At 37.8% G+C, this 63,983-nt stretch overlaps 4 protein-coding genes across 4 annotated transcripts; 2 read left to right on the top strand and 2 right to left on the bottom strand.

The window, feature by feature from the left end:
• Positions 12,150–20,839, top strand: LOC109235376 (sphingoid long-chain bases kinase 1). Its single transcript, XM_019401459.1, has 9 exons — positions 12,150–12,472; positions 12,843–13,399; positions 13,491–13,841; positions 15,852–15,945; positions 16,050–16,087; positions 17,226–17,372; positions 17,672–17,771; positions 19,172–20,112; positions 20,403–20,839. The coding sequence occupies exons 2-9, from the start codon at positions 12,977–12,979 to the stop codon at positions 20,550–20,552; spliced, it is 2,244 nt and encodes a 747-aa protein (XP_019257004.1). The 5' UTR covers positions 12,150–12,472; positions 12,843–12,976; the 3' UTR covers positions 20,553–20,839.
• LOC109235377 (E3 ubiquitin-protein ligase KEG) lies at positions 21,994–37,461 on the top strand. Its single transcript, XM_019401460.1, has 16 exons — positions 21,994–23,013; positions 26,267–26,629; positions 26,745–26,975; positions 27,201–27,323; positions 27,651–27,987; positions 28,608–28,765; positions 30,073–30,230; positions 30,379–30,500; positions 31,239–31,373; positions 32,744–32,868; positions 33,000–33,104; positions 33,210–33,443; positions 34,253–34,586; positions 34,841–35,029; positions 35,229–35,534; positions 35,707–37,461. The coding sequence occupies exons 1-16, from the start codon at positions 22,286–22,288 to the stop codon at positions 36,928–36,930; spliced, it is 4,872 nt and encodes a 1,623-aa protein (XP_019257005.1). The 5' UTR covers positions 21,994–22,285; the 3' UTR covers positions 36,931–37,461.
• On the bottom strand, positions 37,749–41,033 carry LOC109235378 (thioredoxin-like protein CITRX1, chloroplastic). The gene is made up of 4 exons (XM_019401461.1): positions 40,716–41,033; positions 40,127–40,249; positions 38,397–38,477; positions 37,749–38,182 (listed from the first exon to the last, which is right to left on the bottom strand). The coding sequence occupies exons 1-4, from the start codon at positions 40,920–40,922 to the stop codon at positions 38,066–38,068; spliced, it is 528 nt and encodes a 175-aa protein (XP_019257006.1). The 5' UTR covers positions 40,923–41,033; the 3' UTR covers positions 37,749–38,065.
• LOC109235379 (ribosome production factor 2 homolog) lies at positions 55,832–60,215 on the bottom strand. The gene is made up of 7 exons (XM_019401462.1): positions 59,792–60,215; positions 58,746–58,838; positions 58,451–58,654; positions 56,859–57,104; positions 56,531–56,773; positions 56,388–56,453; positions 55,832–56,303 (listed from the first exon to the last, which is right to left on the bottom strand). Exons 2-7 carry the CDS (start codon positions 58,830–58,832, stop codon positions 56,184–56,186), a joined length of 966 nt encoding a protein of 321 aa, XP_019257007.1. The 5' UTR covers positions 58,833–58,838; positions 59,792–60,215; the 3' UTR covers positions 55,832–56,183.

Here is a 63,983-nt window from a genome sequence, read left to right on the forward strand (position 1 = left end):
TTTGATTTTTCGTGCATTAGCTATCAGTACTAAATTGTTCGAAGGTTTGAACAGTTCGATACCCCTTAGGTTCTTCGAGGGCTGACGTTGTCGCACCCTTTGGTTGTTTTGCCGAGGGTAGCCTTTTTAACCGGTTTATAAAAGTATTCGAAGACCTATTTTCATCACGGAATTCGGACGTTTCTGAACCTTGTTAGTTTGGCCGTAGCCTTAGGATTTGCCTCTTGGGCTTATTTTCCCAATTACACTTCGAACTTGTTCGAAGTGTTAGTCCCCGAGTGGGATGGCCTTGGCCTAAAAAATCGAGGATTGCCTTTTTAACATCTTATAGTCTCAAAGTTTAATAATTCGCGCATGTCGATTTTTGGACGGCAGTCCCCGAATGATTGCTCGAGCTTTAGTTGCGATCGGCACTTGAGCCAGTTTCCGCAATAGATCATAAGTATGAAATTGTAAAGTAGAAATTTCACTAAGGCATGGAACATCTGGTAAGGAAAAAATACTTCTTTCAATAGATCATTCATGCGTACATGTTTTGCCATTAGGGCTCGAGTAATCTACATGGACACTGTTCATTTGACCATTTGGCCCTTTATAAAATTTACCCCTCGAGACCCTGTTGATACAAAGTATTTTCCTTGAGAGCATAACATCCGAGGGTGATGCCCCCCAGTATTCGAGGTTGATTGTAAAGAACCCTCGGATACTGTTGAATTGCTCTAAGTTAGCACGAACATTGGTTGCCTCGTTAAAAACCTTGTTGGAGAAACCCATTGGGATAAAAACCGATCGAAGGGAAAAGAGTGCAACGCGTGCTTTCAGACCTAAGGACTTCGTGTTTGGAGAGGACCTCGATGCCTTCAATCGAACACCTGCAACATGTTAGCATAAAACACAAATGAAAAAGGAGAAGGTCATACCTTAGCAATAATGTCGTTTGAGGAGTGATATGTTCCAATTATTTGGAAATTGTTCGCCGTTCATCGTGCCAAGTTTGTAAGATCCATTTCCGATGATACCGAGGACCTGATACGGTCTTTCCCAATTTGGGCTGAGTTTTCTTTCATTTGGGTCTCGAGTATTGAGGGTGACTTTTCTCAGAACTAAGTCCCCAATTCGAAAGTGGCGAAGATTGTCTCTTCGGTTGTAGTACCTTTCGATGCGCTGCTTTTGTGCGGCCATTCGGATGAGGGCGACTTCCTATTTTTCATCTAGCAATTCGAGGCTTGTATTCATAGCCACGTGATTTGACTCTTCCATTGTGTATCGAAACCTGATGCTAGGTTCCCCGACCTCGACCGGGATCAGAGCTTCGGCGCCATATACTAAGGAGAACGGTGTTGCCCCCGTACTGGATTTTGACGTTGTTCGATACGTCCAAAGGACTTCGGGCAAAATTTCTCTCCATTTCCCCTTAGCGTCATTCAATCTTTTCTTTAGATTCTGAATGATGGTCTTGTTTGTCGATTCGGCCAGTCCGTTCCCACTAGGATGATACGGCGTCGACAAGATCCCTTTTATTTTGTGATCTTTGAGGAACTTTGTTATTTTGCTATCGACGAATTGTTTTCTGTTATCGCATACGATCTCGGCAGGTACCCCAAATCGGCATATAATGTGATCCCAGATGAAGTCTATAACTTCTTTTTATCTGACTTTCTCGAAAGCTAGTGCTTCAGCCCACTTAGAGAAATAGTCAGTCAAAAATAAAATCAATTTAGCTCTACCTAGGGCCGATGGCAGAGGGCCGACGGTATCCATTACCCATTTCATGAACGGCCATGGGGATAGGACTGAATGAAGTTGCTCTCCGGTCTGGTGGATCATTGGTGCATATCTTTGGCATTTGTCGCATTTTCGGACGAATTCCTTAGTATCTTTTTCCATATTGGCCCAATAGTACCCCGCTCTGATCACTTTGTGAACCAGTGATTCGGCATCGGAATGGTTCCAAAGTACCCTCATTAATTTCTCGTAGGACGTAGTTAGTGTCTCCCGGACCCAAACATATTGCCAACGGTCCATCGAACATCCTTCTATATAATGTTCCATCTTCGGCCAATGTGAATCGTGCAGCCTTTATTCGTAGAGTCCTCGATTCCTTAGGGTCCGATGGAAGCTTCCCAATTTTCAGATACTCGATATATTTGTTCCTCCAATACCAAGTTAGGATTGTGGAGTTTATTTCGGTGTGGCCTTCTTTGATTACTGACTTTGAAAGTTGTACAACATTCCCCGAGCTAATTTCGTCGTCTTCGACTGATGACCCTAAATTTGCAAGGGCATCGGGCTCACTATTCTGCTCTCGAGGTACATGTTGTAGGGTCCATTCTTTAAACCGGTGTAGGGCTACCTGCAGTTTGTCCAAGTACCTCTGCATTCAATCTCCTCGAACCTTGAAGGTCCTGTTGACTTGGTTAACCACAAGTGGGGAGTCACACTTGGCCTCGATGACCTCTGCTCCCAAGCTTTTAGCCAACTCGAGACTTGCTATCATAGCCTCATACTCGGCCTCATTGTTAGTCAACTTAGGGGTTTTGATAAATGGTCTAATTGTATTGCCTGTGGGCGGCTTCATGATGCCTAGCCCGGACCCCTTCGCATTCGAAGCGCCATCTGTGAAAAGGGTCCACACCTCCGAAGATGTACCCGGTTTTTAACAAAAGTTCTTTTTCGACCTCGGGTACGAGGGCTGGCGTGAAGTCGGCCACGAAGTCTGCTAAGATTTGAGACTTGATGGCCGTGCGAGGTTAATACTCGATATCATACCCACTAATTTCGACGGCCCATTTAGCCAATTGGCCTGAGAGTTCGAGCTTGTGCAGAACATTACGAAGAGGATAAGTGGTCACCACACAAATTGGGTGGTATTGAAAATATGGCTTTAATTTCCTAGAGGCGCTTATCAGAGCAAGTGTTAATTTTTCTAAGCGTGGGTACCGGGTCTTGGCTTCATCTAAAGTTCGACTAACATAGTAAACAGGGAATTGCATACCTTGCTCTTATCGAACTAGGACACCTCTTACCGCGACTTCCGAGACTGCTAACTATAAGTAGAGTTGCTCGTTCGCTTTTGGAGTATGAAGCAATGTGGGCTCGAAAGATACCACTTTAATTCTTCCAGTGCCTATTGGCATTCGGGGGTCCAAGCGAAATTGTTCTTCTTTTTGAGCAGTGAGAAGAACCAGTGACTTCGGTCTGAAGCCCTCGAGATAAACCGGCCTAAGGCTGCTATCCACCCTGTTAATCTTTGTACAGCCTTAACGATGTCCACGACCGTGATGTCTTCGATTGCCTTAATTTTATCTGGTTGATCTTAATCCCCCGATTTGATACCATAAAGCCGAGGAACTTGTCCGAACCAACCCTCGAATGCACATTTCTCAGGATTAAGCTTCATGTTGTATTTTCTCAATATGTTGAAAGTTTCCTGCAAATGTGTTAAATGATCCTCTGCACGCAGGGACATAACTAGCATATCGTCAATATATGCCTCCATCGATTTATCTATTTGTTCTTCAAACATTCGATTCACTAGGCATTGGTAAGTAGCACCAGCATTTTTAGCCCAAACGGCATTACATTATGACAATAGGTGTCATACTTAGTGATGAATGAAGTTTTTTCCTGATCCTCCGGGTTCATTTGAATTTGGTTGTACCCAGAGTAAGCGTCGATAAAACTAAGGATCTCGTGGTCGGCCGCGGCATCGATGATGCGGTCGATATTCGGCAAAGGAAAAGAGTCTTTGGGACATGCTTTGTTCAAATCTTTATAATCTACACACATTCTAAGCTTGTTCCTCTTTTTAGGGGCTACAACTACGTTTGCTAACCATTCGGGATATTTTTCTTCCCGAATGGATCCTATTTTGAGAAGTTTGGTTACCTCGTCCTTGATGAATGCATATTTTACCTCGGACTTGGGCCTTCCCTTTTGTTTTACCGGTCTGAACTTCGGGTCCAGGCTCAATCGATGTGTTGTGATCTCCGGTGGGATTCTTGTCATATCCAGGTGGGACCAAGCAAAACAATCCATGTTATTTAAAAGGAATTGAACGAGTTTTTCCCTAAGCTCGGGAGTTAACCTCGTGCCCAGGTATACCTTTCGATCGGGAAGATGCTCGATCAGTATGAGTTGTTCCAGCTCCTCGACCATTGATTTCGTTGCATCAGAATCATCAGGGGTTATGAAGGTTCGAGGTATCATATAATATTCATCCTCGAAGATCTCCTGCCCCTCCGATGGGGCCAAGGCCGGTGCCCGTGGTTGCTATTTGACTTCTTGTTTTCCCTTTGACTCTGATCCCTTTGTAGATGAAAGCACCGATACTGGTACTACTTCGTCGATTGCAAACATCTCTTTGGCGGCGGGTTATTCGCCGTACACCGTTTTGATTCCTTCCGATGTTGGGAATTTCAAGACTTGATGAAGCGTTGAAGGTACTGCCCTCATATATGAATCTATGGTCTTCCGAGCAGCACTTTATATCTCATGTCACCTTTGATTACATGGAACTTTGTTTTCTGGATAGTCCCGGCCACATTTACTAGCAAAATGATTTCCCCTTTGGTGGTTTCACTTGCCATGTTGAAGCCGTGAGTACTCGAGCTGCAGGCACGATTTGATCTTGGAGGCCGAGTTGCTCTACAACCCTCGATCGAATAATGTTTTCCGATCTACCTGGATCAATCAACACACGTTTAACTTGAATTTTATTCATAAGGAATATTACCAGCGCGTCATTGTGAGGCTGTTCGATCCCTTCTGTATCCTCATCGTTGAAAGACAAGGTATCTTCTGGTAAGGAGTCTCGGGTACGTTTCTCCCTCGTGATTGTCACCTTGGTGCGTTTAAACATCCGGCCTTGAGGAGTATCGACCCCACCAACGATCATGTGAATCACGTGTTGTGGTTCATCCTGTTCGTTTTTACTGTTTGTATCCCTATCTCTAAAGTGATTTTTAGCTCGGTCACTCAAGAACTCTCGAAGATGACCCTCGTTGAACAAATGAGCTACCTCATCTTTTAACTGTCTGCAGTCTTCGGTTCTGTGACCATAGGTTCCATGTTATTTGCACATTCGATTAGTGTCCTTTGAGCTGGGTCAGTTTGTAGGGGTCTGGGCCACCTGGTATCCTTGATTTATCCAATAGTTGATACAATGCCCGATGCAACGATGCTGAAGTTGTATTCTGATAACCGTGGCGATTCTTTAGGCTCGACATGCTTATCGAAGCCACTCTTACTCATGAGTGCTAACTGTGATTTTAACACGTTTTATGCCCATACTTGCCTATGCTTTATGTATAAATTGTCATAAAATAGACCCAGAATGCTTACAAAGTGCGCTTGATTGCAGGTTTGAGCGACAAGATGACAAAAGTTAAAAATCGGCTCGAAACGGAGTGAAACCTGCTCAAGTGTCAAAAATCATTGAAGTGGAGACAAGAAGACCTAGCGCGGACCGCACTGATTTGCTGCGCGGCCGCGCTAGGAGATTCAGAGAGTATACATTTCAAGGGTTTCCATGCGCGGTCCGCGCTCCTTTCTACGCGGTCAGCGCTTGTGTCCGTGCGGTTGCGCTTCATTGTTGCGCGGTCCGCGCCCATTAGCCTGCGCGGCCGCTCTACCTCTTTACGCGGCCCGCGGCCCCTGCTTCAGAAGTGAGTGATCGAAGACCAAGACCCCTACGCGGGCGCGCTGCATTTCTGCGCGGTTCGCGCAGCCCCGTATGGGCATTTTTGTCCAGTTTTTCTAGCCTAGTATAAATAGAATATTTTATTATTTCTAGGTTAAGAATTAGATATCAGATAGCAGCAACACTCGTGAGACTCAAGTTTTAGCCTATTTTGGGCATTTTCATCTTGTTTTATCGTGGATTCTTGTAGATTAACATTCTAGTTAATTAATATGTTGATTTTATCTACTACTTCTTCAATTTCTGTTGCTATTATGTCTAGCTAAACCCATTAGCTAGGGTTGTGGCTCAACCCTAGTGTGGGTAATTAATGGGTGTGATTGTTTAATGCTTGAATGATGTTGGGTGTTTGCTATTTGGGTTAATTTTATGATTTAACTAGGATTTGGTGGTTGCAAACACTAAGTCTAGCTTAGTGGGTCTTGACCCTTCTTGAGAAAGAGTGTCTATGACTCCAAAATTAACCCAACAAGGAATTGGGATGGATCCATGAGAATGGTAGTCCCAATTAACGGGTTAAACCTCGAGAGAGTAATTACCCAACTTGAACCCTAAGTTGCTTGGGCTTGTCGGCCTACCCAATTGGTCTCGAGAGAGTCAATTGGGCAAAATCACTCTTTCTACCGAGAGGTGTGAGAGTGAGAGCAATCGTGCAACGGTTATAGCATAAGCCCCATAATCATCATTCTTGTATTAGGAATCTCTACCCGTTAGTTGACCATCTAGGTAAATGCCACGACCCTAGTGTCTTTCTCTATCTTGCATACAACCTAGAATTAATATCTTAGCATAATTTAGTTATAATTAGTAGTTGTTAAATTGTAGTTGATAATCATAAAAACCCAAAAATGATAGAAGATCAATTAGAAGCAAACACGTATTTCTAGACTAAGCAAATATCCAACTCCCTTTCTAGCTCCCTGTGGAAATTGACCCCGATACCACTATTGGGTAAAAGTATTATCGCCCACTCTTCCTAAGGTTGAGTCCGCTGCGATTCAATGAGCCCTCGAGAGTTTTATCCTGGATCATTCCTTCGATCATTTCGAACGGGATTACGTCCCCGTCCATTATTTCTACGAACTGTGATGTATGGTTGGTACCGATCTCTATTTGACCGGGACTCTCTATAGATGTCCCTTTGAACTCTGCCGTCGGATCTATTTGGGTAGACGAAACCGGAAGGTGCTCCTAACTGATCATCCTCGACCCTGATCTTTTACTGGTATCGATTATGTACATCGGCCCAGGTCACAGCTGGATATTCAATCAAATTCTGCTTTAGTTGTCGTGATGCTATCGAACTTCGCTTGTTCAAACCTTGAGTGAAGGCTTGGACAGCCCAATCATCGGTGACCGGGGGTAAGTTCATGTGTTCCATCTGGAACCGAGATACGAATTTCTTTAGCATTTCATTGTCCTTTTGTCGCACGTTGAAGAGGTCTGACTTCCTAGTTGCGACCTTTATTGCTCCGACGTGTGCCTTTACGAACGAATCAACAAGCATGGTGAAGGAATCAATGGAATTGGGCGGCAACTTGTGGTACCATATCATTGCCCCCTTCGATAAAGTTTCTCCAAACTTCTTCAACATAACATATTCAATTTCATCATCTTCTAAGTCATTTCCTTTTATTGCATATGTATAAGAAGTGACATGCTCATTAGGATCAGTGGTTCCATTGTATTTGAGAAATTTTGGCATGCATAACTTCTTTGGAATGGGCTTCGGAGCCGCACTTGAAGGGAAAGGATTCTGCACAAACTTCTTCGAATCCAAACCTTTTAAAATCGGGGGTGCCCCCGGTATTTGGCCAACCCGCGAATTGTACGTTTCTACCTTCTTGTCATTAGCCTCGATTTTTTTTCTCTCGGTTCGATCCGTTTAGTGAGCTCCTAGAGCATCTTCATGATGGCGGGGTCAGTTCCCGATCCATTATCGTTCGATTTCTTTGGTACAAGTTCGACCCTATGAATAGCTTCCTGTGATGTATCAAGCTCAATTCTGCTTGGTGCTCGATTTTGATTTTGGAGCTGCGCTATCGCAGCTTGTTGAGTCTTCAACATTTCAAATATCATTCGAAGGTTAATCCCGCCTTCTTCACCACTCCGTGCGTTTTGATCGGCTGCCCGGGCGTCTCTGCGGATATTATTTTCAGGGTCGGCACCTAAATTTCCATGAATGGCAACACGAGAACTGACATCGACTGGATCTATGGCCGGTGGTCCATCGGGATTGGCTGGAGGTGCTCCGTTTCCCGGGGTGACTATGTTCTCTCTCTCGCCGTGAAGTCCAAGGCTGGTTTTTGTGTGCGTGGGCGCTGCTTGAGAGTTTGACACGTTGATTCCTGAAATCAAAGACACTTACGAGAACAAGCGTAAAGTAGTGGCGTTATGAGGATTAATACTAGGCAATTACTATTATCCTTAGCCCCACGGTGGGCACCAAACTGTTTACCCTAAAAATCGAATAACAATTAAACTTATAATATAGTTTTAAGGACACGTGATTTTATATAATACCAATTGATAAACATAGAAATTAGTAGTAAAGATTAACAATGAGATAAAGCAAACCAGTCTTGAAACGTGATTCAACCCTCGAGCTTAAGTACCCTCGAACTGATCGATGCCCAAAATAATAAAAAAGCAAACTGATGAACAAGAATATAAGCTAGAAAGTAATGTTGCTTTGATATGCGAGAATCTAAGATGCTTACAAGATGATTAGGACTCTCTTTATATAGTAGAGGAATCCTATTTATGATACAATTCTAATTACAGAAGTAAATCCCATGATTAATTAAATAACTGCCCTTGATTTGATCTCTTCCGAGATTTACGCTATGATCTTCGCCGAGTCACGGATATTTCGTCTTTCCGTTATTGTGCTTTGCTTGATGTATGTCTCTTTTGATCTCAATTGCTACTGGCCCCGATCTTCGATAAGCGCCTCGGTCCTCGAACCTCAGTCTGGTCTGTTGCGAGGCCGACCTTCGACGCAATTCTCTAGCCTCGATCAAATGGCCCGATTTTAACCGTATACGTATAGTAATCAGTAAAAATCTACTCGAGCCATTTTCTAACTAGTCTATCGGCTAGATTCTTGGAAAATTGGTCAATATACCTCTCTATTATATAAAATAACTAAGTTCCCGTTTGGACATAGAGTTTGTTTTTTTTTTTCAAAAAAAGTTAAAAACATTGTTTCTTCATGGAATTTGATCATTTTTTTTAAATAGTCAAGTTCCAAAAACCGTTTTGGGCTAGTTTTTTGGTGAAATTTTTTCTTGCACTCACAAAATTTCAATATTTTTTCAAGTAATACGCGCGTCCAAATACAATTTTAACTTCCAAAAATTTCAACACAACTTTAAAACTCTTTTTTTCAAGTTTCAACTAAATCTATGTCCAAACGCTAGCTTAATTTTATTCGTGGGTATATTTTATGGTCATTCATATCCTTATTGTTGGTAAGTCGTCCCATATTCGTTATCGGACTAGCTGTAACATAACTCCAAGATAAAATGCCATTCGAAAGAGCTAATTAAAACCATATCCAAAGCACGTGGGTAATATTTGGATCTTTATTTTCCTGAAGTATTTTGATATTTGGACTCCACTAAAACTACGTTGGAGCTTTAATTTTGTCAAGATCAAATACAACTAAATACGAGATAAATTGTTAATAGTAAAAGTACAAAAATTGTCCAACTGTATAACATATGATAAATTAAAATATTTTGTATGGTAGAATTGCCTTAGGTGGTTAAATTTGAATCTTTTATGCTAAACATCGTTATGGTTATTGTCCGTGAAGCTTAAAGGGTTAACTATATATGGTTCTTTTATATCAAAGATTATATGGTTCATTTTTGTATGATTGTGATAAAATGTGGATCTTTAATCCTAAAACCGACAACTTCTTTTTGCCAAACTTCTTTATGCAAAATATTAAACGATGTGTGTATCCTTATAAAAGGTTTTTATTTTCATAAAGGCTATCAAAGTTGCTTATCATAAGTACTTGAAAGTACAAGAGGGGGTAAATTGACAATTTTTAATTTCAATATTCTAGGTAGTTGACCAGTTTACTAATTAGTCGACTAGAGATAAGAACAGAATAATAATAATGCAGAAATAAAGTGCAGGAAATAAAGACACCGGGATTTTTATACTGGTTCAGATTCAATGTGAATCCTACTTCAGTCCCCTTGGGTTGCAAGGGTGATCTCTTTCAGTTTTTGAAGTTTCTCGAGTACAAGATGATTGATGTAGCTTTACACCAACAACTTAGTCTCTATGTCTTTCCCTTTTTGATACAATGCCTCACCAGTGTTTATCTCTTTTTCTACTCCGCTAATTATACAACAGATCTAAAAAAACATAATGCTTGTTTGGAGTAGAACAAAAAGAGTGATAATGGTTTGTTCAAAGTATATCTTCTTCAAGTCTGGAATAGATGTATATATATACTTCGTGAGGCCTTCTTGACTCTTGATTGACGCGAATCTGAGAGATTGCAAACCCAAAAAGGAATTGATCCTTGAACGGAATCGCAAATTGATTCTTTCAAAGAATAATGTCAGGTTTCCGTTGATCTTCCTTAACTTGTATCTTTGACAGGCTTTCCTTCCGCTAGGCAGATCTTTTCGTTACTTGAGTGATTGATGATGGATTCCCTGATTTCTTTCTTTAACGATCTCCAGTGTCTCTAGAGCTTTGCATTCTTATTTTCCTTTGATTTTGGGATCTTTTATGCTAGCTTCCGTCAATCATCTATCAAATCATTGATTGATTCTTCTTCCGGATTTCCGCCGCTTCTTCCTTTTTCATAGCTAATCATTGATACGTTTCCTTTCTTTTGCTTCCGTTTGATAGATTGTTTCCTTAGTTCATGCTTAAATGATAGCGAATCTTGATTTCTTTATTTTATCCCTTGTGATCATGCACCAAACCTGATATATTATATTCATCATTGAAACTCATATTTAACAAGTATAACATGCTTGAATGTCCATACTTTATGCATCATATGAAATGGCGATCATTGCCCATAATGTATCTTAGGTGATGACTTCTTCATTTTCAACACCAAACTTAGTCGTATATATTGAAATTGAGTACCTTCTAATGCAATATGGTACAATAGATATATGATTTATGTTGAGTTTAGACTTTCTATAATCGTGCGTAATGCATTAAGCACTTTCATAGTGTCGAAACTCCAACGTGCATCACCATTGTTGCTTTCCATTGGTGTTTTCCTTCAACCAACCATATATCGATTTTATTAGATATAAAGCAATACTCCTTTCAAGTTTTAGACATGTTTTTATACATTGGGGGTACTGCACATTCTTCTAATTTTGTCCTTACTTTCACGCAACCTTTGAATTTTGCGTTTTATAAGTTATAAGCTTCGAGATTGAATTGAGACATATTGTACAAATGTTGAATATTGTAGAGATATCTAACTCATTATATGAAATATATTGTCAAGTTAACTTCTACAATTACATCATTTTTAGTAAAGGGTAACATTGAAATGTTTTCAATGTCTAATAATAATTTCACAAGCAAAAGGTAATTGAAACATATATATATATATATATACAAAAATAAGAACATACATACAATGATACAAATATCTAGTCACATAAACATACATATACATTAGTAAGTAGTTCATCAAATTTATATTACCCATTTTATAAATTTGAAATATCCAAATGTTTGGCACCATTATTACCCATTACATGTTTCAGAAACTTAGGACTAAAAGTCTACCTAATTACTCAAGTGAAAATTGTAATGTTGGTTTCCAGTGAAGAAAATTTTAATGCGGTTTTTTGTTATTTTAATTAACTTTCACAATATTTTTGCTACTACTTTAATCAAGTATACACCAAATCAACATTTGAATTCCGTGCTAAATTAGTGGTGCAACTTAAATTAAATAGAGGGAGTATTAATTTACCACGATTTAACCATAATTTGAAGTTCCTTTTGTAACACATTTAGTTTTAATGTAATATGCGCCTATGCATGTGAATATATTACTTTATGTTTTTCAAAATGAATGTGCATCTTCTCTTTTTTGTTGTCAAATAATGTCAATTTTTTGAACAAGGGATATTTTAAAATCATTCTTCTTATGTTACTTTCTCAAAAAAAAAAATTCATTTTATTCTCGTCTAAAACAAATAATATTAAAAGTAAAGGCATGACGTCACATAATAGACCAACTAACTACTCGTCCACATACCTAATACCAAGCACAAAACCAAATTAAGATTATTCAATCGAAATAAAAACATTAAGTTATTTAGATAAAACAAGAACAATTGACAAATTATTTTGTTCCATGTCCTAAAGCTAAAGCTAAAAGGCTAAAAGCTAAAGTAGATCCATTTAAATTAGTAACAAATTATATCATCCCACAGTAGAGGAAATACTTTAACATTAGGAAAAAAGAGAAGGAATTTTTTTTATTTGCTCCTGTTTGGTAGATGAGAGAAAGTGGACGGAAAAAGCGATTTCTCCTTTCTCTGTATTTTCCTTTTCCCTTCTCTCCAAACTCTCCCCATATGTGAAGTATCGGGTCATTTCTCCTCGGCTCTCCGTGAACCGCCGGTTCAAAACGCATTTTCTCCGATGAGATTTTCGCTGCTAACATCAATTGAGGATTACCGATTTTCACCACAGCATTCGAGAACCGTAGATTTTGACTAAAGTTCTCAATTTTCGAATAAAAACCCTAGCAATCAGGTTTGTATTCTTTTTCCTTTTATTTTTTGTTCGTGCCCATATTTTGCTTCGTGGAACGCCTAAAGCTAATCTCAGGTTCGTCAATTTTAACCAGTTTGGTAATTTTGATCTGGAGAGTGATGTGCTGTTTGCATTTTCATATGATTTAGTGAATGCTTTCATAATATGTAATCGCTGATGAAAGTTTTGCTGTTGAGAGATTACAGTTAGTTTTTGGCTTGAGAATTTTAGTCGATTGGGTGGTTGTTTTCTAGATGAATTTTGGTTATTCTGATCCGGAGAGTGTGATTCGTTGTTTTGCTCTGAATTATATAATGATTTAATGATTTATTTAAAATGTATTCACCAATTTGAAATTATCATGATGCAGGTTTGGTCGTTTGGTTGGATGTGAATTTTTTAGGCTCTGAATTAGCTATTTTCTGGATCTTGATACACTTAAGCATTAGAGGAATCCGTTATTGTTCAACTGTATTCTCGCTCTTTTGCTCGGTGAGGAGAAATATGCAGAAGAGTGGGAATCTTGCTAAAAATAATTCTTTGAGACTTACAACTCAGCAGTCTCTTCGACGTCTCGGGTTGTGTTCCCAGATTACAACAGCTGGGCAGCATTCATCTCCGGTTGTTTTCCCTGAAAAACGAAGCAAAGGAAGAAGTTCGATACGTGGAGAACTTAGTCTGAGTAATAATGACCCTAAGAAAGAGAAAAATGAGGAGCACAGGATTGACATCGGGGATGAGCAGTCTGACCTGCTTGGATATGAAGTGTTTTGTGGAAAGCTGGTTTTGGACAAGGGGAAGGCAAATAAAAATTCTGAGTTAGAAGCCTCAAAGGAGGTTACTAGCCAGGATGCTGTTGAAGCCAAACTTACTAGCAAGGCTATGGTTTGGGGTTCTGGTATGCTGCGTCTGGAAGATGTTATTTCGGTAAGGTTCTTTAAGGGATTATGGTTTTTGTCAGAATTTGTATCACTTCCGTTTGAGTTTTACTAAGCAGTAGGTTCTGCACGTACCACAGGTATCATACTGTCCTGGACTCCGACATTTCACCATCCATTCATATCCCCTTAGAAGAGGTTTTTTAAAAACTCGAAGAAGCCAGAAGGATTTTCGCTTCTTAGCTTCTTCATCAGAGGAAGCACTTCAATGGGTAAATGCATTTGCAGATCAACAGTGTTATGTGAATATATTGCCTCATCCTCTGGCTTCATCAAAGAAGCAGGCTTCTGATTTGGTTACTAATGAATTTCCTCTCGAGTCATATGTACGATGTAAAAGTCCTCCTAGAATGCTTGTCATTTTGAACCCAAGGTCTGGCCGTGGTCGTTCAAGTAAAGTATTCCATGGCAAGGTTGAACCTATATTCAAGGTATGTCTAGAACTGTAATCTGTTATTATCTAGCCGACAATTTTATTTCCACCTCTAACTGCATAATTTTTTTTAAAAGTTAATCTAAATGCATGAAAATGTTATAGTGGTCGCAATCATGTAGTGATGATACCGCTGGATGTAAATGAAATAAATCGTTGCTCTAATAGCATTCTCTCTTAGCCAACAGTCCTTGCTGTTAGAAAGGGGATGTGTTTGTTCATTGTGTTATGCAGACTATCTGATTTGCCCCTATAATCCGTATTTTCCTTTATGGTCATTATTCAATGCTTTCTAGTGTTTATCCAATTAGTTGTTCCATTGCTTGTCCACGTGTCTCTTATATTTTCCCCATCCCCAACTGTCACGACTTGCAAAATACAACTACAAGGTTGTTTGGGGTTGGCAAAACTTGCAAAATGATTGAGAAAAACTAACACAAATTTTACTTAACCAGAAAAAAAAAATTGATAACTGCTTTTCACAATAACCAGCAAATGTTGTCATCACAATAACTATTTTTCTTGATAATTGTCATCAGATATTTCCTTACAAATTATAAATCTTCTCAATTATGAAGTCCAGAAAGGCTCAATTTACATTATCATATGCCTTATCCTAGTTCAGTTTGATTTTTTATCATGGAATCATTTATTTTTCTTGCAATTGATGCTGTAGAATGTCAAAAGTGAAGCACTGTTACAAAAATCTTGTAGATGCTTTTACTGGATTTATAGGTCTGAAGTCTCTACTGTTCAATCTCTCATATTTTTTTTTTGGAATAAGCTCTATAAGGAGTTCTTAGCGTTTTATACCCCTGTTGTATGCATCATTTTTCGTTTTGCACCCTCTCTTTTATTTTTAACAGTTTGCCCCTTGACCTCTTTATTTCTCGGCAAATCACAGAAGAGTTCAATCTGTAAAGGCTAAAATAGGGTTGAGAGATGGTAACAAGACATTTAATTTTTCCGCGAAGCGTTACACAAAAATCATCAAAAGCTTAGCTAATTAACATAATGTAAGCCATTTCATTGGCTTGAACATTGTTCATTTCAGAAACATTCTATTCAGGAAGAACTTTTTGGTATCGTGGTGCTCAAGCTCCATTCTGAAGTTTGCTACTCTTCCATAAAAAAAAAGAAAAAATACGTCATTTGATTGCTAAAAAAGATAAAACAAGAAAAATATTGATCTTGAGCAAATGAAGTGGAAACTTTTAAAAGCATCATTTGATTGCTAAAAAAGTGACTGTGAGGCAGTGTCATCTACTTGCAAGTATAACTAAGCTTACAAGTCATGTTTAATGCGATGTACGCATCAAGGGTTTAGCTCTCCGCTCTATCCAACAACGACAACAACAACAACCGAGTATAATCCCACTAGTGGAGTCTGGGGAGGGTAGAGTGTACACAGACCTTATCCCTACCTTCAAGAAGGCAGAGAGGTTGTTTGCGGTAGACCCTCGGCAAGCTCTCCACTCTATCAGAATGCCTAAAATAACCAACACCTTATGACGTAACAATAAACAATGCTCTCTAAGCCTCCATGAGCTACTGCTTCCAAGAGTGATGTAGAAGTAATATATATACTATGAATGAGCACCTAGAATTTATTTAACCTTGAAGGTTGCGAGAATCTCTATCTGCTCAGATGAACGATCTTCCTGAAAGAAATTAGCTTCCGTTCTCCAATAGATAAATAATTTAAGCCATTAGTTATCAGTAACCCCTTTTCTTCTAAATTTAGAAGAAAAGCCATCAGTTATCTTTCATCTTTGGTAACTCTCGTGTCTTTGACAGAAATACAGAATAACTTTAACATGTCTCCCTTGCCAGCTTAGGTATTAGAGTCGAGCAAAAAGAATTTCATTCCATGCATCATTCTCTCTTTTTTTTTGGGGTGTGTGAATAAGGTAGGTAAATGCATGATCCCTTCCTCTTTCTCCTTGCGACTGGATATCTTGTTCGTTCTTGTTCTCAAGTTTTAGCTCTGTTTCTAATGAATTAACAGCTTGCTGGGTTTAAGTTGGAAGTAGTCAAAACCACATCTGCAGGTCATGCCAAGAAACTTGCAAGCACGGTTGACTTCAGTACATGTCCTGATGGTATTTCTTTCAGTGCTTTAGTTTTTCTGCTATTCAGTTTTAGCTGTCTAAGACCATGTTCATCATTGTTTTTTCTTATATTCTCTGTTTTGGAAAATGTTCAGGCATTATATGTGTAGGAGGCGATGGAATAGTGAATGAGGTTAGTTATGGTCTGTCTTTCTCCAACTTCACAAGTGACAAGTGTGTATGTCTGCAGTGCATATATAGCTCAATTACTCTCCTTTCTTGCATCAATAAGCCAGTTTCTATGCTCAATAAAGGTTTTTTGAGTAGCATTAAATTGAGAGAGCTATCGTGACATAATTTAGGTGTGCACAGAGTTACCTGATTTGCTATTTTTTCTTTAATAGCATATTGTTTCTTCTTTAGGATAGAGACAGCCTTTATGTTGTTATGGATTGCTTATATTGAGTCGATTAAGACCTTAGATGGCTGGCTTCTTTGAGATTTAGTGCAATTACTGGCCTTGTGCAAAGTTCCTGTACCCTTTAAACAAACTGTAAGATCTGTCAATTATGAGTCATTAAGTTGGATGCTTTTCTATTTGAGATAGTGCTTCGTTTAATAGTTGGATGCAGTTTCATCTAAGGGGTTGGCAATCTTGATAAAGGCTACACAAAAAAGTTAAAGAATAAGAAAGCCTGATAAGACCCCTTGATTCTAGAAAATATAATCACTCTTTGAGGCCCCTTCATTAGATTTTCACTTCTTTGTGTTTTCTTCAAGCAAGTAATAGTATACAAAAAGGGGGAAGATCCTCTATACATGAAGTATAGAGTGAATAAAGCCTATAAAGGGATTTCTCTCAATGGGATCTGGCCAATCATCTTTAACATGCTGGAGCATCATTTGGCACAACAAGTACAAGATTTGATTAGTCTCCTAGATTCTTTTCTGTTTTTATATCTTCCACCAGCTTTCTGCGCCTTGCAATCTCATTTTCAGAATGCTCTTCTCTTTTGGTTACACTCAGCTTCGTCTTTTTTTTTTTTTTTTTTTTGGGGAGCTTCTTAGTCACCCTATATCTTATTGATTTTGTGTTCAGAATAGAGTTTTCACATTTGTTGAATTATGGCCTTAAGCTAAACTGCATGCTGATAAATTTTACTATAGTTTCTTGACATCTTTGAACTGCTAAGTTGGTCATTCTGAACCAAAAAGTGAACTTTACCAATATTTGCTGGTTGACATTTAAAAGATGTGCTCAGAATTAGTTAATCTAGCTTACTCGTCCAGAAAATTAAGTTAAACTTTCTTACATAACTTTTCTGGTTCAGGTTTTAAACGGGCTACTCAGTAGGGATAACCAGAAAGAAGCAATTTCAATTCCAATTGGAATCATTCCGGCTGGTTCTGATAATTCTCTGGTCTGGACTGTGCTTGGAGTTAGAGATCCCGTGTCCGCTGCCATAGCAATTGTCAAGGTATTTTTGATCTCTCTTGATGCGTCTTCATGCTGATTAAAGGTTACAGAAGATGTGTGCTAGCTCCAGTACAAAGAAAAAGACTATGCTAGGATTAGGGAGCTAACAAAGTCAAAAAATTGATCAGTACTATTTACAGAAGTTAAGTTACTCCAACTGAACAAATTAAGCAATCATCTAGCCTTCAGGGAATGATTTGGTTTTGATTCCATCAAAACATCCGAAGTATTATTTGAAATATATCACTACTGCTGCTAGGTTATCTACTCCTTTTATGTAGTGTCGACTTCTTGTTTCAGGGAGGGCTTACAGCTACAGATGTTTTTGCTGTCGAGTGGGTTCAAAGTGGTAGAATTCACTTTGGGACGACTGTCACCTACTTTGGCTTTGTAAGCGATGGTACTAAATCTTTTAATTCCTAGCAGTTATTAATGTTTATGCTTTACAATAATTTGGTAAGATAATCATGTGCTATGATAACTTTGTGATTATTACCTTTAAAAATGCAGATACTTGAGTAGGGTAAGATAAGGAGTCGGACACGAAAGAGGAAATTTGGAAAACTAGGGTATGCATTACCCTAGAACATGATTATTGATATTTGATCTTTCATATGGCCTAAAATGTCTAAATCAAGAACTATTAATAAATATTTATGAACAAATCATAACGTGCCTATATCACTGAAAATGTCCCAGATGACCGAGTTTGCTAGGATTACTTAACAAAAGAAGAGTCTATCAAACTTAACATTCAGTTACGTGAAAGCATCTCAAATTATGTGTTTGCTTAAGACTCAAGGCAACTCCTTTTTTTCCTTTTCCTTTTTCGAGTTTTGTCTACTGTGCTTTCTATCTCCTTATACTTCTGTGTTTTAATTGAATAATTTGTTGCTATTACATTTAAAATGCATACTATCTGCCTTTTCTAATATATTTTGGCTCCAAAATTATGAATTGGGAAAAATGGATAATTATCTTGCCTCCTTTTTGTCTTCCAACTGCGGGATCCTGTTCCTTCTTGAATAGATGGTGCCTAAATACAAGGAAAAATTTGGGATGCAACTAACTGGATTGATATTGTAACTTGTAAGAGCATTTGTGCCTGACGATTACACCAAAAAACATGCATAGATTTGGTGTATGTGCTTCATAACTTGTCACTTGAAAAGCTGACATGTATCATCTGGGTTATGGTTTTATGGAGAAGTTTTTGCTGCAGATTATTATAGGTATTGCCCTCGTTTCCTCTCAGATACAATGGGAACTATCTTGTTGGTCTCTGCATTAGTAAATATTGTGAGCTACCTTTGGGAGGGTATCCTCTTTGAACTATTAGCTTTGCCGTAACAGAAAAAGATAAATAAAAAGGTTATTAAGACTTAAGTAATTTTGAGAATGTAAAAGTTGATTTGTTGATTGAAAAGGTTGGCATGTTGGCTCTCTGGCTTCGGTCTAGTGGTGAGAGCGCAACTGTGATGTGTGGGTGAGGCCGAGGCTCATGTCACGGGTTCGAGCAGTGCTACAAACAAAAGCTCGGTATTTAAGTGGATACAGGTAGAGGGGCTGATTACCAAGTCCCGAACTGTGTGCCATTGACTGTCGAAGATTTCTCGATTATCAAAAAAAAAAAAAAAAGGAACAGGTTGCCGCGTCTCTTTGAATTCTCTACTTTCCATTGTTGTAGCAGTAGCAGTTGTGTTTTGCATGGATATTTAGTATTTATTAGTATAATATGGTATCTCTGTCTGAATTGCATAGATTTTCAGATAGTAAGTGTACTTCAATTATCTATTGTAGTGCTGGAACTATCTGAGAAATACCAGAAGCGGTTTGGTCCATTGCGCTACTTTGTTGCTGGTTTCCTCAAATTCATGTGCTTACCAAAGTACAGTTTTGAAGTGGAATATCTTCCAGCGCAGAAAGAAGCAACTGGAGAAGGAAAAGGTTTGGTTGAGAGGGAAGTCATTGATATGTCTGAATTGTACACAGACATCATGAGGAGATCAAGCAAGGAAGGGCTTCCCAGAGCCTCTAGCTTATCAAGTATTGATTCAATAATGACCCCAAGTAGAATGTCCGCAGCAGACTTGGATACTACATGTAGTAGCACTGAGCCATCAGAATATGTGCGCGCCATTGATGCAAAATCTAAGCGTTTATCTGCCGGACGGAGTGGCAATACAACTTCTGAACCAGAAGTTATCCATCCTCAGCTTCCACTTTCAGCAACCCCGAATTGGCCCAGGACTAGGTCTAAATCAAGAACAGATAAAGGATGGAGTGGGTTGACTGCTACAAATGACCCTACTAGATCTTCTTGGGCAAATACAACTACAAATGATAAAGAGGATATCTCATCAACGATGTCAGACCCTGGCCCAATTTGGGAGACGGAACCAAGATGGGACACAGAACCTCATTGGAATATGGAAAATCCTATTGAATTGCCTGGACCAGCAGATGACACTGAAGATGCTGTGCGGAAGGATATCGTCCAGAAGTCTGCAGAAGAATGGGTGACTACCAAAGGTCAATTTCTTGGTGTCCTGGTATGCAACCATTCGTGCAAAACTGTTCAAAGCTTAAGTTCACAGGTTGTGGCCCCAAAAGCAGAGCCTGATGATAACACGTTAGATCTGTTGTTGGTCCATGGAAGTGGAAGACTGAAGCTTATAAGGTTCTTCTTGCGTCTGCAAATGGGCCGACATCTTTCCCTCCCATACGTTGAATATGTCAAGGTAAAGCAGCAAATGGATTTTGGATGCAAAATACTTTTTTTTTTCCTACTAAAGCAGAGAGTTTTTGAGTGCATTAATACAGGTTTCGCTGTCTACATTGAGGCCATTACTGTATGGATATTTTCAAAACATCAATCTACTTAGTAAAGATAAACTGCCCCAAGAAACTTACAGTTTCAGTTTAGAGCTCACCCATCTTTTTCAGAAAATCTGGTTTAGATAGTTTTAATGAGGTTTTGTTGGTTGGTGCTCGCTGAATTCAAAATAAGCTTCATTCCTATGCAATGCAGGTTAAAGCAGTAAAGATTAAGCCCGGAAAGCACTCACACAGTAGCTGTGGTATTGATGGGGAACTTTTCCCAGTAAACGAGCAAGTGATTTCGTCCTTGCTTCCAGAACAGTGCAGGCTTATTGGTCGTGCCCCAGGTAATTGCAAGTGATTGATGCAGTCCCTGTATATCTTCAATAGGTCTCTCTACCTTCCGGCTACAGCATTAAGCTCTTTATTTGTCATTGAGGTCCTTGTAAATTTTGTCAATGTTGCTTACATTTTTTCAAATTATATGTCAGCTTATATATTAATGTGTACCCTTGTCGTAACTTGTATTAATGCCTTTGAGAGTTGGCTTTGTATGGATATTGGCCTTATTCCTTGTACTGGTTTTGACAAAGCGTGTAAATTATTGGTTTGCGTTTATTGTGGAAGGAAATTTCACTCTTTTGGTTACCTAACACTTTACCCTCTCTGTCCCCTCTTTGCTCCATTAAACCAAGTCCCCCCTTCTAGCCCTAGCACTAGCTGGAAAAAGGAAAGGGGGAAAAAAAGAAAAAAGAAAGTCCTGAGGGAGGGGTGTGCTTCTTTGTTCTCTTGGCGTTGTTTAATTATTTGTTGAATTTTTCTTTTTTCTTTTGGTCACTTAATGAGATTTCTGGTTGAATTGGCAAGTTTACGACAGTATTTGTAAGATTTGTGCATTGAAACATTATAAGGTTGAAAGTCGTCAGTTCCGTAATGCAGCGACTATTTTTCCTTATGCAACTCAACTAGCCAGACTTTGTATTATTTTATATGAATTTTTATGCAGGGATTTCTTACAACATGAAATGCCAAATGATTTTAGATGGTAAAAGAAATGATTTAAACCCAAATATATACTGACTAAACTATTTATTCTTTTGTATTTTGAATTACATCGTAAGATCGAAATATTTTTATAATTATAAATTTAAAAGCTCCTAGCAAGATGAGAAATTCTTAGGCATTATTTAGAAACAAAGATAAGAAAAAACAAAACTCCTCTGTAGAACGTCCATTAAGGTTAATCAAACCTTGATATTTTAGTTATAAAATTAAGATGAAATACTCACTCCAAGAGATTTACATTCAGAATTTATGTACGTACTAGTGTGTGTGTGTGTGTCAGGATTTCCAAATTGGTTGAGGAAAACATGTTTTATAAATATACACTGGTAATGTGAATAATTTTATATCGTTAATTTGATTCAATCAGTTATACAAATAATTAATTTAATTCAATCAGTTATAACAAATAATTATTTTATTATCATATTAAGCTACTATGTAAAATATTTGTTTTTCTTTACTTCAAAGTCGGTGCATAATAAAACTTAAAAAAAGAAGAAGAGAATTCATCAGGTTTACATCCTCCCCGATCTAAATGGTGCATTAATGGGTTTGTACTAAATAACTTGAACTCAAACGAGCAATCTCGAAATCAAACTCAAACTCTATCAATATTTGTACCGTTCTTTAGCAAGATGAAAATTTACTACACGTGCATTAAAGGAGTTGTACTTGTAGCATACTGTTCCAGATGTGTATGTAGATGAAAATTTCCCCGGCACCCAAAAAAAAAAAAAAAATAATAGAAAGAAAAACCCGTCAGTAAAGCTTCCGTCTTCCTCCTTAACTCAACTATTAACCCCACCCACCCCCCATTTTCTCCCTCCTTCTCTCTCTAAACCCTTACTAACTCTCTCTCTCTACACTCTTCTTCCTCGTTGGATCTGCAAGTAAAATAGCTTTACCTACTTCAATTCCCATTCACCAATCAAGCCCGTATTCAGTAATCCCAATTTCTGCCCAGTTGTTGAGGCAGAAAAAGAGGTTAATATTTATTGATTGTTTGATTGTAGTATTAATATTATTATTATGAGAGTACCTTGTTGTTCAGTTTGTCAGAATAGGTATGACGAGGAGGAGCGTTGCCCTTTGCTGCTCCAATGCGGTCATGGATTTTGCAGGGAGTGTCTTTCTAGAATGTTCTCTGCTTCGCCGGATACTAGCTTATCGTGCCCCAGGTGTCGCCACGTGTCCCTTGTGGGCAACTCCGTTACTGCCCTAAAGAAGAACTACGCGATCCTCGCTTTAATCCGCGACTCCAGTTCCAGGTACTCAAGCGATGATGAGGAGGATGAAGAAGAGGGGGGTTTCAATGAGAATGGTGATGATAATGAGGAGAACGATTCGAGAAGGAGGCATGGGGCCCGTGCTGCGTCGAGCTCGGGTTGTGGGGGTGGGAGGATAGAGGTGGGTGCTCATCAGGAAGTTAGGTTGATTAGGAGGATAGGTGGTGAGTCCAAGAGGCATGGAGTAGAGATGTGGGCAGCAACGGTTTCCGGTAGCAGTGGTGGGGGCCGGTGTAGGCATAAAGTGGCGGTGAAGAAGGTGGGAGTTGGAGAGGAAATGGATGTGGTGTGGGTTCAAGAGAAGTTGGAGAAGTTGAGGCGGGAGTCTATGTGGTGTAGAAATGTGTGTGCTTTTCATGGTGTCTCCAAAGTAGAAAGAAGCTTGTGCTTGATTATGGATAGGTGTAAAGGATCTGTACAGACCGAGATGCAGCGCAATGAAGGCCGTCTCACTCTTGAGCAAATTCTGAGGTATAATGTTTGATTTTTCAATAAAGGGTTACTCCTGTTTCCATTTGATTCATTACCTTGTTGATTATGTTGTTTCGAATTTTGGAGGTTTAGTAGAGAATTGAAAAAGAAACAGGAACTTATGAGTAATTAGAACTCTAAAATTATGTGAGAGCATTTGCATCCTTAATCTATCACATGTGCTTGACAATGCTCATCAAGAACGGAAATGTTGTCCGTCTCTTGCATTTGATGTTTCATATGCCCAAACTTTGATGAGATGCATGAAATTGTGGAGATACTAACAAGAAGGGGAAAAAGATAGCATCACTTCCTGATTTGTAAGAAAAACTCATCTCAGATAATGACAATTTGAGAAATCAGGAACTAGCTTTCAGTAAACACTATTGCAAAAAAAAAAAAGCCTCCGGTAGCACAGCCGAGACAGCCTCAAATAAAGTAGAGGGGGAGAACTGGAAGAGAGAAGGAAAAAGAGCAAAGGCCTTCCACTCGTGCAGTTGGACTTACTAGTGACTTTAAATTAAACCTTGAGGCCGAGCCCTGCCTCTCACCTTTCGGTTCATTGCAAGGAAAGACTAAAAAGAAAAAAGGAAGCTTTCGGCGGACACAAGCCTTCAATCGAGAATCCACTCATGGGACAAGAAACCAAAAATCATTTAAACAACAACAATTACTACACCTAAATCCCACACAAGTTAGGTCAGTATATGAATCCTCAATTCCTCACTGATCTTGATTCTCCATTAAACTCATCTCGAGCCAATATTAAACAAACTAAAAATAAAAGAAAAAGCACTAGAATTTCTCTATATTTTTATTGGCATATAACTCTCTGGCAAGGCTAAAAGACAACTAGGAAGTATAGGACCTAAAATAAATGTACTAACATGACTAGAACATATTTCGGTTAATTGATTTTTTGTATTTGATGATGGTGGTGTCCGCACCTCACCCAATTCCACCGGGTACCTGCAACCTCCCACCAACACAGGTACGAGGTAACCCTGTCCACCAAGGCTTAGACAGATGGGAAGAAATAACCTACCTAGTATTTTTACATTGCCTATATTGATCTTTTTCCTCCATTTATCCTATCTTGGAAGCAAAAGATATATAGGCGACAACAATTAGTTGAAAATATAATAAACACTATTATATTTATTGTTTTCTTAATTTAGAGTAACAAAGATACGAAGTTCGTTATATGAGATCATTCTGCCTATACTTGTCAAAAAAAAAAAAAAAACACAAATCGTTTTGCCTATTGGCAGAATAAATCAAATGAGCTAAAGCTACCACGCTAGAAAGCTGTACTAACATAGACAAAGTGGAAATGGTGGGCTGAACTGATGTATCCACTATCAAGATGTAAAAGCAATGAACTATCTGTAAACAGAATGGAAGAGAGAGGGCTAGGTGTCTAGTTTTTTAATTTGAAATCAAGAAGTAAAAGAGAACTGACTTGTAGTGCGTGCCAAACTTTAGACAACTAAACCTTTTTCCACTTAGATAATTCAATAGTTCAAGACCACATTATTTGCTAGAAACCTCTTGGAATTTTTTTTGGAAAAAGAAATTTGTCATGCTTAGATTAGCATTACTATACTAATAACAACAACAACAACAATGCTTCGGGCCCAAATGCGTTGGGTCGACTATATGAATCCTCAATGACTATGTTTCTCCCATTAAAATTCATCTCGGGCCAACATTATGTAAAATAAAAATAAAAATAGATAGGTAATGGTGGTGCTCGGTTCAATATGCGCTCACTCTACTAATCTCTGGGCACGTGCTATTGCTACCTCCCATTAGCACATCTATAACATAGGTACCGGGTAACAATGCCCGCGAAAGTTTAGGCAGGTGGGAAGAAAACACTAAATTATCTAGTGTTTCCTTGTCTTTGGTGCGATTAGGACCCTCCCTGGACTACCATGGCTTTTCCCACTTTAATGACCATTAGGCCATGCAAAGATGCTTATATTTGTTTTGATACATAATAAGTTCATTGATATGATGGGGAAGAAAACCCCGATATTCAAGTTTGTACACAAAAAGGTGGTGAACCAACACCAAGACATTGTTCTCCATAAATCACACCCAGTCATCAATGCTAGTTGGGACCTCGTGGGTGCACCATAAGATCACTAAAACCAAAAATTTGTCCTAGTAAGAACAACAGTATTCTCCATCTTCTCAAAAGCTCCCATGTTTCTCTTTCCATAGTATCCACATTAGTTAGCTCCAAAGGAGCTACATCCCATGCTCGACGTCTTTTTTCCCCTTCGTCTGAATGCCCAGCTGGACATAACATCTTTCATCTCAGCTGGCATCACCCACTGAATACCAAAGTGATTCACTGCTGTCCACTATAACTGGCTCGCTGCCTGACAGTTTGTTAGTTGGTGATTCACTTCCCCTGAGATGCTGACATGTCAACAGTTTAATCTGGTTTTTTTGCACTAATGACGGGTTTGTTGTACTTGATACTGTTGGTAATACAGCATTCATATCACCAGTCCTCTTCTTTTTATGCTTTCAAGATGGCATCTTAAAGTGCAAGAAATCTTGATAGTTCACTTGTGTATTAGTTGATACTTCATAATGTAGCTTGATCCTTCGCGCTGCATGGTGCAGTTCTTCTGTCTCATCAAACAATATCAGCATAAGCCTGTTTGTTAGCCGCGGAAGCATAAAGGTTAGAGAAGGGTTCTATATAGAAGGTGCAAGACCCACCCGCCAAGTTTTTTGAAGCTTTTGTATGAAATGCGATTGACAAACTCAACTATAATTGACAATTCTTTTCTTGCACTTCTATTGCGTGGGAGCTCTGGAAGCTTTTCTACATAAGCTAAGCCAGTCACCAGTGTTCTCCAATTAAATTATGATCATTTACATCCTCGATAAATGAAAGGGTAAAACAATAAGGAAATGAATTTGGTTAGCTATCATAGAATTTTAGTGCTTAAATCAACTTTTCAAACTGTAAAATTTATTGAAATTCTAGCTTACAGATGCCCTAGAGAGTCAGCAAGAGTTCAATTCCCAAACAGTGCTTCCCTTCTCCATCCCCTTTCCCCTCTTCCCTGGGCTCCTCATTGCTTGTAAAGTTGTACTAAAAAAAGAGTCCAGTTTACAGATATACATGCAATTGATCTTGCCACTTTTCTATGTGTAGTCTGTTTGAGATAGTGGCTTTAGCAATTCACGTATCTCCTATAGTTGATATATTATCCCATCTTAAATGCAGATATGGAGCAGACATTGCACGTGGGGTGGCTGAGCTTCATGCAGCTGGTATTGTCTGCATGAATATTAAACCGTCCAATCTTCTTTTAGATGAAAATGGTCATGCTGTGGTCTCTGATTATGGACTTCCAGCAATTCTAAAGAAGCCTGCCTGTAGGAAAGCTCGATTGGAGTGTGAGTCCTCAATAACCCATTCATGCATGGATTGTACAATGCTTAGCCCAAACTACACTGCTCCAGAAGCATGGGAGCCTGTAAAGAAATCACTTAATCTTTTCTGGGATGGCGCCATTGGTATATCTCCGGAATCAGATGCCTGGAGCTTTGGTTGTACATTGGTGGAAATGTGCACCGGTTCTATTCCGTAAGTGACTGAACTTAACGTTCTTCAATGCGTCACTTCTACCACGTTTTAGCGTATAAGTTATTCTTCTCCTTGTGATGATTTATTTAGAGAACCCTCTGTTATTCTTATGCAGATGGGCTGGCTTAAATGCAGAGGAAATTTATCGGGCTGTTATAAAGGCAAGGAGACAACCTCCTCAATATGCAAGTGTAGTGGGTGTCGGAATACCGCCAGAGTTGTGGAAGATGATTGGTGAGTGTCTGCAGTTCAAGGCTTCCAAGAGACCAACTTTTAGTTCAATGTTAGCCACATTTCTTCGCCACTTGCAAGAGATCCCTCGCAGCCCTCCTGCCAGCCCTGATAAGTAAGAACATTTAGCTAAGCTGATATTTTGTAACAGGATTGTCACATGAACATGGTTAGCTGTTGGAAGGTAGCATTTAACACTTGATGATCTTGCTTCTTAATAGCGGCTGCAGCAGTGCTCTTTGTATTATTCTGATTGTTAGGGATTAATGTTTTACAGTTGCTTTTGAGTTTAATCACTGGCCGTTCAGATAAATGTTGATTATTATCTGTAAAAATGCAGTAACTTGCAGTATTTGGGAACGAATGGTGTAGTACCTTCTGCTACGTATCAGTTGGAGGTTTCTCTTGATGATCCCAGTCTTCTACACAGACTCGTTTCGGAAGGCAATGTAAATGGAGTTCGGTAAGTCTTAATGTGTTTCTTAAGTAGTAGGTATCGTATTTTGCAAAATCAATAAAGAGACTACAGAAATTTGAAAGGAACATTTTCATAACTCAAATAAAAAAATAAGGAAGAAGAGGAAAAAGAAAGAAAGAAAAAAGATTCTGGTCATCAAGTTTTTTCTATTTGGAAGGGAATTTACAGAAGTTACTTGTGCTTAATGCACATATCCCTTCAAGAAATTTTAGGAACCCTATTCCCTGTATCTGTCCTTTTGCAACTTCTGGCAGTTCTCCTAAAAAATTATGTTTTCTATATACTTCATCTATTTTACTCTTCTGGATGCAGAGACTTGCTAGCGAAGACTGTTTCAGGACAAAGTATTAACTCTTTACGTTCTCTACTGGAGGCACAAAATGCTGATGGGCAAACTGCTTTACACCTTGCTTGTAGACGAGGAAGTGTTGAACTTGTTGAGGCCATTCTGGAATACCCGCAGGCAAATGTGGATGTCCTAGACAAAGATGGTGATCCACCCCTTGTGTTTGCTCTCGCTGCTGGATCACCTGAATGTGTTCGTGCTCTTATCCGGAGGCACGCCAATGTGAGATCTAGACTGAGAGAGGGGCTTGGTCCGTCTGTTGCTCATGTCTGTGCATACCATGGCCAACCAGATTGCATGCGTGTAGGTCTCTTGTCCTTCTATGTGTATGTTGAGAAAGATATTAGGCTGAAACTGAAATGTGGAGGAACAAATGGAAAGTCAAGCTACTAAAGAGATGAGATTAAAATAGAGAGATAAGGTGAAAATGCAATTTTAGGTTAAAAAAGTAAACTAAAAGGCTCCTAGAATGCAGGTTCGATTTCTTACTCGTGCTCTTGTCTTCCCCTACTCTGCCCCACCTCCTCTAATTCTTCTGCTATAAAAAGTAGAACAAAACAAAATCCAAGAGGTTCTGTAGTCCAATTTGAGATTCATAGTTGTTCACTGCTAATTTTTGATGAAGTAATAAGTTTTCATTAAAGGCATCAAGAAGATGCAGACAAAAATTTACAAGAGGGAAAAAGTGACTGCTCAGATACAAAGTTTAATCTATAACTAGAGAGCATACACCTTCCAAAAGTTGTTCACAGCTAGATACAGGAGATTGGTTAAGCCAGCTAAATAAATCCACTAAACATTAAGCTTAGGATGTTGTTTTGTTTTATCCTTTTTGGATAGAAATCTTTGTTAGCTCTTGGTATCTTTTGGTTGTTACTTGTTATATTAGTACCTATCTTCCTTTTTATGTTTCATTGCAACAGGAATTATTACTGGCTGGGGCTGATCCAAATGCAGTTGATGATGAAGGTGAATCGGTGCTTCATCGAGCTGTTGCTAAGAAATATACGGACTGTGCCAAGGTCATACTGGAAAATGGGGGTTGTAAATCAATGGCTATCTTGAACTCCAAAAATTTGACGTAAGTTCAAATATGATTCTTATTCATTCCTCGAAATATTTTTTGGAAATAAAATTCTAGTAGGGGAACCCTGTAGTTGGAAGCGTGGAAAAAAATTAAGATAAAAATTAGGGTAGAGAAAAGTGCAAAAGAAATCTAATATTAAATTACAGGAAAACAAGATGAAAAAAGAATCATGGTGGTTCTCAGAGTTGCAAAAGAAAAGAAAAGTACAAGTTTCTTATCTTGTGTAAAGAATGCCCTGTAAATGATAGTGACTCCATACTTACATCATTGAATCCCTGTAAGTTTTTGCTGTAGGGGGGTTCTTATCTTTATTGTTTTTTCTTGGAGTATGTATTTTGTCACTTTTAACTGCACAATTTTTGAGCTGTTCTTTGTAAAATGTTATCATTTAAAACAAGGTACTAGTTTCTGAATTTATGTCTCCCAAGAAGTAGACTATAGCTTACGAAATTCTTTTAGGTTATTTTCCCCTTAAGACTCCTAAGTCAGTAAATTCATTCAAATATGAAGATTTATAGCAAGGGAATTCATGAAGAAAAGAGCTTGCTTTTGAATGAAATTCCTTTACTTCATCAAAAATGATTCATGAAGAAAAGACTCGGTTCACTAGGAAAAGCGTGGGCCTTTCCTTTGCAAGAAAACTTTGTGGTCCACTTGTTTGACTTATGGTGTCTTAGATGGAAACAAAATTGAGCTTGTGGCATCTTTAAGTTAAAGAACGGTGCTTGAAAAAAATGTTAGAGCTGAGTTATCATATTAAAACTTTTTTAAGGAATTTGATGTGACCCCTTCTATGTACTTAGAAGGTGCTTTATAATTGATTTACTGTGTTCTAGTGTCATTATCATGTCTTAATTATATTATTAATATTAGGGGGCCCTGTATATTTTCCTTATAGAATACTTGTCTTTCGAGGTGTTTCACTTTTTTAATTACACTAAATTGTTACTCAAGATTACAGTATTCCAAAGAGAATTGTTGGGATAATAGTAATAAGAAGATTAATTATGTGGCTAACGGGGTCAGTCTAGGATGATCTATGCATGGAACAATGATAATAGGCTATTTGGTAATCTTGAAGCTTTTTCAGGTGCATCCATAGAAGTTTAGCATTGGCAATTGTTCTTTAAATCTGCTGCTTCTACTTTAGTTGTTAATAGTTTGGCTTTTTAATCAGCAATGGAGGAAAACTTGCTGCTTGTGAAGGATGATGCTTGAGCATGTTTGTCCTTATATTTTCTTTGATCTCCACCCCTTTCTCTTTCACATGTGGTATATATTTTGTCTCTTACCTTCTACAGGCCACTGCACTTGTGCATCGTGACATGGAATGTTGCTGTTGTCAAGAAGTGGGTGGAACTTGCATCCATTGAAGAGATAGCTGATGCTATTGATATTCCAAGTCCTGTTGGTACTGCACTGTGCATGGCAGCAGCGTTAAAGAAAGATCGTGAGGCAGGTGAGTATGACTCTTTTTACAGGGATGAGCATAAATATAGTTGTTTTTACAAGATATAGCAGTTGATACTACCTCTTTTTTACTTCCTTTTACTAGCTGTACCTGTTCTTGTTTTTTGGTTACCAGTAATCTTGTGTACTTTTTGTAGAGGGAAGAGAACTAGTACGTTTAATTTTAGCTGCTGGAGCAGATCCAGCTGCACAAGACACACAGCATTTTCGAACTGCTTTGCACACTGCTGCTATGATAAACGATGTTGAGTTGGTCAAGGTAGGCTGATATGTACTTGAGTTTGACCAGTGCTATATTGAAAAAAAATATGAAATCTTAGGTTGTATGTCCGTGTCGTGCTTTGGCTGGACAGTAACATTCTTTTTATCATCAGTTCGGTTGTGTCTTATTTTTCGCTGATCCCGTGTTAGTCTTCAGGACACTACCTCTAATGATATTGGTTAGTTGTCTTGCTTTCCATTGACATAGATAAGGAGGGATATCAAAGTATTTTTGATCGAATAGATGGAGTCATTACTATAAGGAATGGAACTTGATAGTTAATACTTCATCAAAAAAGGATTGAAACTAATTTTAGACATGATTTCATATCACTCAACTTAAGCTTGCTTTCTACTTGTCAAAAAAAACTTAAAGCTTGCTTCCAGCGGAGCAGCTTTTTGTCCTACCAGTTAGCTGGGTGATAGTTCATACAGGATGAAGATTCTTAATCTTGTTTTGATAGATCAATGATGTATGAAATAATCTTTACCCTTCCATAAAAAAGTGACTTATAAAGTATAGGTGCAAAAGTAATTTGATTTTCCTATTCTGTTATGCCTCACTTATTTGAAACTATGCATGTCTTAATGTCCTTGTCAGTGGGTGCACGCCTATGCTGCCAAGTGACTAGTTTCGTAGTTCTGCACAGTAGTCAAGCGGAGGTTCTTTTTGATTGTAATACTTTTTAAACCATCGTTATTTTTGTTGTCTCATGAACTTCCAACTTCTCTTTAGATCATCCTCGACGCTGGAGTTGATGTAAACATCAAGAATGTGAATAATACAATACCTCTTCATGTGGCATTGAATAGAGGTGCAAAATCATGTGTGGGATTGCTCTTGTCTGCTGGGGCAAATTGTAATTTCCAGGTCCGTAATAATCACTTTTTGGATCTATTACTTGATACAAATCTGTGAATTCGGTCTTTTGGCAGCTACTTTCTGAAAACTTTCCAATTATCTTTTGTGGTCGTCATATTTTTTTATCACTAGAGCACCTAGTATATATATATATGATATTTTCTTCTGGTCTTAATATAATAGACTAATCTAGCAGATTTCCATAAAGAGTTCAGTTCTGACGGATCTATTGTTAAGAGTGTGATTTTTCCTAAGGGCTGAAAATAATAGATGATTATAGTTTTAGGCATCCTGCTTTCATGGAACAAGACGTGTTGAATGTAATGCAAGATAATAAAAATCACTAAGTATTTAGAAGAGATACTAACTGTAAATCATAATCATATATCATAATATTTTTTGATAAGGATAATCATATATCATAATGGTAGTACTAACTGTTATTTTATTTTTGGAAAGAAACCCAAAAACTCTAAAGTTCAAGTGCAGGGGTTTGTATTTTTTTGCCTTTTGGTGTTAATTTACTGAATGTATGTGATATGGATGCTTTATTAGAAGTCTTCAGCGCTCTGCAAGTATATTAGGACTGACTTTTGCTTTGTACATATCTGCACCTGATGGTGCTGTTATCATACAAAATACATTACCACTTGTTAAGGAAAAAAGTTCAAATGTTAATGTGGATTTTATTTATTCATTTGGAGCTTCTCAATTCATTTAGTTTTTGCGTTATGAAAAGTGTATAGGTAAAGGTGTGTGAATAAGGAAGGGAATTAGCTCTGAAGTGAGAAGTGGCTATGCCGACATACTTCTAGTCTCATATCATTTTGAGAAATATTCCTTTACTTCATTCCCGATGTCTAAATAGAATCCTTAGGTTGCATCAGCATTTAGGATTGCAGGAACTAAGGTCCAGAATTTAGAAATCTAAGAGAAGATTGTCTGTTGCAACTTTGCTGGACTTTGATAAATGATTACTGTAAAGTGTGAGGTTGCGGAGTTCACTAAGAGATCGGATGTGCAAATCCTCAGCAGATATGGCCCGAACTTGAGACTTTTCTGAATTTTGTAGTTTATGATGGTCTTGGAATTTTTTTGCATAGGTTCCTACTCAAACTAGAATGAGCCTGAAGGAAAATATACTTTTGCAAATTATTTTGTGAGGCTCGGAACCCTATGTGGACACCTCAATGAAGTTTAGTGTCAAACATTATGGTCATGGCTCTGTGTTTGATTTGCTCATGACGTATACATTATGGTCATGGCTCTGTGTTTGATTTGCTCATGACGTATTAGTTTGCTTTTTAATGCTTGTTGATATTTGTAACTCTATTTCTTATATCTCTTTGAGCTAATTTTGTATTTCTCGCTGATATCAGGATGATGAAGGTGATAATGCTTTCCATGTAGCAGCATTCTCTGCCAATATGATACGTGAAAATCTTGATTGGATTGTAATTATGCTCAGGTATCCGGATGCTGCTATTGAAGTTAGGAATCACAGGCAAGTTCCAATTAGCCGTATGGCTCCTTTTCTGGGTTATATGCTATCATGGGGACGGCTTGTATTTACTTATCATAAAACACTCTTCTATCTGAGCTTGGCATTAACTTCATCAATGTCTATTGTTGCAGTGGCAAAACTTTATGTGACTATTTGGAGACTCTGCCTCGTGAATGGATTTCAGAAGATTTGATAGAGGCACTTAGGGAAAAGGGGGTCCATTTATCTCCCACAATGTGAGCAGAAGAATTTTTTTGCTAATTTTTGTCGAATAATAACTGTAAAAATGCTTGTTGATTGTGCTTGAGGTTTTGAAGAGCGCATGTTCATATGCTATACAGATATGAAGTAGGAGACTGGGTGAAATATAGGAGAAGCATTGTGACCCCAACTTATGGGTGGCAAGGTGCAAGACATAAGAGTGTTGGTTTTGTGCAAAATGTCCTTGACAAAGAGAATCTCGTTGTGTCCTTTTGCTCTGGTGAAGCTCAAGTATTGGTAGATGAAGTTGTAAAAGTGATTCCATTAGACAGAGGGCAACACGTGAAGCTCAAGCCAGATGTGAAAGAACCAAGGTTTGACTAAACTAAAAACTGTTATTTATAGCAGGGCTATGCTTCGTCTTATGTCCTTTTTGCTCTTACTGCACATAGAAGTACCTTGTTTCTATAAGAAATTGTGAGTCAAACAAGCATTATACGAAGCAATCCATCCGAAACAGGAAGCTTAGGGTGGAGCCTTTTTTCCTTAACAATTTCCATGGCCATTCCTTATCCCAACTACCTTCCTGCTTTAACATCAAGCTATAACAACTCGACTGAGAAAACACCATCATTACTGGCCAACCAGGTCTGTGAGTTCCTACTATTGGCATCTAGGATTTACTGTTTCCAAAACGTTTAATAGCTACCAACTTCCCCAATTTCCCATCATTAAAACATCTTCTGAAATGCAGCTGCCAACCAGAATCAGAAATTATATCAGCAACACAACTTTATTTATAGCTATGCAGTACAAAGTATGAAACTTTATCCTTCAGATTGTCCTCTTTTACTCATTTATCTAACCAAAATCTAAATTCCCCCCCCCCCCAAAACCCCACCCAACCTTAAGCATGATGTTCCTCTGGAACTGCTCCCCATTTAGGAGGATTGAACAGGGAAGTGCGGCTCTTAAAAACAGCATAGATTAATAAACAAAAAATGTATTAATTATAAGATTAGTCAAGTTTCCTGTTCCGTAGTTTTGTCTTGCCAATTTATGCTTAGCTTTTCAGGTGCTTACCTATGAATGTCAATTGTAACCAGGTTTAAGTTGAAAATTTTCAAGCTGAATATTAGCATTTTTGAGAAGCTAATTGTAACTAGCTTTGCTTTTGCTACAGATTTGGTTGGCGCGGCCATGCCCATGACAGCATAGGAACTGTTTTATGTGTCGATGAGGATGGGGTGCTTCGTGTTGGGTTTCCTGGAGCATCTAGAGGGTGGAAAGCCGATCCTGCGGAAATGGAACGTGTGGAGGAATTTAAGGTCGGAGATTGGGTTCGGATTCGTCCTACACTAACAACAGCTAAACATGGATTTGGATCTGCAACACCAGGAAGCATTGGTGTGGTGTACTGTATCAAGCCAGACAGCAGTCTGATGGTGGAACTAAGCTATCTTCCTCATCCATGGCATTGTGAGCCAGAAGAGGTTGAACCTGTTGAGCCATTCAGAGTAAGACAAATATATTGCACTGTGACTTCACTAATCCACGATAGTTCATTACTCCCTCTGTTTCATTTTATATGAAATGTCATGGCATGTTTAAGACCACAAGTTCTAACTGTACTATGCTGAAAGTCCTTTTTTCTTAAACTCCAGTGTCCAGTCAAATACAACCGTACTAAATGACACAGAGGGATTACCTTTTTAAGAATTCCTATTATCCTGTCCATTGGTTAAATTCTACATTCTGTACCTTTTCACAGATTGCTGATAGGGTCTGTGTGAAGCGCACTGTCGCAGAGCCAAGATATGCTTGGGGTGGTGAAACACATCATAGTGTAGGAAAAATAATTGATATAGAGGCTGATGGTCTGTTGATCATAGAGATCCCCAATCGACCAATCCCATGGCAGGCAGATCCTTCTGACATGGAAAAGCTGGAGGATTTCAAGGTATACTTGTAATTGGTTAATATTTTTGTTCTTTAATGAGGACGTTAGCTGACGATGTTGGTAATTAGGAGCTTTCGTTCTGTTTTGGGGGTTGTGGAGATGAGAATGGAAGAAAAAAGGTCAACTGTGAAATATAAACAGCGCGTTTGGTAGCGTACTCAAAGTTTTTTTGTTTGTTTTGTTCTGTGCACATTAACAGGTAGGTGACTGGGTAAGGGTAAAAGCTTCAGTTCCCTCACCAAAATATGGTTGGGAGGACATCACGAGGAACAGCATAGGTATAATACACAGTTTGGAAGAAGATGGTGATGTTGGCATCGCTTTTTGCTTCAGGAGCAAGCCTTTCTCTTGTTCAGTGACAGATGTGGAGAAGGTGCCACCTTTTGAAGTTGGACAAGAAATTCATGTTTTGCCATCAGTTTCTCAGCCTCGACTTGGTTGGTCCAGTGAGACACCAGCAACAGTTGGAAAGATTGTGAGAATTGACATGGATGGTGCTCTAAACGTAAGCATGCTTTGCTGGTCTCATTTTTAATTCGGTGGAAAGAATCTATTGACCTTATAAGTAGGCATATGAAATAGTGAAGGTTGAATTGACTTCCAATTCATTAGTTTTTATTTATAATGAATTGCTTCAAACCTTAACTACTAGTAATGTGACTTTTGATGCTTTCTAGGTTAGGGTTGCTGGGAGAGACAGTTTGTGGAAGGTTTCTCCTGGAGACGCAGAAAAGCTTTCAGGATTTGAAGTTGGTGATTGGGTACGTTCTAAACCAAGCCTGGGAACTAGACCCAGTTATGATTGGTATAGCATTGGGAAAGAAAGTCTAGCGGTTGTGCATAGTGTTCAAGACACTGGTTATTTAGAGCTTGCATGCTGTTTTCGCAAAGGACGCCTGATGACTCATTACACTGACGTTGAAAAGGTTTCTGGATTTCGAATTGGGCAGCATGTTAGGTTTAGGGTTGGGCTGGTAGAACCAAGATGGGGCTGGAGAGGCACTAATCCAGATTCTCGAGGTGTTATAACTGGTGTTAATGCTGATGGAGAAGTGAGGGTTGCATTTTTTGGTTTGCAGTGTCTCTGGAGAGCAGATCCTGCAGATCTTGAGATAGAGCCAACATTTGAAGTTGGAGAGTGGGTTAAGTTGAGAGAGATTGCAAGCGGTTGGAAATCTGTAGTGCCAGGTAGCATTGGAGTTGTGCAAGGAATGAGTTATGAAGGAGATAAGTGGGACGGTAATGTCTTTGTCGCCTTTTGTGGAGAGCAGGACCAATGGGTGGGATATTGCAGCCATCTTGAGAGAGTGAATAAGCTCTTGGTTGGTCAGCGTGTTAGAGTAAGAAACTCTGTGAAGCAGCCAAGGTTTGGGTGGTCAAATCACAGTCATGCAAGTATTGGAACTATATCAGCAATTGATGCAGATGGCAAATTAAGAATCTACACACCCGCAGGCTCAAAATCTTGGATGCTTGATCCTTCAGAAGTAGACCTTGTTGAGGAAGAGGAAATCCAAGTTGGCGACTGGGTCAGGGTTAGGGAGAATGTGTCTAACCCAACCCACCAATGGGGGGATGTCTGTCATTCTAGTATGGGGGTGGTGCACCGCATAGAAGATGGTGATCTTTGGGTTTCATTCTGCTTTATGGATAGGCTATGGCTCTGCAAGGCCTCGGAAATGGAAAGAATTAGAGCATTTAAAATTGGGGACAAGGTGAAGATCAGAGATGGGCTGGTGGCACCTAGGTGGGGATGGGGGATGGAGACTCATGCGAGTAGAGGTGAGGTTGTTGGAGTAGATGCTAATGGGAAGCTAAGAATCAAGTTTCAATGGAGAGAAGGGCGTCCATGGATTGGAGACCCTGCTGATATTATTCTTGATGAGCGCAATGATCAGTGAAGCATTTGTCTTGTTACTGCTCCTCCTATCACTAGATAGTGGCAGGGCAACCTCTTAGCCTCTTTTTTATGTATGGGAGGCAGTCAATGTGCTGGCTGTGCGATGGCGTTAGAGGCTGCCCCAGGGCAGTTGACAGCCATGAAGGCGGATGTACCCAGAGAAGACGTGATGATAGAGAGATGGGTAATATGTTACAAAGAAGCTGGGATGGATTTGGGGTTATTGCTGAAGTTAGACAGATGTGGTCATTGTTGGGGCCCGCATTGGGGATTTTTCTGCATAATGTTTCTTTTTAGCTTGCATTAACAGGAATGTCTGTTTTCTATTCTGTACAAATCACAAGTAAATTTTTGGGTCTCATAGCTTTCAAACATAGTTCACTTACACTAGATTTGAACATTTCTCTCCTCTATCTTGTCATTTAAAAAATGCTGAGGCCGCTGCTCATAATTTTGTAAAAGTTTATTTAGCCGTTTGAATAGAGAAGCATGTGAATTTAATGCCTTTCCTCTTATATTGTTGAACTTAGTATATGATTGGGTCTCAATGAATCCTTCCTTCATGTTCGGAGTTTTATGAAATGTCTGTCCAAACATGTGAAACGAAAGGACAAAACGATAGATTAGGTACCTAAATTATAGAGATAGAAAATATGTTTTTCCCAAAGCTACAATTATTTATGCACGGTATTAAATCCAAATTATTTGTTCATGAATATGGTTGAAATGTTCATGGCATATAATATAAATTCAGAATCTAACTAGAAACTCCTTCAACCGAATGCGAGTTTATAATTCAAAATCAAACACTATCAAGCCTTAAATCAAAATCCAGCTTAATCAAATTCAAAGACCAGCTAGCTGGCCTTTGAGAACATCCGTGAAGAATAAAGAACACTCTGTTTCAATTTAGAGAGCTTGTAAATACTCATTTCTATTTTAACATCAGATAATGCATTTTGTTGCACTACTTGTTCTAATTATTTTAGATGCAAAATTTGTGTTACAAGTATTACAACTGCTAGGCAGATACCAAACCTGAGATTCAAAAAGAAATTGCTGAGACATAATATTGAGCTCCAGTAAAGAGCATGGCATGCACAGTTCCACTAACAAAGAACCTAATGAATTATTCATCACAAATCATTATTGATGATGTCCCGCATCATTTGTATTGGAATGAGTCCTTCAGTTCTAATAGCATCCTTATTTGGATCTGGACTTATGAAATACAACGTTGGTAGTCCTCGAACCTGAGAAAAGGATTATTTCAGTTAGCAGACAGCTTTGCAAATTCTAGACAGATAGTTGTATTTACTTGCAGAATATGTGATGAGAACAAGGAGTTCTGATAAATGATAAGTATACACACGAGTGACGGGGGATAAAACAGATCTTCATAATGGGTAACAGTATTGAAATAGAACAAATTTTGATTCAAAGCAGAACGGTGGTAAGTGGTTGTACCTGCATATCACGTGCAAATTCGTATTCATCATCTGTGTCCACTTTCACAATAAGTGCATTGCTTTCATACTCTACAGCAAGCTGTCAGGTGAAATTGGAATTACACCACAGAATAATTTTGCAAGCTAAAATATCATATTATCAGGCGAGATAGTATCCTTAAAGCAATAAGCTCTGATTAGAACAACTTTGGCATTAGCAAAGATAATCTAGTTCACATAGCAAGATATCACCGACCTCCCTGCAGACTACTTCAAATGGACCTCAACTAAGGATAAAGAAGCATATGTCTCAAATCAGTAATGCCATGATTCTCTCCTTATTAGTAGAAAGATAAACTCTAATAGCAAAGACCTCTGAGCTATATAGAGATGCACGCAAAAATATCTGAATCCGCAAAATCATTCCAGCCAATGAGATATATGCTACACAATTTTTTGGGGGTAAGTGGAAAATATTTCATAATAATGACACCAAGATTGTGCCAAAAGTACTTATATTTGGTTTTGTGTCTCTTTCTCACAACCATCCAACTGACTAGCCCAACTATCCATGCATAAGGTGAGACTATCTTTGCACCAAAAGTATACCTGAATTTAAAAAAGATCTTTTGATACTTTCTGCATCTCCGATTGTTATCAAAGATATCAGCTAAACTTGAATTAGATTGCAGGATCTCCACTCTTGCAATCACATAAATAGAGGGGAGTTTACTCTTGCTTATTCCAACTCAAGAGGATAAACTTAATAAAGCTATAAGTAAGTGCTTTGATTGCGATTTGTGACATGATATTTCTTTTAGGCTTTCAGGCACAGTTACACACTTTAACAAGATGTTAAGGTTAACACCAATCTTCTTTCGAGTTTCGAATACATAAGTAGGTAAAAGTTACTAGACAGCAGACCATAACTTCGTTGTTTATAGCTTCTCAACTTAAAATGTTACAATGTACAAACTTTTAATTCTAAAGAAGTTTGCAACAAGATTAGTTATTCTTTAGCTGATAGTTCTCTTTTACTGCATAGACGCACTCATCCATTTAACACAAACCCTCTGCTTGTAGAGACTTTTACCACTCCACATATTAATACTAGCTAGATAATGGACGATTTGCACCACCATCAATGTGACATAGTTAAATAAGCAACTAGGAAAAGTGAATATCACTAACATATCAATATGCACTTTGTCTACTACTCTACTTATATTCATTTCTCACAGAAACCATGAACTCTTAAGAAAAGGTCAACACAAGTTTTTTCTCCCAAGCAAGTGAAAGCTATAGAATTGTGCAGGCACTTAAAGAATTGTGCAGATTCGACTTGATATATCTTCAAATATACCATAACAATGAGTATAAGGTTTCCCTAGAGTTCAGAAGGATAGCCTACCAGGGATTGACAAATGGTGATTATTCCCAAAGTTATCCGGTCTAACTTACATACACTATTGACTTTGATAGTAAAATGTCCACTCCATCAAATTTTACCACTTCAAATCTACACCCTCGCTTCTTCCACTATAAGACCAAAGATGTTTTTTGACCTCATATATGGGGTTTAGATAAACGAAAAGTTGTACATTCCATGTAATGATACCCAGTCTATTTGAACTATGCTACAATCCTCTAGAGCATTCATTCCAACAATCCCAGCTTTGAACTAATTATAGCATCTGCAGCAGTAACTAAAAAAAGCTTAAGACATTGTCGTATGAAATCCGAACTAACCATTTCAAGTTCTTGAGCCATCAAAATACAAGGACCACACCATGTGGCATAGAAGTCAATAATCAGTGGCACATTCCGTTCTCCCTTTATCAGTTCTTGAATATCTTTTGCAGACACCTTCTTCTGCAATCCCAAAACAATAAAAAAAAATAAAAGAAATGGAATTAGCAATGTTACATAGTTATGTTCATTAAAAACAAAAGAATTAAAATAATTCACAATACTTTGTTAAAAGAATTAACAAATATAAATGATTCTAACACGGGCTAAGTAGAGTTCCTGTCAGTACTTTTTTACCCACTGTTACAGAGCCTTATCCACAATGTTCTGTGCAAGAAAGCACGCACATACTTCCAACTCCACAAATTCATATGAATATTTTTTTCCCCGAGCAGAAGAAAAAAAACCAATAGCTGAATTTGGAAATATTAAATAAAAATTAAGAAGCTAAATGAAATTACAACAACAACATAAAAAAACCCAGTATATTCCCACAAGTCGGGAAGCTAGATGAAATCACAACAACAACAACAACAACAGAAGCTAAATGAAATTGAACAACCAAAAAATCAGATAAAGGAAAGTATACCACAAGATAATCCTCTCTGACATATTTTCCAGTTGCTACAGCTGGGGGTTTGCAAATGGATTTTCTTGATAGGGTTTGGGTAGACAGTAGAGAGCGTCTAGGAATTGGACAAGTGTATGAGAAGAGTGAATATTTAAGCTGACGAGTTTTGGAGGAAAAGTTACTATGGGCCGGCGGAAGGTGAAACGAGAGGGTCGCAGATTGCATTCTTAGCTCTCTTTATCTGCTCTGCCTCACACTCACTCACTACTCTCTGTGTTTATGTGATGGGAGAGACTCTGTTAGGGGTTTAAGGGGGAGTGTAAGAAGCCAACAATTATCCAAAATCCTTTTGGGGTGAAGGGAGGGACTATATAGTAATTATATTTTTATTATTATTTAAATTCCACTCTTATGGATTGGGCCTTGATATAAGCAAAATACTAGGGATTTTTTACTTTTAGCACGAGCCAGAAATAATTTACATTCGTTAGCCGAAAAAGTGTATAAATTTATATAATTTTTTAATATAATATACAGAATGTGTGTGTATATATATATATATACAAAAAATATATTTTTTTGGCTATTATTTTCAGAGCGGTTATATAGTGTCATTTTTCCAAATACTCCGTCAAATTTACTTGTCCACTATTGACTTGACACACTCAATATAGCTTGTTTGGATTGTTGTTATATGTCGTTGCATAATGTATCATATCGTATTGTTTTGTACTGTAATGTTTAATGAATACAACATTTGGATAGATTGTATCGTTTGTCGTTGCTTCATAATGTCACGCACCATCACTATGAAGAATAAACTTGCAACATTACTAAAAAATAGAATTTGGATTAGCATTATTATATAAATATGTAAGGTAAAATAGAGTTGCTTATCGGCGAATCGAGCAGATAGCTACGCTTAACGGTTCGGCTTATCGAATTTTAAATGTACTAATCCGCTAGCCAACAAATACGATATCGGGCGGTTTGGTACCAGGTTAGCAATTATCGGACGATTATCGAGTAATTTATCGGCAAAAAATATATATTTCTCTAAATAAAGACCAAAATTTGGAAATTACAATGCTTTATCATAAACTCTTGAATTGTGCAAAATCAGAAGTATACAGATAAGGGCAGCCACAACGGTACAATCCTTATTTATAGCACACTGGCAATGCAAAATTAAGGTAATGAATCGATCACGCCCAACTATGCCTTATAAAAAGGACAAAGTGGTCGCTGCAAATATATTTCGGTTAACAAGTCCGGAGTCGAATCCCACATGGAATTAACCTATCAATCACAGCTATTGGACTCACGCGAATTCACGTCTTCAATATCAGAAATATTTAAGTAATAGATTGGATGTTTACTAACTAAATATTACGTAATGAAAATATAATAATTAAGAACTAAGTATGAACAGGTTGTAGACAAGAATTGGAAGGATCTAAGATTCTGATTTTCCCTATTGTCGGAATCATTTCCGCTACGTTTGCTATAAATTTGCCTAAGTATTCTCTATCGATCATGAGCACTCTGACTGTCGTAACTCTCTCCCGAGTAATTAAAATAATATACTAGACATATTTTCCTGAATTACGCTAGCTAGCCTTAAGTACAACTTACTAAGATCGCACCAAGGTTTCGCTATCCCTAATCCCACCTTTAAACCCTTCGTATTGATCCCTCATATACGTCAGCAGTGATGTTGTTCAACAACTACCTAAATATGCACTCTCTCCGAGTAATACATACTAAATAGGCACAGCCGATTGAGGGCCCTTCAATTAACAACAATCATGATATAGTTGAAGAAATAGAGAAAATACTACGGCAAATCTATATTAACGTAACAAGAAAAATCACCCTTCAACAGGTTCCATCAAAACCCTAGATTAGGAGTTTAGCTATGCATAATTGTTTTCAGAATCATAACAATAGAATTCATTATCAATGATAAAAACAAGAGGAAGAAAGATAAAAACTCTATGCCGAATCTTCCGTCTTGCTTCTTGCCTTTGGTTGCCTTCAAAATCCTTTTAAAAACCTCGATACCCTCTTTTGGGCGAGCTGGGCTTCATATAGGTCAAGGAGAGTCGCCTCTGGAATTATAAATTTACCCTTGAAATAAAAATCCCCGGAGAGCCGTACGCGGCCGCAGATCAGCCGCGGATGGACCGCGTATATTGCCCCTTGTTCTTCCTGACGAGCGCGGCTAGTGCGCGGCCGCGGATCGACCGCGCACCTAGAGGAGGTTTCTGCCTTCATTTTTTCTTTCTTCATTTGCGCGCGCTCACCTCCGATTGGCCTCCGATTGGCCTTCATTGCTCCATATTAATTTCAAAACACTCTTTAATGTCTTCATAGCTCGGAATTGCTCCTATAAAGCATAAAGTTCTTAATTAGAGCAATTTGTTATCATTTAACCTTCAATTATCAATAACGTGCAGCTAAGTTAGAGCGTCAATGGTAGCTAAACCACGTAATTATCGCCTACTATCAATACCCCACACTTAAATCGTTGCTCGTCCTCGAGCAAAAACCACACTCTACAGAGGCCTAACTTCACTAAGCGACTTTCCTAACTCGTCACACCAAGAATATTTCACAAAGATTGAGCACAATAGTGTAACATCTTCACCTCAAGAGTTGACTCTCACAATCCACGCAATATTCATAACTTACTCACTTACTCTAACGTAGAGGTTAAGACTTACCTTTCCTTCATGAATCAAGTGCCTGATCACTACAAAAGAAACTCATTCTACAATCAAGTAAAATTAATGCACAATGAGGAACTTTAAAATAGACAGAATTCACTCACCCTCGGAAACGATATTTTTGTGCCACAAAAGATACTCCATAGGCTTCCCCGTAGTGTACTACTCTACTAATCGAGCTCAATCAATCTAGGATCCAGTAGGACTTTATTTGGTTGTAATGTAGGCTGCGGGATGGGTATGATACATTTGAATATAAGAGTAACTATACCTCCCTAAGCACTTTGATACATATACTTTAACATTCAAGCCCATGCTTATGTCAAACCAAAACTCCACCTTCACATCAATGTGTATTACCACATACTTCTTTAAGCACAATTATATCAAGAGTCACCACTTATTAAGGATTTTTTTTATAGCAATACCACCATTTTTTTTCTTTTCTTTCTTTTTCTTTCCAATACAAGTGGCTCTTATTTATTAAAAACTGTGTACCTTTCTCCTTATTTTCTTAGTTCCACTCAAAAGCCGAACCAACTACCCCACACTTTAACTTTACAAAGTTCATAATAATTCCAGTGGAGAAAAATAAAGAAAGGCATAGTTGGGTTTGTAGCTCGGTGTTTAAATATTCAGCAGGTAAAATATGCGCATCAGAGACCTGGCGGATTACTTCAGAGACTTGATATTCCGGATTGGAAGTGGGAGCGTATTACAATGGACTTTGTAGTTGGGCTTCCGCGGACTTCAAAGAGATTTGATGCCATTTGGGTGATTGTGGATAGATTGACCAAGTCCGCACATTTTATTCCAGTTGGCACTACTTATTCTTCAGAGCGGTTAGCGAAAATCTATATCCGCGAGATTGTTCGCCTTCATGGTGTGCCAGTGTCCATCATTTCAGATGGGGCACACAGTTTACATCACAGTTTTGGAGGGCAGTGCAGCGAGAGCTAGGTACACAAGTACAACTGAGTACATCATTTCACCCTCAGATGGACGGACGGTCCGAGCGCACTATTCAGATATTGAAGGATATGCTACACGCTTGTGTCATTGATTTTGGGGGTTCTTGGGATCAATTTCTACCGCTAGTGGAGTTTGCTTATAATAACAACTACCAATCGAGCATTCAGATGGCTCCGTATGAGGATTTATATGGGAGACGATGTTGGTCTCCTATAGGTTAGTTTGAGCCAGGTGAGGCTAGGCTATTGGGCATTGATTTGGTTCAGGATGCCTTGGACAAGTCTAAATTGATTCAGGAGCGGCTTCGCACGACGCAGTCTAGATAGAAGAGTTATGCCGATAGGAAGGTCCGTGATGTGTATTACATGGTTGGGGAGAAGGTTCTGCTAAAGGTTTCGCCTATGAAGGGTGTTATGAGATTTGGGAAGAAAGGCAAGTTGAGTCCTAGGTATATTGGACCTTTTGAAATACTTAAAAGGATCGGAGAGGTGGCCTATGACCTTGCTTTGCCACCTGGTCTATCGGGTGTTCATCCAGTGTTTCATGTATCTATGCTCCGAAAGTATATTAGGGATCCGTCCCATGTTTTGGATTTCAGTACAGTTCAGTTGGATGGTAATTTGACTTATGATGTAGAGCCAGTGGCGATTTTAGATCGGCAGGTTCGAAAGTTGAGGTCTAAGAACATAACTTTAGTGAAAGTGTAGTGGAGGGACCAGTCAGTCGGAGAAGCTACTTGGGAGACTGAACGGGAGATGCAGAGAAAATATCCACACCTATTTGAGGCTCAAGGTATTTTTTTTCTAACCCCTTCGAGGACTAACATTTGTTAAAGAGGGGGAGGATGTAACGGCCCAGCCGGTCGTTTTGAATAATACAACCCCGTTTCCCCATTTACTACTAAATTCATGCTTTGCGGTTGCATGTGACTCACCGAAGTAATTGGTTCGGGTCCGGTGGGGTTTTAAAATGAATTGAGACACTTAGTCTCAAGAAGAAAGCTTAAGTTGAATTAATTGACCGGGTAGTGAAAAGGTGTAAACGACCCCGAAATGAATTTTTGATAATTTCAATAGCTCCGTATGGTGATTTTGGACTTAGGAGTGTGTGTGGATATTTATTTCAAGGTCCGTAGCTAAATTTGGCTTGAAATGGCGGAAATAGGAAATTTAAGTTTGGAAGTTTGACTGGGGGGTGGGGTGACTTTTTGATATCGGGGTCGGAATCTAGTTCTAAATCGTTATGTCATTTATGACTTGTGCAAAATTTGAGGTCAATCGGACTTGATTTGATAGGTTTCGGCATCAAATATAGAAGTTGGAAGTTCTTAGTTCATTAAGCTTGAATTGGGGTGTAATTTACGATTTTAGCATTTTTTGATGTGATTTGAGGTTTCGACTAAGTCCGTATCATGTTTTAGGACTTGTTGGTACATTTGGTTGAGGTCCCGAGGGCCTCGGAAGAGTTTCGGATGGTTAAACGGATCAAATTTGGACTTAAGCTAAAGCTGAAGCTTCTGCCTTCTGGTGTAACCGAACCTGCGAAACTTGTCTCGCAGGTGCGAGCCTGGCACCGCAGGAGCGAAAAGACCGCAGATGCGGACGTTTCATCACAGAAGCGAGCCCGAAGAAGCGGTTTCTTGTCCACAGAAGCGAAGAAAGCCGCAGAAGCGGCATCTTAGCGCAGAAGCGGTAGCCGCAGAAGTGAAAATGCTGGACAGTGTATAAGTCGAGCAGTCCAAGATTTTTTTCTCATTTTTGGACTTCCAAGCTCGGGTTTTGGGAGATTTTGAGCATGAAATCATGGGAATTTTTGAGGTAAGTCCCTTATGATCATTGTTAGTCAATATTATTGAATTATCATTGAATATCCAGGCTAGATTACGTGTTTTTGAGGTGTAAATCGGGAATTTGGGCCTAGGAATTTGAAAATAAGATTTGATGATTTGGAGGCCGAGTTATTATCGGATTTTGGTAAAATTTGTGTGGTTGGACTCATAGTTGGATGGGGGTTCATATTCCGTAATTTTTGCCGGGTTCCGAGACGTGGGCCCCACAGGCAAATTTTGAGTGCAATTTCGATTTTTAATGGAAAATATAGAATTTCGTATGGAATTAATTCCTATATTTTGTATTGACTGAATGGAATTATTTTGACTAGATTCGAGACGTTTGGAGACGGATTCGCGAGGCAAAGGCATAACAGAATAATGAATTTCATAGCTCGAGGTTTGTAACGGTTATAAATCTGGTCCTGAGGGTATGAAATCCCGGACATGGTGTCGTATGATTATTTTGGAGGTGACGCACATGCTAGGTGACGGGCGTGTGGGTATGCACCGTAGGGATTATAACTTGGTCCGTCCCGTGAGACTATGGAATCAATTAGCCTATTGTTTAATACATGTTCCCTCTGTTTTCATGGAATTTGATTGTACTACATGTTAGAAATCATGTTTAGGCCTGGTATTACACTGTTGAGACCCGTGAGGTCGGGTATTTGTTGAGTTACTGCTATTTTCTGTTTTGCTTCTCAGTCATGACATTACTTGCTTATTTCACCTCTGTTCCCTCTTGTTTATCATTGATACATGTTATTATCTTTGTTTGGGCTAATTTATATGATTTCTGAGAGCCCGAGGGACTGGAGAGATTGATGACTAAGATAGGGACTAAGTGCCGAGCTGTGAGTTATGTGAGTTTATATGGATCGGGTTGCACGCCACAACGAGCCTTCAGCCTGATTATCTACATTGGATCGGGTCGCACGTCGCAACGAGCCTTCGGGCGGATTATTTATATTGGATCGGGTCGCACGCCGCAACGAGCCATATGGCTATTATATATTGGGTCGGGCTGCACGCCGCAACGATATAGCGCTTTGGCTGAAAGAGCCCCTCCGGAGTTTGTACATCCCCAGTGAGCACAAGTACCTATTGAGTATGAATATTGAGGGGTGAGAGCTGAGTGACAGAGCTGTTGAGATGAGCTGAGTGACTTTTGCCTTGAGAGGCCATATTTGTTTTCAGTTAATTGTTGCACTTAGTTTTTATTTGTCCTTGTTGTACATATTTCTGGAATATTTGATATCTGGTTTATTTGAGCATGCACTGATGAGACTTAAACTGTTAAATTGAAAGTATCACTATTCTTATTTGAAAGTTATTGAGATAACTGTATTTGCATAGCTCGTCACTACTTCTCAGTTCCTTATTTATTTTCGTTACTTACTAAGTTGGAAGTACTCACGTTACTCCCTGCACCTCGTGTGCAGATCCAGGCACTTCTTGTCACAGCGGTTGCTGATTGAGGAGTCAGACCCAGGAGACTATCGAGGTAGTTGCATGGCGCACGTTGACCTTGACTCTCCTTTCCTTTCATTTTGTACTGTTCTATATATGTTCAGACAGTGTTTTATCAGTCATATGTTGTTATCATTTAGATGCTCATGCACTCAGTGACACCGGGTTTTGGTGTGGATTGTATCATACTATTGAAGTTAAATTCTATTTTACAAGATTTTTCTTTAATATTAACTACTTCCGACTTTATTTAAAAAGTTGACCGTGTTGAGATATTGAGTTGAGGCTTGCCTAGTTCCACGATAGGCGCCATCACGACAAGTGAGATTTTGGGCGGTGACAACAACAAGCATAAATAAGGCTTACTCAATGCTAGCTAGGAGGGAAAGTCAAAGGTTAGTGGCTAACACTATGACAACAAGGGATGAAAATGAAGTTGCATCTCTTCTAGCTGGTAAGGGTGATGTATACTGGAACTACCAAAAACCAAAGAGGAATTGAAATGTTCGGCTATTGCAAAATGAAGGGACATACAAAAGAAAGATGTTACAAAATAATTTGATATCCTACAGGCTTCAAAGGAAAGAAAAAAATGAACATGAACACTGCATATAATGCACGTGCTGAAAATGTTCATCCAAATATACCTGCTGGATATGCAGGAAGCACTAGACAATTTGAGATATCTAACAAAGGAGAGATGGCTAGAGCACTACAGCAGACCATAAAATAATATGATCAGATTATGAAGATGCTGAATCTAAATACTAATCTAGAACCACCACAGGAAAATATAGCCAATATGACAGGTAATGCTTACTCATTTCTTGTCGATATAGCAAAGGCACATTGGATAATAGATACATGAGCAACCAATCATATGGTTGCAGATATAAGACTGTTAAGTAACATTAAAGTAGTCAATACTAAGGACACGAATAAGGTTAATTTGCCAAATGGAGAAGTAGCACACGTTACACACATTGGAAACTCTAGAATAACAGGCACAAGGGAGATAAAAAATATATTATTTATACCAGATATTCAATACATGGTGTGTTTGGTATGAAGGAAAATGTTTTCCTAGAAAATATTTTCGGAAAAGGGTCAAATATGTCCTTATACTATTGAAAAAGGTTTAATATTACCCTCCGTTATACTATCAGTCCAAATATACCCCTAACGTCATACTATCGGTCCAAATATATCCCTGACATCATGAAAGTGGTACAAACCTACCCTTCCTCCGTTAACTGCCTTCCTTATGAATACATTTTATTGCTACCTCACCATTTCACCCTGTTTGCAGCTACCAAGTTCAATTACTTTGAAGTTCTACCATTATTTTGAAGACTTCACTACCTCTACTTCCTCTTGCTTTTCAAAATACTTGTTGCTTCTCCGGCCGATACTAGAATTGTACGTACCTTTCACTTGACCTTACAATTTTGTGTTTTGTTTTGCTTTTCCTTGTTTTGTCGCTGAATCTGTAAGACGTATTTAGGGAAAATTTAGTACCACTTTTATTTTTAATATAAAACATAAAGAGAGATAAATTGTAGCCTTTCAGAAATGTGGTTGAAGAGAAAGAAACAAAAAAAAAATATTAACTCTCGTGTCTAGGTTGTTTTTCTTTCTTACCATGGTCAATTTTGAAACCTTAAACTTTTGCCTGTATCTTTGCTTAGTTTGTTATATAAAACAAAATGTATTTTCGTCTGTATAAGCATTAATTTTGAATAGCAAAATCAAAAATTTTCTCGGTTCACATTGTTTTATATTATCTTTAGTTGTTAGCATTTCGTTTGATATAGTTTGTTTGTATATCTATGATCTGTGATTTTTCTTCAAATGAACGGGAAAGAAAGGTTGTGGGGAAGGGATAAAAATGGGAGTATAATGGTGAGGTGGCAATGAAATGTTGCAATAGGGAGGCAGTTAACGGAGGAAGGGTAGGTTTGTACCATTTTTATGAAGTCAGGGATATATTTGGACCGATAGTATGACGTTAAGGGTATTTTTGGACTGATAGTATAACGGAGAAAAATATTAGACCTTTTTCAATAGTATAGGGGTATATTTGACCCTTTTCCGAAATATTTTCATGGAAAATGAGTGGTTTTATCACTTATTTTCCATTGTTTTGTTGGTGAGTGGAAAATTTTTTTCAGAAAATTTTTTTTAGTATTTGGTTAGAGAGTAGAAAATATTTTTTTAGTAAAAATATTTTTTTATGCTACTCTCCTCACCTCCCCCTCTCATCCCTCCCCCAAAGTCTATAAAAATTCATACAAACCCAAAGGAACTATTATATTGCTTTACTTTTTTACGCAAAAATAACATTGAAATTTATGCTCCATAACTAAAAAGAAAATACTCTTTTTTGGTTGAAAAAGAAAGTACTCTTTCTACAACATGAAAATAAACTACTCAATTTATTTAGGGTGGAGGTGGGGTGGGTATGTGGGGGAGGGGATTGGTGGGGGTTGGTGGGATGGGGAATATGGTGCGGAAGGTTGAGAAGGAGTTTTGGAACTCTTGATAGGAAAAATATTTTCCTCCAATTGGAGGAAAATGAGTTCATGTTTTTCAAAATATTTAAGCCAACCAAACATGGGAAGATTGGAAAATATTTTTCGAAAAATATTTTCCCTCATACCAAACACACCCACAATCTCATGTCAATTTCTAAAGTAACAAAAGATCTTAAGTGCTTAGTTGTATTATACCCTGATTTCTGTTTATTTCAGGACCTCTACACTGGGAGGTGAAGGGGATTGGTAAAAAAAATGATGGACTTTATCTACTAGTTTAACAAACAAATAATCCAGCAGGAGCAGAGGGAAAAGGAACTACAAGAGGACTAACAACACAAGAGAATAAAGAAGAAGCAATGATCTGGCACAAAAGGCTGGCACATGCTATAGGAGGAATTATGAAGACGCTTCTAGGATACAACTTAGAAATTGTTTAGTCTGTAGTAGATAAATGTGAACTGTGTTCGTTAGCTAAACATCACAAATTATGTTTTTCTTTAAGTACTAGCATATCAAATAAGGTGTTTTAACTGCTATATTTAGATATTTGGAGTCCCTATAATACACCAACTTTTGATGAAAACAAATACTTCATAACAGTTGTAGATGACTTATTCTCGTGTGACATGGATTTTTTGTTGAAATCCAAATCAGATGTTATCATAGACTTGAAGAACTTCATTAAAATGATTGATACTCAGTTTAATGTTGTCGTTCAGACAATTAGATCTGATAATGGAATGGAGCTTGTGAACTCAGAAATGCAGGAACTGTTTAAATCTTTGGGAATTATACATAAGAAAACATGTGTTTACACACCCCAACATAATGAGGTGGCAGAGAGGAAGCATAGACATCTCCTTGAGGTTGACACAATAATAGGGTTTCAGGGTCACATCCCGCTCAGATTTTTGGGTCATTGCATATTAGCTGCAGCTTATGTGATCAACAAACTACCATCTATAGCTATTGAAGGAAAATCACCTTATGAGGTGTTCTGTAACAAGAACCTTCTATCAATAATTTAAGGACTCTAGGGTGTATTTGTTTGCTATTGCATTACCAAAGAGAGATAAACTTGCCAGGAGAGCAGTTAAAGCAGTGTTTATGGGATATTCCAGTGTAACCAAAGGTTACATTCTATATGATCTGGAGAAGCATCTATTCTTTGTGAGCAGGGATGTCATTTTTAGAGAAAATATCTTTTTATTTCAGCTTCAGTTAGCAAAGATAGATCAAACAATGGATCCTTTTCTCATACATGACATTAACAGTTTGCTAGAAACTTCAACAACATCATATCCACATGTATTGGAGTCAAATACAACAGTTGATCCTGCAACTGTCTTAGCAGATATCCCTATCAATTCTGACTCCTAGAATGCTTCACCTACGGGGGGGTGTTCATGACAATGAGAGCCTTCAGAATATCTCTACCTCACATGAGCTACCAGACTTAGATGAACCTGTTGAGGAAATCTTTCCGTCCACAAGAAACAATAACACTAGTGCCCCTTTGAGGAGATCTTAAAGAGGCTCCAAGGAGCCTGTATGGATGACTGATTATGTTACCAACAAACCTTCTGCTAGCTTAGTTTTATATCCTATTGAATACTTTGTCAAGTATGACGTGTTATCATCATCTCATCAAATCTATCTTGGAGCTTTTTCAGCATTCACAGAACCTCAGAACTTCCAGCAAGCCTCCCAAGATAAAATGTTTGGTAGAAGCTATGCATGCAGAAATTTAGGCATTACAGGAGAATAATACCTGGGAATTGGTTAGTCTACCACCAGGAAAGAGACCTATAGGATGCAAATGGGTTTACAAAGTAATAATTAAGGCTAATGGGGAGGTAGAAAGGTTTGAAGCTAGGCTAGTAGCTTAGGGGTATAATGTGATAGCATCCTAGGAAGCTCAAATCTATTCAAGGGAAAGGATAAATCTTTGGAATCTCAAAGAGGGTCTTTAACAAGATGTCAAGCTAAGGAGTTGCAAAACAAGGTCATTAGACTTCAAGTGCAAATAAAGAAGTTATTAATTGGGAGGAAGAGATTAAGGATAAAGGATGTAAAGAAGTTGTTGATTAGGACTATATATATTACTTTCCAAGTTATTTAAGGTTATGTATTCCTTTTTCTAAGATTTTTGAAATTACTTTCGAAGAATGACATGGTTTTTACTTCCTAGTATTTTTCTTTTCCTAAGGTAGTTGGACTTGTTGTCCAAAGTAGTTTAGGACTTTATTTCCTTATTTTTTAGGTAGAATTTCATGACCCCTCTCTATATAAAGGGGTATCTTTTTTGTTTTTAGACATAGATTATTATAGGCAATATCAATAAAAATTGTGAGATTTTTCTTGCACTCTTGTGTGTGGCTGCTCTTGGATTTATTCTTCAACCTTCAAGACTCAACTTAAGATGGTAAGATGAATTCTTTGAAATCTTAGATCACTTCTAGGTATTCAAGAAAGGTGATAAGTTTAGGCTTATTGTTGTACTTGTTATTCTAAAGGGTCGGGTTTCACAATCTATCTCTTGTTTTTAGTTCTCTACCAAAGGTGATTAGTTCTTCATTAGCTAATTATTGCTGTTAGAATTCAATTTCAAGAATAGACTTCTTGAATTCAAGAAACTCTTTCTTGAATTCAATCTATCTTTAATTTCTATCTTCTTTTTTGTTTCCCTATTTTCTTTTAGCTTCCGCACGTTTCTTGATTTTCTTATTTTTTCTTTAGTAATTCTTGAATCCCCTGTCGTGTCATTATCACAATGAGACCTTCTCTACAGAGGTTAAGATAGATATTGTTAGGACTGTTCTTTCTATTATTGCCATGTAGAATTGGTTTGTTCATAAACTAGATGCGTACAATGCTTTTCTACAGGAAGACCTTCACGATGAGGTCTATATGGAACTACGACAGGTTTTTACAAGTCAAGGGGAGCCAGTTGTGGTTTGCAGACTTGTAAAATCCCTGTATGGGCCTAAACAAGCCAGTAGGCAATGGAATATGAAATTATCAAAAGCACTGATGCTTTCTGGTTTTCATCAAAGCAGCCTAGATCACTCTTTGCTCATCAAACAACATGAATCAGACATTGTTGTGATTCTAGTTTATGTGGATGACATGCTAGTGACAGGGAGCAACCTACAGTTGAGTGAAGCCACCAAGAACTCCCTACATCAGGCATTCAAGATTAAATATTTGGGGGAATTGAAATTCTTTCTTGGAATGGAATTCAGCAGGCCAAAGGAAGGAATCTGATCAACCAAAGAAAATATGCATTGGAGATAATATCTGAATTGGGGCTCATATGGGCTAAGCCAACTTGGACTCTTTTAGAGACAAATGCAAAATTGACAGTACCAGAACTAGATAAACTAACATGAGTTGAGGATGACACTCTACTAGATGACATTGGGCGGTACCAAAGGCTTATTAGAAAGTTGTTGTACCTGACACTAACCAGACCTAATATATCCTTCTTAGCACAAACACTTAGTCAGTTCTTGTAGAGTCCCAAGAAGTCTCATTGGGAAGCAGCCTTGAGAGTGGTAAGGTACCTTAAAAGAGAACCAGGACTGGGAATTCTACTAAGTAGTAGCACCAGAAACAGATTAAGTGTGTTCTGTGATGCAGATTATGCACCTTATCCCAACACAAGTAAGTTAGTATCATATTTCCTAGTGAAGTATGGAGAGTCTCTACTTTCTTAGAAATCCAAGAAGCAAAACACAATGTCTAAAAGTTCAGCTACAGAAGCATGGCAAGTGCAGTCTTAGAGGTAGTATGGTTGACAACATTGCAGAAATAAACAACAGCAACAACAACAACAACAATAACAACAACAACAACCCAGTATAATCCCACTTAGTGGAGTATGGGGAGGGTAGTGTGTACGCATACCTTACCCCTACCCTGGGGTAGAGAGGCTATTTCCAATAGACCCTTGGCATCCTTCCCTCCAAGAACTTCCCACCTTCCTTAATTGAAGAAATAATTAGGGAATAATGTAGAGTTGTCAATTGAAGTGTATAGTGATAGCAGAGCAGAATTGCATATTGCAGCCAACCTAATGTTTGAAAGAACAAAGCATATAGAGATAGATTGCTATTTTATTAGGTAAAAGTTTTCAGGAAGGACTGATAAAGACAAAACATATAGGAGTCACAGATCAAGAGGAAGACATTCTGACAAAAGGATTGGCAATGCCACAACATGAATATATTGTAAGCAAGCTAAGTGTGCTAAACATTTTTGCACCACCTAGCTTGAGGGGGAGTAATGAGAATGCAGTGACATAGTAGATATGTATATAGTAGTATAGAGGGTTCTAGATTATCAGAGAATTAGTTATGAAGTTAGTTTGTTAGTTAGATGGTTAGTTAGTTAAAACCTTTCCATATATATATATATATATAAACACACTATACAAACCAACTCAAATATGAAAAATTATTTTCTTTCTCTCATGTAATATTTCTCTCTCTAGATTCTCATCTCCAATTCTCCTTCGGTGATCAGGGTTCATTGATTGTTCCTAAATTCACACAAATCCCCCAAATTATTTCTAGAGAAATGTCGAACGACCATAACTATCACCTGGTCCTCCTCTAAGTCTGGTATGTAGTGCATTATTGCAGACTTCAAATATGTCAAATGCTGCTTCTAATCCCGTTGCAAAACTCTTGAGTTTAGTGGTGGAAAAGAGATTGATATTTGCATCTAAGAAGGAGTCTCCAACTTTACTCCTCTACATACACAAACTTAGATCCAGAGTCCTCTACCTACAAGCATCAGTTTGACTGCTGGTGTATCTGCTCTAGTTTCCTCACCTACTTCATCATATCCCTAAGGTGGTAGTGCAGACAAGGTTAATTCACTCTGGGATTGGTAGTCCCGTCTGCTCTCCAAACGATGATCTATCTCTCTCTACATATGCTGCTAAGATCTCTGATGCCTTACTTCAGTCCACCAAAGAAAGACGACAATTCTTGCTGGATTTGCATTTAATCCAGGTGTAATTCGGGAGTCCCATCCTGGTGTCAGCAATGAACTACTTGATGAAGTGTGGTATATGTATTTTCGACTTAAACTCTGAGTGCAACTTGTTAGACACTTGAAATGGCACGCGTTAAGAAATCCTGAAGGAAAACTGTTGCATAGCGAAAAGAGGTGGTATTTAAATTCTAGGGAATGGAAGGAAGGGGAGGAGTGTGTTCCTCCTACGCGAGTAGTACTAGGACTATTTTTGTATTATCTTATTCATGGTTCTTTACTATCACATGTGTCATTCGCATCCGTTACCTTAATATATTGTTATTACTATTATTTGCTACTTGTTACTTTATCTCCACTGTTCCTTGAGCCGAGGGTCTATCGAAAACAGTATCTCTATCTTTATAAGGTAGGAGTAAGGTCGGCGTACACACTTCTCTCCCCAAACCCATTTATGGGAATACAGTGGTTTTTTAAACATAACTACTTTTTTAGGATGTCGATTCGTATCAAGGAGTTGCATACAATGAAAATATTTCCAGATTTCAGACTTCAGAATGATCCTCCAAACAGATAGAACTAAATAACAAGCTATAGAGGAAAATTTTCCAAATAACTAGTAACGCATCAAATATACCAAATGGTGAAAATTCACATAATGGGTTTCAAACATAAGAAAAATTAAAATAACAGTGAGAACCATCGCTCTGAGGTCAGAAAGCGGGAGGTTGATATTTTTGACAACAATGATCCGGCCTTTGGTTCACAGAAAGCTGGGATTAGACTACTCTCAACGTAGAAATTCAGAGAACCTGCTGCGATCATTCATTCGCTGAGGTTAGACCCAGATATGCATTGAGCCTAAGGCATATAAGCAAAGGAGATAGAACAAAATTGATTTGACTCAGCAGAAGAGCATCACACTGCAGAAGTTTGGAATTGAAAATCACTCAGAATCCAGCTTCTGTTTCTTTTCTTCAGGCTGGTCTGTCACATGTTTCAACTTAGCTTCTCTACGCTCCCTTTTAACTCCTTTTGCTTTGTGAGGCAGTGCCACACTTCCAACCTACAGAAAGGAATAAGTTTTCACTGGTAAACAGAGTCAGAGAATTTTATTTATTAAAATTTCAACCAGCTACTATATTCTTACCTTCTGATCAGGAATGTAAATCTTCCCGTATTTTCCTTGAATGGCATCTTTGACAACATTTTTCTCCTGAAAACAACAGCCAGTAAGATCAGTACTCAAGTTAGTCAGATAAAGATTTGAAAAAGTGACTACGTCAATCAAACCTTGTTCTTTGCTTTATCAAGAGAAGTTTTCATAGCTTCTTTCTTCAAACTGTCATCAGGGAGACGATGTCGCCGAACTACTAAGTCCATGGACGGGCCAACCTCCACTAATTCTATTCTTGGAACTACTGTGCCAGATTTTTTTAACCGCAGAGCACAATGGGTCAAGAAAACCTTTTTTGGCGACACAGCTGTACATACATATACACGATCTAACCCAGCAAGGTTCAAGTTGGTCACAACCTGCATTATTGAACCCACACGCATTAATGGTTCTCCTTCCAATTCAAAGAAGCTAAGTAAATAAGTTATTGGGGAAAGAACAAACCTCTCCATGGAATAGATCAAGCAAAACTTCTTTTAAATGTTTCAACTCTTCAACACTCTCAAATCCTTCTCCAATAAAGGTAAAAAAGGGCTTTGACCCAATTTTAGGAGCCAAATTCTTATCATATTTGAAAGACTTCATGCTTTTGAACTCTTCCACTCCTACTTCTACAAGATCGTAAATATGGTGGTCGTAGGTTCGCCCAATAACAAGATTGTTAGGGCGCTTTTTGGAGTGAGAACCATACTGAAAAATAACCAAAGACCGTAAGTGGGTATAGGAAACAAAAGATAGGCAGCAAAAAGGTAAAAGTCTTGAACGAATGATAATGATAAAGAGATAAACTAAAAAAGTTCAACAGTTTATACAAAGATAGCCTTTTGTTCAAAACAAGATTTTCAACATGGTAACTAGAGTTGAAAGCACTCATCTCACACTGAGTATATAAATTAAAAGTAGGTGTCACTTCTCATCTGCATGAAGAGTAGAAATCTACTATATTAATGTAAAAGACATTTTAACCAGAGCAATACTACTTGGAAGAGTTGGAACTATGCTATGTAGAACATGAGACATCACGTCAAGTGGAAACAATAGCATCAAATCAAATGTTTAACCTTGGTCTTGATCAAGAATTCCTCATCAAAGCATAGAATTTATTTGACTACATACAACAACTACGTCTCAGTCCCAAAAAAGTTGGGAGTCGGTGATGTGAATTCTTATTCCTTTCATTAAGCTCAAATCATATCAGCATCATTACCAAATAAAATAAATGTGCAAGTAAAAAAAGATAAATATATAATAGTAATAATAGAAGTTTTCTACCAAGTCTAAAATCAATTCCTAACTAGTAGGTATCACCTATATGGATTTTACTCTTCCATTGTGCGTAACTTTAGCTAAATATGTATTGATTCCAAGAATTTGTAGGTATTTCAAGGCAACTTCCTTCCATGTAATTTTAGGCCTACCCGTCCCCTTTTAACACCTTCCCGCATTGGTCGACGCACGACATGACCAGACCATCTCAAGCGACCTTCTATCATTTTATCCTCAATGTGTGCTACTTGCACCTTCTAATGAATGCGATAATTTTTAATCTCCTCTAACCTTGTGCTATGCGCATTTTTGCAACACTATCTTGTGGATATGTTGAACTTTAGCAGCCCAACATTAACTACCACATAACATAGTCGGCCTTATAGCTATTCTATACAACTTACCTTTCATGTTGGTAGGCATTCTTCTATCACACAACACCCTAGTAGCACTTCTCCGTTTCACCCATCCGATTTCTTAAGAGTAGCATCTTGATCTATCATTCCATCCTCTTGAAACGTGCCTCGATATTTAAATTATTTGCATTTTGGCACCTCCGCAATTCCATTTAAAAACTATCTGTACTCTTCTGCTAAATAGTTAAAAGACGATTAATTTATGTCTACCTTCAGAAAAAGCTTCACCAACAACACAAATCAGGGAGTCACAGAAACAAATCCAAATTAACATGGAACAGTTATATATCAGCACTTTTCTACCCGCTGAACCAAAAAATGCCTCAAATAGGAAAAGGGCATGTACCCACTCACCACAAAAAGGCTACAATCTGTCTTAAGAGAGAAAAAATCCAAAGAAGCCTCGCCCCCGCTCTCGAATGGTCTAACATTATCATTCTTCCGGGTATATTTAACAGAATTATCCCTCTTCAAATGGTAAATTTCAGTCATCACCTCATTCAACACTTGGCTTGTTTTTGTACCATGTAATATCAATGTCTTTTTCCCAGTTTCAACCTGAAACCAAAGTAAATAAACAAAAATTATCATCACAATAAAAATCTCATCTTTTAAAAAAAAGGGAGTGGTTTGCTAAGATCAAACTCACCAGTTTAGGAGCACGTTTTTCAAGCTCCCTTCTGATTCTTCCTTTCTGTGGGGTTTTAATTTTCCATGGGGTTTTACTTTTCATCATCCTTGCCTAAAAACAAATTGAAAACTAAATTAATATTATTGTGGTTAAGCAAAACTTCAACTATCATAACAACAATTACTATGGCTTAATAACAAATTAGTTGGAACCATTAGAAACAAAAAAAAATAGCAAGAAACAGTAAAATTTAAGCGTTCACTTACCAATAGAGGAAAAGGGAAGATACAAAGAAAAATTGGTAAAGGGAAGATACAACTACGCCTATGAAAATATTAGGGTTATTAGGGTTTTAGAATCGTTTAGGGGTTTAGGGCGGGTGTTATTTGCTTGGTTTCAATTGTGGGCCTAGTAGTGAAAATGCCCATGCCCAAGATGACTTAAATACTACTAATCTAATATCCATCCATTCCCATGTTATACCACATTTGCACAAATGGCCTTTCATAGGCTATCATTAAATACTACTAATCTAGTATCCCCATTCCCATATGATACCACATTTGCACAAATGGCCTTTTATTTTATCCTTAGCACTTACGAATAACTTTGTAGATGAATCAAACCCATCACAATGACCAAATAGTAATTCATACTTCACGTTCTAACTAACTACAGAAGCAATTACAACTTATGTCTTTCTATCTCCCTAACAGATTATCAATTCAGAAGGAGACAACTGTCATTAATCATACAACTCAAAACAAAAACCACTTGGAATTAGTTTAATCCTGTAAATTCACCTTAAGCATGAATCACTGCTTTTAGGAAGCGGGTTCTGTCAACAAACCGTATCAATTCAATCAACCATTACTTAACAAATTTTTTTGACACTTAATTGAAACATGTATTATAGCATCAGATATTAATCAAAGGAGGGAGACTTGGGCAGATTTGGAAAATTAACAGACCAGATCTAAAAGATTAATCACACACTGAATATGAACAACTCATGCTTTATTCCCAAGCTCCAAATGAAGGATAACATATGAAAATCCACATACCTAATAGTAGAAAAAACGAATGAACTCAACCAAATGAAGGTCTGAAGTTGTAGAGATGAAACTCGGCAACTTGAGGGAAACGATTCCAGCAACAAACAACAGGCTCTTCAATCCAACAGCTTCGAATTCCCTTTTTGATCGTTTGTTTTGTTTATGGGAATTCTTTTTGGTTTTTTCAAATCTGGAACTCAGATTTTTTTGTTTTGAATGCAGAACTCTTTTTTAGCTTTGTTTTATGAGAGATTTCTGTGTGGGTGAAGTGAAGAGAACGAACAAAGGAGGGAATGAGGAGGGAGAAAGCAGCGGCGGCTAGGGTTTTGGGGGTCTAAGGGGTTCGTTTGAGAGGAAGGAGGGGCAGCTATTTCTCTAAAGGGGAGGGGATCCGTCTATTCTGAGTGGAGAGGTCTTGGGCGTTTAAGGGAGCGAAAGGGAGGAACGTTGTTGTTGTGGGTAGGGCTGTTCGTAAAAATCCCAAAAACCGAACCAAACCAAAAATCAAATCAAACCGACCAAAAAAACTAATACTTTTTGGTTTGATTTGATTTTGATTTTGAATTTTAAAAATCGATCAAATTTGGTTTGGTTTTGGTTTTAATCAGAAAAAAACCGAACCAAACCGACTATAGGAGTAGCTATTTCAAATTTATTATTAGACCTATATATATGTATATTGTTATACAAAGTTTCAAAAATTTTATGGTAACTGTTAATAGTTTGCACTTTTAATATAGTTCTTTACCTTTACATTCTAGTTTGATTGGTAGTTTTCTTTTGTTTAGTGTAAGAATCCATTTCATGTTAAAAATAATATATTTTTAATTAAGTCTTTAAATTATCCATCACTATTTGATTCAATTATCATCAATATATCTTGGTAAATAATAGATTTCTCAAAGGGCAATTGATTTGATAGTGTTACATTGAAAATGTGGTCGCCGGAATATGTATTTGATAGTGTATGTCTTATATTTAAGAAAAAACCGACAAATAACAGAAAAAACCGAAAAACCGACATAAACCGAATCGAGAAAAAACGACTTAATTGGTTTGGTTTGGTTCTAATATTTGAAAAACCGACTTACTTGGTTTGGTTTCTTTTTAGGGAAAAACCGATCCAAACCGAACCATGAACACCCCTAGTTGTGGGGCTGAAAAGCGGGTACGCTTGTAATTTTTTTGCAAAACGGACACGAGTTAAAACGTGATACAAAAAGCAGCTATAGATGCATACGGGGCTGAAGTAGCAAAGACAATCACGCAAAACTTCAGCATTTTAGTAGACGGGCCTGAAGTAGCAAGTGTGGGGCTGAAAAGCGGGTACGCTTGTAATTTTTTTGCAAAACGGACACGAGTTAAAACGTGATACAAAAAGCAGCTATAGATGCATACGGGGCTGAAGTAGCAAAGACAATCACGCAAAACTTCAGCATTTTAGTAGACGGGCCTGAAGTAGCAAGTGTGCTGAAGTTTTTGTTTTGGGCGGGGCCAATTTTGTAGGTTTGGGCTAATTTGGCAAATGGGCCACTTTAAACAATTGTGCTCTTAGCCCAGTTTCAATAAAGACTAACCTCTTCTTTTTCCGGGGAGGTGCACGGTTAGCCACTAATAACACATGTATTTACTTTTAAACCACTGTTTAAATGTCTTTAGTATTTAGCCACTGCTTTAATAAACTTTAACTACCCGGATGAAAATACCCTTCTGCTCATGTCCTTAACTTTTGAACTTAACTTCAGGACTACATGTCCTTAACTTTAGAACTTGTAATTGTAAGTTCAGGACCAAGTATCCTTAACTTTTGAGCTTGTTAGTCTAAGTTCAGGACCTATTGTCCTTAACTTTTGGGCTTCTTAGCCTAAGTTCAGGACCAAGTATCCTTAACTTTTGAGCTTGTTAGTCTAAGTTCAGGACCTATTGTCCTTAACTTTTGGGCTTCTTAGCCTAAGCTCGGGACCTATTATCCTTAACTTTTGAGCTTGTTAGTCTAAGTTCAGGACCTATTGTCCTTAACTTTTGGGCTTCTTAGCCTAAGTTCAGGATCTATTGACCTTAACTTTTGAGCTTGTTAGTCTAAGTTCAGGACTTCAGGACCTATTGTCCTTAACTTTTGAACTTGTAACTGTAAGTTCAGGACCTATTATCTTTAACTTTTGAGCTTGTTTTGTTGGTTTGGTGTATGGTAATTCAGCCTGTTTGGAAGAAGAGAGAATTATTGTGTAGCATATCAAAGCAGCCCTTAAAACTCATTACAACCGTTTTTCCACTTGGGTTGATAATAAGAAAAGTGGTTGTTGTAAATGGGAAGGTGTAAAGTGTAATAACAATACTACCATGTAAGTAATTGAACTCTCTGTCAATGGTTTGACAGACCCAAAACCGAATAGACGATATTACAATGCGTCTATGTTTCTGCCAATTAAAAATCTTTATTGGCAAATCCGCTGCTTGCTTGTATCTGATTTCGCTGCAATAATAACTCAAATTCTACTCATTCAATAAGGTTTGCACTAACTTTTGCTTTTTTTCCTTTTGTTTCTCTTTTTCTCTCAAATCTTACAGATTCACAGTTGGATTAGTGATGCTATTTAGAGGTGCAAAGGCAAACGAGCATTGCAGTTGGTGTCGTTATTTAAGTTGTTTGCGTACATCAAGATGGAGCTGTGATAACTAAGAGATTTTCCCTAGCATGAAAGCGATAGAAGAAAGGGTAACACAGTCTTTTCATATTAATTTTAATATATTAGTGGCTACTATTGCTAAGCATTAAAAATGCTGGATAAAAAGTTAATACCACTTTAAAAAATGACTCCCCCACACAATTTTTACTCTTTTCCCTTCTATAATTTTTGCAATATTAGCCCCTCTAACTAACATAACACTTAGAAATTAATTTGCAAGATTAACCCCTTATTTGAAACATCTACTTAAGCTAATTAATATGTGGATTCCAAATTTAAACAAATTAATTAAACCTAAAAATGTAAAAGAAAAAACTGAGGAAGTTTACATGTATTATTGTGATTTTTTTATATTTTAACAATAGTTTTAACATATGATTAAGTCTTTTCATGTAATTAAAATCCTAAACTATACTAAATGAAATATAAAAAAATATTTTTTTGATGATTTTTATGATTTAAAGCATTCTCTAAAGAAAATTCCTAAATTTCAATAAAAATAAAAATAATAAAAGCTATTTTAGATTATTTTAGGAGTAATTTGCATTAGGGCAAAAATTAGGTGCTCACAGGAACACCCACATTATACATTTAGTAAGGATCATAGTATTATAAGGATGTTAACATAATCAAATGAGCAACATCCCTTCATGAATTTCAGAAAAAGGGAATGATTACATTAGGGATCTTGTCAGACAAAGTAAGGGTGAGATTTCAGACATAGTGAAACTTAATATTAATACTTAAGTACAACAAATGGAATGAACACATCTCAACTAAACCTCACGACTTTAGTTAAGGGCACAGAGATCAGCATAACACGTACCAAGATAATGTAGGAATTAGCTTAAGACATGTTTATATAATGTGATCAAACGATCATGAGTTTGATGAACTTCTAAGAATCAGCAGAATCACAGAGGCATGTCAGGAAGATAAAATTGTTTTAAAGGTCTTGAACTAGTGTATAACAATCTTATCTTACCACTAAACATGTTCATGTTTGTTCGAGTCTAATTTGTCAAGTGAGCCACTACAAATATTAGTAATGCCTAAGTCAAGATTGTATAATAAACATGATAGTACTAACAAAACACCAAAACTAAATATCTGAATAGCTTGAGTCTTTTTAGGATGTTTTCAAAGCTTAACAGTAGGTATATATTATCATATGTTCATTAGGATCAATACATAGTTCTAATTTCAATAACTTATGGAACTCATGATTCCATAATCTATTTTTTAGCCATACGTCATTAACAAACACATAAAACAGTCAACAATAGCAAATTGTTAATAATATCATTTAGTGAAAGATAACAGGACAAATCATGCTTGCAAATTCAGACTATTAAAAAAAAGTAGAATTGAGATTTTATTGACCTCCTTTAGGGCAGCAAACCAAGAAAATGCTTAATTTAGTCGTTTAGAAAGCTATAGACTCAAACTTTAAATCAGTAGGTAAACTCATAACCGACGAGAGAGAGAGAGAGAGAGAGAGAGAGAGAGAGAGA

Source organism: Nicotiana attenuata, chromosome 12 (assembly GCF_001879085.1).
Source record: "Nicotiana attenuata strain UT chromosome 12, NIATTr2, whole genome shotgun sequence".
NCBI lineage: Eukaryota > Viridiplantae > Streptophyta > Magnoliopsida > Solanales > Solanaceae > Nicotiana > Nicotiana attenuata.

Excerpts from the sequence above, each read along its gene's own strand:
- LOC109235376 (XM_019401459.1), top strand. The coding sequence starts at position 12,977 with ATGCAGAAGAGTGGGAATCTTGCTAAAAATAATTCTTTGAGACTTACA. Across the intron at positions 13,842-15,851 it reads AGGTTGAACCTATATTCAAG|CTTGCTGGGTTTAAGTTGGA; the intron begins GTATGTCTAGAA and ends ATGAATTAACAG. Across the intron at positions 16,088-17,225 it reads GCGATGGAATAGTGAATGAG|GTTTTAAACGGGCTACTCAG; the intron begins GTTAGTTATGGT and ends TTTCTGGTTCAG.
- LOC109235377 (XM_019401460.1), top strand. The coding sequence starts at position 22,286 with ATGAGAGTACCTTGTTGTTCAGTTTGTCAGAATAGGTATGACGAGGAG. Across the intron at positions 32,869-32,999 it reads ATTGAAGTTAGGAATCACAG|TGGCAAAACTTTATGTGACT; the intron begins GCAAGTTCCAAT and ends CTATTGTTGCAG. Across the intron at positions 34,587-34,840 it reads AACCTGTTGAGCCATTCAGA|ATTGCTGATAGGGTCTGTGT; the intron begins GTAAGACAAATA and ends ACCTTTTCACAG.
- LOC109235378 (XM_019401461.1), bottom strand. The coding sequence starts at position 40,922 with ATGCAATCTGCGACCCTCTCGTTTCACCTTCCGCCGGCCCATAGTAAC. Across the intron at positions 40,250-40,715 it reads TCAGAGAGGATTATCTTGTG|AAGAAGGTGTCTGCAAAAGA; the intron begins GTATACTTTCCT and ends TTGGGATTGCAG. Across the intron at positions 38,478-40,126 it reads TGGCTCAAGAACTTGAAATG|CTTGCTGTAGAGTATGAAAG; the intron begins GTTAGTTCGGAT and ends TTCACCTGACAG.
- LOC109235379 (XM_019401462.1), bottom strand. The coding sequence starts at position 58,832 with ATGATGAAAAGTAAAACCCCATGGAAAATTAAAACCCCACAGAAAGGA. Across the intron at positions 57,105-58,450 it reads CAGATTGTAGCCTTTTTGTG|TATGGTTCTCACTCCAAAAA; the intron begins GTGAGTGGGTAC and ends GTTATTTTTCAG. Across the intron at positions 56,454-56,530 it reads TTGATAAAGCAAAGAACAAG|GAGAAAAATGTTGTCAAAGA; the intron begins GTTTGATTGACG and ends TGTTGTTTTCAG.